We start from the raw sequence: 68771 nt of genomic DNA, 5'->3' as shown, positions 1-68771 counted from the left end.
ACTATTTTAGTCTGCTTGAGGGAACATCTCCCAGGAGGAGGGAGCACAAGGGACAGAACAACTGCTTCCTTCAGCTGTTCCTGTGCTCCTGAGCTGAGGCCAGTTTTGGGGACAGAGGTTGCTCATGGCAACCTGGCAGCACTGCTGAGAGATGGCTGTGTCCCAAGGCAGCTCCTCTGCAAAGAGCAGCAGGACTCTGGGCACTGCCTGCTGCTGCTGAGGAGATGAGATGAGAGAAGACAGAAGTGAAAGGCAGTGTGGAGTGAGAGGCCAGAGGAGAGCTCCTTCTGGAGGAAATCTTCACAGCCTTTTGCATGGTAAGTCTCTGGCTCCAGGGCAATGCTGCTGTGTTTCCTGGAGGAGTCTTCTAAGCCCATCCCATCCCATGAATGTGGAGGATCAGGAGAAACTTCAGAGCAAAGATTCCCTGCCACATGATTAGAGGGACATGTCATCCTGCTCCTTTCTTGGAGGGATGGCTGTAGGGGTGTGAAGCCTGGTTGTGCACTCAGGTGGTCATGGACTACTCCAGAGCAGACTCTATGCGCTCCAGGGTGCTGTGTGCCTGGGGCAGTGATTCTGCTGCCTGAGAGGGTCAGCACTCAGCCTGCCTGGGGAGCTCCACACAATGCTGCAAGGTGAAAGCTCTGGGTGGAAGGAGGGACCCCTGGCAGGGCAGGTACTTTGTCCCATGGAGAGGCTGCTGCATGTGTCAGGGCTGGGGGACATATCCAGAGGTGACCTTTCACCAGGAATGCCAAGGCAGGGGAGAGCTGAAAGAGAAGGTGCTTTCATGAGTTGGTGCTTTCAGTTATTTTCTGTTTGGGTGGGGTGAAATGGGACTGAATGTGTCAGGTTTAAAAGAGTACTGAGGCTCCAGGACAGTGACACTGAGAGGGATGTCATTGCCAAACTTTGAGAGGAAACTATCAACTCCAGTGACTCCTCTCCTCTCCCACCCAATACAGCCCTCTTCTCTCAAGGTTGTGGAGTCCAGGGCATGAGTCATTTCCTCAGCAGCCAGACACTGAGGACAGGAAACACTCCTGAGTGTGTCTCTATCCCTCCCTGTCCCTGCCTCCCTTGGCACAAATATCATGACATTGTTCCATTTCCTACCTGCCCATTCTGCCCTTGTCCTTCCCCTTGGGCTCTCTAAGCATGGCGGGGGGGGGGGGAGGGGGAGGCGGGAGGGGGTTGATGCATGGCTGACACCAGCCATGTGGTCCTACCATGCAGACGTGTCTTTGACAATGAGGTACCCAAATCTCCCTCTAACCTGTGGGGCTCTGGACAATGCAGTTGCCCAGGAATGAGCCAACTCTCTCTTCCGAACACCCTCAGCATCCTTAAGACATTCAGCCATTTCCCTGGGGTGTCTGGCTGGGCTGCATGCTGCCCTCCAGAAGGGCACAGCTCTCTCTTTGCAGCTGGGTGTAACCCAGCTGCCCCAGGAAGAAGTCACCTAGATACTGAGAACATGGAAATGCTGCTGGGAGGCTGGCTGTAGGCAGCTGGAAGGAGCCCAATGTGTTGGTGGCCAGAAGGGGAGGGCTGGGACCCCCCCCCCCCCCCCACATTCCCTCCTAAGGAGTGCTGATGGGCACTTTGGAAGTGGATTTCTCTGCTCTCCGCAGTGCCATTTCTTTTTTGGTGACATGAAATAGAAACTTTTTGCAACTGTGCTTCACCTCGGAGAGGGGAGCACAGCGCATCTGAGAATAAGGCAGGTGGACAGGCCAGTGCTCCTCCCTCTGCACTAACACCAGAGCGAGTGTTTTCCCCCCTCTAGAATCACAGCTGGTCACTCTGAGTGCAGTAGTAATGTTGGGGATTTCTATCTCCATGAAGCTTCCTCTGGTGTCACAGGGTCAACAGAAGGAAATCAGAAAAGCCTTAAAACTATTCATGAACCCATATTGTTTAGACCTGGGAGTGAAGTTGCTGAAATCCCTTCAAAATTATCAGTGAATTAAATCTGACCAGACCTGGGTATATAAATCTTAGTCACATTTGTTCCCATGTATGCAGTGCTGTAGGTCAGGACTGATTCCTTGAGAACCCACGGGCAGAGGCCACTTCTTTTCACAGCAAAATCAACCAGAGCTGAGTGATGGTGCTGCTGAGATGGGAAAAGGTAATGTGTGTTTGTGTTTGGGAGGTTTTATGAGAAAGCTTTGCTCAGAGAAGTCTGTCCTAAATTCTGTTTGTCTGTTTTTCCTTGGAGTCTCCAATGCTCAGAGGAAGCAAATGCACAACAGCAGCTCCCTCAACGAGTTCCTCCTCCTGGCATTTGCGGACACGCAGGAGCTGCAGCTCTTGCACTTCTCCTTCTTCCTGGGCATCTGCCTGGCTGCCCTCCTGGGCAACGGCCTCATCATCACAGCCATAGCCTGTGACCACCACCTCCACACCCCCATGTACTTCTTTCTCCTTAATCTCGCCGTCCTCGACCTTGGCTCCATTTCCACCTCTGTCCCCAAATCCATGGCCAATTCCCTGTGGAACACCAGGTCCATTTCCTACTCAGGATGTGCTGCCCAGGTCTTCCTGGTTGTCTTCTTACTTTCCGCAGAGTATTCTCTCCTCACTGTCATGGCCTATGACCGCTACGTTGCCATCTGCCAACCCCTGCACTACGGGATCCTCATGGACAGCAGAGCTTGTGTCAAAATGGCAGCAGCTGCTTGGGCCAGTGGGTTTCTCAATGCTCTCCTGCACACTGCTAACACATTTTCACTACCACTCTGCCAAGGCAACACAGTGGACCAGTTCTTCTGTGAAATCCCCCAGATCCTCAAGCTTTCCTGCGCAGAATCCTACCTCAGGGAAGTTGGGCTTATTGTGGTTACTGCCTGCTTAATCTTTGGGTGCTTTGTTTTCATTGTGCTATCGTATGTGCAGATCTTCACTGCTGTGCTGAGGATCCCCTCCGAGCAGGGCCGGGGCAAAACCTTTTCCATGTGCCTCCCACACCTGGCTGTGGTCTCCCTGTTTGTCAGCACTGTCATCTTTGCCTACCTAAGGCCCTCCTCCATCTCCTCCCCAGTTCTAGATTTGGCGGTGGCTGTTCTGTACTCAGTGGTTTCTCCAACAGTGAACCCTCTCATCTACAGCATGAGGAACAAGGAGCTTCAGGAGGCAGTGAGGAAACTCATTCACATGGTACTACTTCAGCAGTAATCATAGAATGGTAAGGTTGGAAGGGACCTCTGGAGATCATCCAGTCTAGCCCTCAGCATAGCCCTGTATAGGGATTGAACCCACGACCTTGGCGTTACCAGCACCACACTCTAACCAACTGAACTAAACCTGCCACCATCTCTCCTCACAACTGATTCCCAGTTCATCTCCACAGCTCTTGTGCTTTGGGAGTTCTGTCTGTGATAATCATGTTTGTGCAGAGATGTCTGAATTCCTCCCACATTTCTGGAGGCAGAAACCTTGTCTTTCTCACAGAGGCCTTCTGTAAATCTGCCTATCACTGTGTCAGAGCTGGCCTCCCAAGTAGCATCTCTGTAATAAAAGAGAGTCTTCTAAGTACTGTGCCTGAATGATGGGGTCTTTTTCCAGAGCTGGAGCCAAGAATGTGCTCAGGGAATTACACCCAAAAAGGCCCTGTTGTTGTGCTTATCTTTTCCGTGGGCTAAGGGGCATCATCTCTTTTGGGTGATGTGTGTGGGAATGAGGGCTGGATTTAGCTGTCACTTGCGAGTTCCCAGGGTCCCTGGAGAGGGTGAGTGGTCAAGAAGTGTTTGCTGGGGACTGTCCCACATATTGGAGGGCTAGTGACAGATGGCCATCCTTCTGGAAGGGAATATGGAGCCACCCAGAGAGCACAGGGCATCTCCAGGGGCAGCGTGTGCCTGGGATGGGCAGTGAGTGGAGATTCTCAAAACCAAGGAGAGAAAAGCAAATGTAAAGGGCCAAAGCAAGGAATGCCCCACATGTCCCTGAGGAGAGGGAGTGGGCTGGGTCTAATGACACCTCTGAACACATCCTGAGCAATGTACAATGCCCTGTGATTGCTCCATCCATCCTTCATGGCCACAGCTGGAGATTCTAGGTGGAAGGTTGTCAGATGCAGTGATGCTCACCCAGCAGCCTCTGCCCTGATCAGCATCGCCGAGGTGGAGTCACCCTGGGACCCCACAGTCCTCTTGCCCTGCAGAGCAGCACCACCAGACCAGGGTCCTGCATGGAGCCCAAGGAAGGGGTGCAAGAATGGCTGACTGGGCCAGTATGCACCCACTGATCTGGGGAAAGGCTCTCCACAGAGCAAGGATGCCTGCAGAGAAGAGCAAAGGAGCAATCACGTGCTTGTGTGGAGAAATAAATGAAAACCTGTTGCTATGTGTGTCAATTCAGGGCAGGCTGCTGTGTCACTGGAGCTGCCTGAGGAGCCCTGGGGCCTGCACTCTCATGCTGTCCTGGGGAGAGGGGCTGGCCAGAAGGGCTGAAGGCAGCCAGGTTAAGGATTTCCTGGACATGGGATCAGTGGAATGATTGGCCTCCATTTCCTTGTGCCACTGCTAGACCACAGTAGACCACAGTCCTGGAGCTGATGGGGAGGCTGACACACCTCTCTGCCCCCCAGGAGCTGCTGTGCTCTTCAGAGTGCCTGGGCTGCCGGGCATATCCAGAGCTCTCCAGCTCCCTAGAGTGGGCACTGCAGTGGGTCATCCTCATCTTGAGCTGCTCTGCTGGGTGGGCTGGAGAGAGAGCAGAGGAGGTGGGGACAGATGGGGAGGAGCTGGGCTGGGCAGTACAGGGCCTGAGTGAGTGAAAATGCCAGCAGGCAGCTGCTGCACATGAATGGCAGTGTGGGAGCACAGAGGCGTGTGCTTGCAGGGCAAATGCAGGGCTCCTGGGAAAGACACCAAGACATGGCGAGTGCAGAGGAGAAGAGCTCAGGTTGTTCCCTGTGCTGCGTGCTGTGACCACAAGGCAGAAAAAGGAGGGTCAGATACGAGCATAGAGTGGGTACTCAAGGATCAGGGGAGCTTAATCAGGATAGATTTAATAGAAGACATACACTCCAAACTGCTTGGGGAGTCCCAGAAAGTGCCTGGGAGGGTTCCTGATGGGAGGCTGCTGGAAGTGTGAATCAGAAACCCAGGTGACATTTAACTCATTGTACCCTAGGGACCCCTTAAATCTGCCAGAACTCTTTCCTTATCTCAGCTGTGCTCAGCTTGAGCAGCCACTGGCTGTGAAGCAGCTCGACATTGTTGACAAGATGGAATATGCATGTCTGACCTTGGCAGGAGTTTGGTCAGTGTGCAGAGAACACACTCTGGGGCTGCGATCACGCACTCTGCCAGTCCCCGGACTCACTGCCAGATCTCCCACAGATCTTCTCCCTACATATGCACACAGTGGGGAAGTTTCCCCATGGTCATTCTTCCAGACTAGCCCTTCCAGGGTTGACAGCACACCCCACCTGTGGGGTGGTCCGTGACCAGCTCCATCCTTTTGCATGTCTCCATAACCTGATGGAGGGGAAAAGGCCAGCCTTGCATGGCTTCTGTTCCGCATGAGGCCCCCGACAGGTCCCAGAGCATGGTGTCTGCTGAAGCCTGCATGGGGCACAGCCTGGGCTGGGCAGGGGCTAGGTGAGGCGATTAGGCACTACAGGCCAGGTGGTGAGGTACCAGAAAAGGTACTCTGGGTCTCACTGCCTGTCCCATCACCATGAACATGACAGATGATCTGGATGCGTGCTTGAACCTGACTTTCGTCTCTGGGCTGGCCTCGCTCACCTCAGGTGGGTACTGTGGGTTGGGCCCTGGCTGCTGATCTCTCCCCCATGTCAGTCATGTGACTGTCTTTGGCTCCCACCTCCCAGTCTCGGAGGGAGAAGCAGGCCCTTGCTGCGCTAGGACAATAGCAGAGCTACAATGACAAAATGGGCCCGCACATATCCAGATGAGTCTCCTCCAAAAAGACCAGGCATGCCCAAAGGAGGTCTTGGCCAGCTCTTGGTGACTTGTGCAACTAGCTGCCTAACACGGTGGCATGCACACAAGAAGGCAGTGGTGCACGTGCAAGGCCCCAGGAACCTCCTGCTGAGCCGTGAGGGGGCTGAGTGCTAGCTTTAGTAGAGAGGCTGACTGCAGGAAATGCTACCTCTGCCAACCACTCCCAGCACTGCCCACGATGCTTGGAAAATCAGAACTTTCCTACAGGCTCCAGCTCCAGAAAGGGTTCAATCTTCTGTGCTTCCAGAGCCTTGCTCACTGCCATTTCCTTTCATTGACACTGTTAAGAGAGGTGGAGGAGAGAAGCCAGGACAATGTTGTTCACAAAAGGCTTTATCCATTAACAATAAATAAATCCCCTCGTGTGCTTGGCCAGCTTGGCTGGGGCAGAAGCTTCTCAATCTCTGGTCACCTACATCAATGTCAGAGAGTTGAATATGAAAGCTGACTTGAGTTCCACCTCACCCAGACAGCTAAGCACACCTGTGAGCACACCTGTAAGCACGTCCTAGCTCCATGAGTTGACTGTCTTCAATAGACTTGATGGTAGCTGGTCAGTCAGAAGGTGCTTGCTTCATGAGTCTACTGCAGAGATGTGGCTTAGGTCCCGATATTTTGGAGAATCCTATGCACCAGCAATTCAAACCACATACACCAGCAGCTGGGAGGCCTGGCAGCAGCAATCTCAGTGCACAGTATTGTGCTGACAGCCACAGTAGCCACTGTGCGACCTTCATGAGGTTGAGCCCAACGGGAACATGTGTTTAGGAAAGCACTGCTTTCCTGGACTTGCTGCTCTTCTGTCCTGAAGACAGAGAACCGTACTGGCTCGGGCCCTGGCACTGCTGCTGTGAGGCAGGCAGGTAGGCAGAGGAACCTGCACCCATGGCACCTAAGACCATGCTCGGGTGCCTGGAAGAACTTAGCTTGCACCTCACCTCCACCACACCCACCTCTGTCAAGAGATCCCCCCTGCCCAGCTGCTGGTACACTATCCAGCTCTGCTCCTCTACGTGGCTGCTTGTGGAGCTGTGGGAGAAGCCACTTCACCATGCCAGGATGTGGCTGGACTCCTGCCCTTTCTGTGGCGTCAGGGCCACCCTGGTGCACAGGAACACAGAGGAAGGAGCCCAGCAGGCTTTCCCAGCCACCCACATGAGATGCACAGCCACGCAAGGAGAGACTCAGCTGCCCTGGCATCCTGGTGACAGGGGCTGCATGAGGGCTGTCACCCCAGGGGCCTTGTACCTCCCGCTGGTGCTGGGCCAGCAGACCCCTGGCAGGAGAGGCTGCGGTGTGGCCCCAGGTTCCTGATGCCACCGTGCTGTCACCCAACAATGCAGTCACAACGCCCAAAGGCAGCAGAAGAGGCAGAGGCTCCCGGGCCCCTGCCAGTCTGCCAGGGTTCACAGCTGGCTGCAGCCAAGGGCTCTCTGCAGGCTCCCTGGAGGCCATCCTTGGCCAAAAACACACCCCTGCGTGGGCAGCAGGGCTATCGACGGCTATCGAGCAGGAAGTTATTGCAGGACATCCGGGGGCAGTGGAGCCTGCACCTCAGGAAACCCACTGATGGAAGCAGTCAGCAGCTGTACCTCCATTTGGTACGCAGAGCTCTTGCTGGCCTTCCTCTGGCCTTACTTGCTGACCTTGCTTTGCACCTCCTCTGTCCTGCCTTGGTGCTGAGACCACTTCCTGCAGTGCCTCCCTTGCTCATCGAGGGCCTGTGCCTGCTGCTCTGCTCTCGAACACTGCCTAACGCTGCCTCCCGTGCCCACTGCCACTGCCCCAGCACAAATGCCCCTGTCTAACTCTTTCCTCCCCATCTTGGCAGGGCTCCCTATGCAAAGCCCTTCTCTCTCCAGACACCTGCTCCCTGTCAGAGCAGCACAGCACTGGGGACACCCTCATTTCCACCACAGAGGATGAAGCCACTGTGACATGCTGCACCCCCCCTGCCCCGATGCATCATGGAGGGTGGCCAGCCAACATGTGCCTCTGTAGCCAGTTATCAATCCACCTCGCTGTCCGCTTCTCTAACCCACATGTCCTGAGCTTATCCAGGAGGATGTTATGGGAGACAGTGTCAAAAGCCTTGCTGAAGTCAAGGTTCACAACATCCACTGCTCTCCCCTCATCTCCCCAGCCAGTCATTCCATCATAGAAGGCTATCAGATTGGTTAAGCAGGATTTCCCCTTGGTGAATCCATGCTGGCTACTCCTGATCACCTTCTTTTCCTCCATATGTCTGGAGATGACACCCAGAATGAGCTCTCCCATCACCTTTCCAGGGATGGAGGTGAGACTGATAGGCCTGTAGTTACCTGGTCCTCCTTCTTGCCCTTCCTGAAGACTGGGGTGACATTGGCTTTCTTCCAGTCCTCAGGCACCTCTCCACTTCTCCAGGACCTTTCAAAGATGATGGGGAGCATCCTGGCAACAACTTCCGCCAGCTCCCTCAGTACCCATGGGTGCATCCCATCCGGGCCCATGCATTTGTGGATGTCAAGCCTGCCCAGAAGGTCTCTAATCCTATCCTCCTCAACCAAGGGAAAGTCTTCCCTTCTCCAGACTTTCTCCCTTACATCCAGGCTGAAGGATTCTTGAGGGCTGCCCTTAGCTGTGAAGACTGAAGCACAGAAGGCATTCAGTAATTCTGCCTTCTCTGTATCCCTTATCACCAGGGCCCCCACCCCATTCAGTAGTGGGCCCACATTTTCCCTCGTCCTCCTCTTGCTGCTGATGTATCTGAAGAAGCCCTTCCTGTAGTCCTTGATATCCGTTGCCAGACTTAATTCCAGCTGGGCCTTAGTCTTCCTCGCAGCATCTCTACATACTCTGGCATCATTCCTATAATTCTCCCAAGTAGCCTGTCCCCTCTTCCACATTCTGTGTACTTTCTTCTTCTGTTGGAGTTTTGTTGGGAGCTCCTAACTCACCCATGCAGGTCTCCTGCCCCCTTTGCTGGACTTCTTTCTCCTTGGGATGCACCCTTCCTGAGCTTGGAGGAAGTGATGCTTGAATACTAGCCAGCTCTCCTGGACCACCCCCCCTCTTCTTTCTGGGGCCTTAACCCATGAGACTCCACCAATTAGGTCTCTGAACAGCCCAAAGTCCGCTCTCCTGAAGTCCAGGGCTCCAGTCCTGCTTGTTGCCTTACTTCTTTCCTGCAGGATCCTGAACTCCACCATCTCAGGGTCACTGCAGCCAAGGCTGTACTCCAACCTTCACATCTCTAACCAATTTCCTCTGTTGGTTAGTACAAGATCCAGCAGGACACCCTTCCTCATAGGTTCTTCCACCATTTGTGGCAAGAAGTTATCATCAGTGCATTGCAGGAGCCTCCTGGACTGTTTGTGCCTTGCTGTGTTGTCCTTCCAACAGATGTCAGGGTGGTTGAAGTCTCCCATGAGAACCAGGGCCTGTGATCTTCAGGCTACTTCAAGCTGTTTATAGAAGGCCTCATCAGCTTCCTCTTCCTGATCAGGTGGCCTGTAGTAGAAACCCACAACAGTGTCCCCCATGTTAGCCTGACCTTTGATCTTTACCCATAAGCTCTCAACTGGCTCCTCCTCTAACCCTAGGCAGAGCCCGATGCCTTCCAGTTGCTCTCTCACATAAAGAACAATTCCACCACATCATCTTTCTGGCCTGTCTCTCCTAAAAATCACGTAGCCATCCATGACAGCATTTCAGTCATGTCAGCTTTCCCACTATGTCTCTGTGATTGCAATGAGATCATGGCCCTGCGTTCGCACACAGATCTCCAGCTCCTCCTGTTTGTTCCACATGCTGCGTCTGTTGGTGTACAGGCATTTCAGAGAGGTGGTCATGCCTGCAGGTTTCCCATGAAGGGTGTATGGGGGTCACCCATAGCCATGTCTCAAACGCACATCCCCAGCTGCATTTACCCATTGGAGGCCCCCCAACCCAACTTGTATTTTGCTGTCTACTCTGTCTGTATGACAAGCCCCTCCTCCCTTCTAGCTAGTATAAAGCCCTCTTTACTAGACTGGCCAACCTATTTGCAAAGGCAAATGTGCCCTGCTTGATGAAGTGAATATCATATCTCCCCACCAGCTGTTGGTCTTCAAACCATGTTCCATGGCCATAGAATCCAAAACCCTGTTGCCAACACCAGCAGTGTAGCCAGTTTCTGATTTGGAAAATCTTCCTACGCCTCCTCCCATGCCTCCCCCTAATCGGCAGGTATCTGCATGAGAGCTCCTTGTCTGCGCTCCCTTTGCAATCAGTGAAGATGGAGGGTGGGAACCAGTTGCTCATACACAAACACTTGGTGACAGTTGAAGAGAGAAAGTTGGTGCAAGGCATGTACCAATGACCACTTGTTTTGCTGCAGCAACTGGGAGACCCGCATTCTCCTGCAGCATTGTATGGGGCCAGGTGAGGAATTTCTGTGGCCATCTGAAATGACACTAGATGCCTGCTACAATTAGAGCTCCACTCACTGTGAGGCTGAGACACACGCAGAGTCCAATGTTACAAACAGCTGTCTGCCAGTTCAGGGCAGATACTTCATTTAATGACACAGAAATGGGCTGGCAGGTCCATGTCAGACGCCCGGGGTGTCCAGCACAGCCACCTGTCTCTAGCACATACAGCATGGCACTTAAAGGGAAACATGTCTCAAACACTTCTTGCTCTCCTCCCACTGAACCTCTTCCCACCCCACTAGATGATACAAACAGGGACTGGACTAATGAGGATCTCAGGATGTTAGAGAAATACTGTGAGAAAAACCTTGCAAAGAGTCAACAAGACTCAAGGACAAGGGGGAGAGAAAAACAGTACTGCAAAGGATAACCAGCTCCGGCTAAAGAACCTTGATGAAACCACAGCGCTTTGAAGAATACGAGGGGTAGGTAAGACAAAAACAGCAGAATAACCCAGGAGTGACTGTAGGCTCATTAAGGCTTATTAACATATTAAATTTCACACCCCTAAATGAATAATGAGATGGAAATGAGATAATAATGATGTTACCGCCTCTTCTTTGCTTCCTATGCTAATTAACAAGAATGTAAAAGCGCAAGCGCAGAGCAATTACCTGAGGTAATGAAACTGTAACCAATAGAAATATTTGTATAAAATACTCCCTGGAAAGTGTGTATAAATCAATGATGAGAGGGGGAGAAGGTGTGCTAGCTTTGTGGATTTACCACCTAGCCCCCATCTCTGTGCAGAAATGAAATAAACAAATATCTCGACCCTGTGTGTCTATTGGTTGCTTGCACACCGGGTAGCAGAACCCAGATTTTGGGACAACAGTTACAGTAGCCTCAGTGTGTAGGTGGTTACAGTAGTCTTAGGGCAGTCACAGTTCAGAGTTTGTTCTCTTCTTCCCGGTGCAGAGTTAGTGTCTCTGTATCCGTAGTGAGAGAGGGACTAACCTGGGCCAGACCCTCACCAAGGCTGGGCTTGCAAAAGATCCTGTAGCCCGGAGGCAGCAGCACTGCCACCGAGGACCGTCACACGCACACATGCATGGGGTCCTGAAGCCACTCGCAGCTGGTGGTAGGACTGAGGCCCCAAAACCATACTCTTTGCCTCTAGGGAAAGGCAGCAGGACTCTGGCATCTCTTTCACAGGGACATGAGACCAAGGCAGTTCACCAAAGATGTGCCTAACGCCAGGATTTACGTCCTGGAGCACGTCCCATGCGAAGTGACTATGGCCACAAGTGTGAGCTTCATCCCTGCCTTCCTAAGAAACCTTCTGCGGTTTCTTAGGCACAAGCAGCAGGAACTTGACTTCTTGTCTCTCCTGAAGGCTTGCACCTCCTGAGTTGCTGTGGAGCTCTGCAGCGTGCAGGAATAGGACGACACAATGTGGCTGCAGACAGACAATTTCAGCAGGTGCCACCCCCAGGGCCCCCACCTGCTGCTCCTGCAAATTCACTCCAAGGTCAACAGCACAGACACAAAGGACTTTGGCCCCTTCTCTGCTGGAGCCCCCTGCCCCCTCTCACAGCTGTTTGATTTTGCCTGTCTTCACAGCATTTCCTGATTCTCTCTGCAGTGGACACTGAGGATTTCTTCTACTACTCAAGACCTGTGGCAACAGTTTGGGAGCTGATGAGTCAGCAGGTGTCACAGCTTGCAGGCAAGAGTGGGCCTCCTGGATAGCACAGCCCCGATCCCAGCAGCATGCGCTGGTGCCTCCCACCAGTGGGCAAGCTCTGGGGCGCCTACGGCTTGAGGCACCACACTGCAGGGCTGTGACGGAATGGAGTGATGAGAGATGAGATGGCACTGCAGAAACTCTCACTGCTGGTAGCACAGTGGGGAACTGAGTGATGGAAAAGAAACCAAGGCAGTTGTAGGCAAGACTGAATCCTGACTGGATCAACAGATGATTGGGCTTGCAATTGGTTTAAGCTGTGACTTCTGGGGAGAACAACAGTGCGAACTATGAAAGATTAATGACACCCCCCAAGGTGTGGACCCTGCTCTGGGCAGTGGGACTTCCCCCAAGATTCTACCCAGTGAGAAGTGGATGCCCGCACTGCGATTCCCCCGTGACCGAGGGGGCATCTTAATTCAACCGGCTGGGAACAGGAAATTTGTCCTTTGGCTTCTAATGGGTCTGCAATCATGTATGTGGGATGCTTCACTTCTATTTCTTTATTAATCATGGACTACTGTGGCAGCAAGGTACTCCCCAATTAAGGGAGGGCCCTGTGGCAGCTTACAGGGAGTTTATACAGGATGCCTTTATCCAGAGAATGTTACTTTAAAAAAAAAATAAATAACACCACCTACCATTTCATTATCAGGGACAAGAGTACATAATACTCTTACCAACTTCCCTGCTTTGGTGGCTGTAAACTATGTCTTTATTTTAAAATGTTCTCTCTGCCAAGGACCTAACATCTGTGTCTTCTTAAGAAACAGACATGAGTTCCACCAAGGACATGCATTTTGCTCTACTAACTCATCACAAAGGTATAACCCTAGACATCCCCTTGTGCATAAAACCTGCAGAGAGAACAGAAGTTGCATTGTGCCTACCACCCCCAATCCCGTGGGGCTGCAGCAAGGAGAAACTCCAACAGGAGAACCAAACTGGCAAAGAGCTGGGCAGAGACAGGCCTGAAATGGCCCGATGCCTTACCTCTACCCAGGAGAACGGATACTACTTGGGAACTACTATAGAACTATAGGAATTAACCAACCCCCCAGAGCTTTACCTTCTCTGGAGCGCTTTGTGCCTTATTTATCATATTCCTCACTTGATGGAAGCCTAAATGCTAAGCTCTTCAGAATGCTCGGACTGTTTTGTTTTTTGGTTTTTGTTTTGAGTATTGACCTTAGTAATTGTGTAGGTGTTGGTTCAGTTTGACTCAGGTTGTGCAAACATTGTTGTGGGAAAGGAGAGAACGAGGCAGAATACAAGCAGGGGGCCGAAGAATGATGCTGAGTATATTAAAGGAAGAAGGAAAGGAAGAATTGCCTGGACTAGCAGTGTCAGAATTTAATTCCTGGAGAAGAATCCTCCCTTTGCAGTGCTGGCAGCTTCAGCAGGTACCTGGAGCTACAGACCTCTGGCTTTGCTTGGTTCAGGTGTGGAAAATGTGGGGCTGTCTTCAGCCACAAATCTCCCTGGGGGCCTTTTCCAGTGAACCAGCACTCCTAAAGGAAGGGGGAAAAAAGGCACAGTGAGAGCTGAGAAGAGCACGTGACCTCCAGAGCCATGACTTCTGCCTGGGAAGGCAACTAAGGCCTCTCTCAGCAGCTTGTTCCATCCATCAGCCAATGAGCCATGCTGCCAAAACCCCTCAGCGAGCAGAAGGAGAGGCAAGGCCAATTCAGACTCAGCACACGTTGACCCTGGCCTCCCAGAGCTGCCTTAAGGAGCAGGGAAAGATTCCACTTCACCACCACTCTGCCAAGCAGAGATGCTGCAAAGGAGCAGCTGCAGGGCATACTGCTTCCTCACGTACCAGTCCAGCCCCACTTGGCAGAGAGAGATCACAGCTGTCTCTACCTTCCTCTTGAGCAGGGCTAAGAGCACCTACCAGCTCACACAGGACTTTGAGCACATGCCCCTGAAGCTCTCGGGGGGCTCTGTCCGGGGCTGCCTGCCACAGTACAGTGCGGCCCACCTTCTGCTACAGCAGGCTCAACTTCTGCCCGGGAAGCAACTCAAAGGCACAGGTGAGCAACTTACAGTGCTCATCTCCAGCCAAGTCTTCTCCAGCAGGTTGCCATGGTCTTCACAGGCTTGGAGGCCCTGGTTGAGGCACAGCAGGCTCTGCTCTTCATTCCCCAGCATCAGGAAAATGTAGGCTTTCAGGTGGTAGACTCTGGGGTAGAAGACGGGGCTTGTGGAGCACCGAGAGAAAACCTCTTTGGCGAGCTGCCGAGAAAACAACAGAGAGGTACATCAGGACAAGTCAGAGAGCCCAGCGATGGCTTGGCACAGAGAAGGGCACCAAATCCCTAAAGAGGAAAACCAGCCACAAAGAAAGGAGGAGTGCACAGCTAGCAAGGCTGAGGTACCACACAGATCTCTCCTGAGCCCTAACACCTCCTATGGAGCAGGCATTTCAGCAGGGCTCACTAGCTCATGGCTGAGCAAGGCTCTTCTCCTCTCCTGTTTGGGCCAAGCAGTCCCACAAGGGAATTCTCACACGCCCAGGAAGACTGCCTTCACCTGACTGCCTTCTCGGCCCCCTCCTGCTGACACCTCTGTTACAGGAGTCTTTAGCCATGTTGATCCCTAAGCCACTACCCTCTGGCACTACCCTGACTCCATCCTGTCGTGGCTGCTTCTACCTGCACAGGTCAACCCACTGCTGCTAGCAACACAGCTTTCCCCAGAGGGCCCTTGCAGCATGCCCCTCCCCTTCCTCCACATCCCTTACCCTTAGAGCCCTGCGGCAGCTCTCACGGGCCCTCCACGAGCCGTGCTCCATGTCCTTTTTCAGCACCAGGCTATGGCACTCCAGGAGCCGGCTGCACGCTTGGCTGGCCACAAGGCAGGCGCCAGTGCTCTTCAGCAGCCTCTTGGCCTTTTCAAAGGGCTTCTGGAAGTTGTCCCACTGCCCAAGCCTTGCAAACCTACATTGTCCAGAGGAAAAAAGGAAACAGAGACAAACACACACTCAGGCACATTTTGTAGAGATGAGCAAGTAACCAAGAGGTCTCCTAGGCCATAGGCTCCAGCCCCAACCTGGCTTCCAGAGGCAATGCATCCTCTAGGACAAGGAAGCTACTGGGGGCATACTGGGGGGCTGGGGGGCTGAACCGCAGTGTGTTGTAGCTGCTCTTGATAAGCATCCCTGAGAGCACTGTATTGTAATCAGGCAGCAGTAGCTCAATTCCTTCTCTCCGCGTGAACTTGGTGTTCTCGTCTCCCTGCTACATCACAGCTGAGCAGGAATCTACTGCTGTCCCTCCCGACAGGGTCCTCTCCGCTCCCCTTCCCTCCAGTTTGCTTGACCTGCTTATAAACGTGTGCGCATGCGTGTCTGTTTGTGAGCCAGCGGCACTCAGCACTCCCCCACAGTGATGAGCGAGACCACAGGGAAACTGCAAGGACTGGAACCCAGTCCCTTGCAGGCACCCAGGAGACACAAGCCATGCTAGGCAGGAGACTGGGACAATGGCTGCCTTCTCCCACCAACACAGCGTTGCTCCAGACCCTCGTGCCCTCCTCGAGCCAAGCTCTTGCACTTAGGCACCATTCAGCCTGCATCGCTTTCCTGTGCTGAGAGAGAGCCACACCAGTCCCCCCCCAACATTCAGGGGGAAAAGGAAGGCTGTGGCTGAATGCCGCCAAGGCATCCTTCCCTGGCAGGGCTCCACAGCAGCACAACCTGGGCCTCCTTGCCAGCTTGCTCATCCTGCGTGGCCCCCTGGCCCCTTTCACCACCGTGCTCCAGAAGCAGCTGCCTTGGTGGACATGGGGATGGGGGCATGTGATGAATGCAGAGCTCCCCCTTTCCCGGCCACAGCCACTGCCTGGGCCTCTCCCCACTCAAAGCAAGTCTCCAACTTACCAAAGAGCCAGGGACGAATACAGTCCAAGCAGGATGCTGCTCTGCGCCTGGAGAAGGCAGTTGGCTTCGTTCTGCTCCACGAACCTCCTGCACTCTTCAAAGGACTTATACTGCCACCCTGCAATACAAATGTCTCTCAGAGAAGCAGCAAAGCAGCACCTCCCTCCCTGGCCTCACCATGCCTCAGGCATTCAGAGCAGCAGAAAGCTCCAGCACAGCTGGCAAAGTTCTTGGCAGGCAAAGCACTCACAGAGCAACAAACCTCACAGGAAGCAGGCAAGGGCTGCACTTCTACCCTAGCTGCTCAGGGCTGTTCAAGTGCACAGAACTGCCCTTGAATGCAAGGGCAGAGAACATCAGGAAGGAAACAAGAAAACTCCCAGCTCCCCTGACACCATGCCTTGCCCTTGAGAAATCTGCAGCTTTCTAGCACTGCACAAAGGCACGCTGCCACTGAGCAGCAAGGACAGCGACCCCAGAGCACAGGCTCTTAGGTGCCTCCTGCTCAGGCACATGCCAGCGCTGCTAGCCCTGCTTCCTGGGGAGCCAGAGCACAGTGAGGTAGAGAAGAGCTTTCAGAAGGGGCAATCTCAAAACACAGCTAGGAAAGAGCATAACTAAAAGCACTGTCAAATTACTCTTGGCTCCCATGTTAGAAACGCAAAAGGGGAAAAAAATGACGAGGATGCAGGCGAAGAGAGAAATGCGCACAGCAGAAAGCTCTGTGGAGGAAATATAAGGATTGCTGGGGGCTCTGGGGTCATTGTTCTACCAGGAGAAAAACTGCTTTGGCCAGCGGAACTGTTTCCGTGTTTCCAGAGGACAGGGAAACCTGGCAGAACTCTTGTATTGTCTACTCTAGTCTCTAGAAGTCTTGTACTGACGGTGCACTTCTGCTTGTGCTGGGAGGGCTCTGCCTGTTTACACCTTGCACAAAGTCCCCAGCTCTGGCCCACAGCTCCAGGGGGGCAGCCTTGCCTGCCCAGCAAACAGGCTCTCGGGGGCCCTCCTCACTGAGCACTTACCAGCATCAAGCAAGAGGTCTAAGCAGCAGGAGAAGAAGCATGCCTGCCCAACGATCTCATCTGCTCCAGACACCTGCTTCTCTAGCCTGCGCAGCACTGCCTCACATTCTGGGTACCTGGGGAGGAACACAACGAGCCTCCAGGGAGCCTCTCCACGGGCTGGGAGCCCAGGCAGCACCTCCAGACACTTCCCACTCCCCTTCCCAGCACCTCTCTCTCCCTCGTTTTCCCTTCTTTGCTCTTCCTCCCAACTCCGTCCCACTTTCTCCAGCAGGCCTGTTCTCACCCAAAGGTCCCTGACCCCTGACACTGCGCAACCCCGACTCTCTCCAGCACCGGGATTACCTCATCTGCAGAAAGAGTGCCGTGAAGAGGGTCCTGAGAACCATGTAGCCCAGGTCAGGCTTCTGCAGCTCCATGCAGAGCCTCTCAGCACGATAGCCTGGGAAGAGGACAAGCAGACTTGCACCGGCTCTCTCGGCAGAGATGCCTTCTTGCAGGCAGCGGGGGCAGTACCTACCTACGTCGACGGACAGAGGCAGATTTCCCAGGCTGAGGGTCAGATGGGACAGGGCCTGGGCAAAGCTGGCTGTGTTTAATACCCCTCCTCCAAAGAGCTGCACCTCAGCGCTAAGCTGCACGGCCGCCCGCCCGTATTGCAGCCACTCTTCCCGGCAGCCCAGGTTCTGGCAGCACAGCGCATATTCCAGGTAGGACAAGAGGACCTAGAAGGGTCCAAACACGACAATGCACACGACTCTGTCTCTCCAGGGCAATTCCCTGGCCTGGAGGGGACAGGCCACAACCCAGCTGCCACCTTCTCTCTTCCACTCTCACAGCGCCCACCCATACAACCAACTCTTCTTCCTACTGCCACTGCTAACTGCAGCTGTGCCAAGATAGGGGGCCCCGGCCTTGCACACCAGCATTATCAAGAGCCACGAGGAAACTACAGAATACACACAGTGGTGCTGCCTTAAAGCCAGAACCACCTCCATGCTCACAATTAGGAAACAAATCCAACGCGAGGGACTACCAAAAGCAACAGCAACCCACACCCTCTGGGAGTTCATCCAGAAAAGGGCAGGCACACGTCCATCTTTGGGCTCTTCTTGCCGGGGGCAGGCCCTGCTGGTACTCTTGCCAGGCCAGGGAAAAGGAGCCGTGTCAGGGCGGGTCTGCTGCTGCAGAGAGAAGGCACTCACGTGACTCGCATCCTCGGACTCCTCGGCCGTGTTCACCTTCATGAGTGCTGCCAGGCGGGAGAGCCTCCGACTGCCGGCGGCGCTCTCCAGGCTGAAGAGCTGCCGCAGTAAGGACAGGCAGTGGCTTTGCCGGAACAGCCAGGGGAGCCTCTGCCTCCTGCCACACAAGGGAAACTGCTGGGCCACAGCCACTAGGCACACTGTGCCAAGTCCCACGGGGCGGGGGAAGCAGGGGGATGGAGGAGACGGCTGCACCTCCTTGCAGAAGGGCAGCTGACGCAGGCACGGCCGCAGCGATACAAGCGGCAGAACCAAGGAGCACCACCCAGGAAATGTGACTGCTAAAGACGGTGTCTTGGCACTACAGCGTAGGCAGGCCAAGCAAAGCTGGCCACCGGGAGGAAAAGGGGCCTTGCACGGGAGGCCTGCGCCTGGCTACAGCCTCTGAGCTTCCTCCCTCTCACAGCTCACCTCCGCTTACGCCGACAGGCCCACCTCCTGCTCCTGCCAGCACACTCCCTTCCCCTCCCCACACTCTGCTCCCCACTAACACCTCCCTACTCTCACCAACACCATCTCCCATGCCAACACCCCAGTAGCTGCCCAATACAACCCACAGCTGCTCCACCCATTAGCCTCCAGCTCCCTCAGCAGCTTTCCCTCTGCCTAGAAGAGCCCTTGTTTTCCCTTCTGCTTCCTACCCTGCCTCCTGAGGAACGGAGGAGTCTCTGTTCTTCTTGCGAGAGGCATGCTCTGACTTTTCCAGCACAAGCTGCAAGGTGGCGCCAGTGGAGGTCATGGGGAATTTCCTCTTCAGCAGGCTCAATGCCTTCCTGATCGTTGTCGTCGCCAGCTCCGTTTGTCCCATATGGTAGCAGACCTGCACAGCAAAAGGGCTTTCAAGGCAGTCCCGTTTGGCACAAAAGCTCATCCCCAGTCCATCAAGCAGCCCCAGGCACAGCTGGGAATCCTGAGCCTCCCAGCTACTGGGAACGCTAAGAACAAGGATACTGGGAAGGCTCCCAAAGGGCTCCGATTCAGCACATAAACAATTGGATGTCTCTGGCGGAATCAAGCCAAGGACCTCAGCTGGTTTTGGCCAGGGGGCAAAGGGGCCCCAGGAAAGCAGGCAGAGAGCAGTCGCAGTTAGGTGGGCCAGGGAGAGCCTGCCCCACCCCACCCTACCCCACAGAAAAGCATTCAACTCCACCCACCGGGGGAGCCCACCAAAACCACCCTGTCACCTTACCTCTCCTTTGAGGCTCAGCAAAGTGGCTTCTTCAAAGCAAGCAAGCGCGTTTCTCTTCTTAGCCACCAAGGTCCTCAGCACTTCTGCTTTCTTCAGGTTCTGGAAGGCCTTTGAAGAAGCACATAGAGAGCAGCTGAGCATCGCTGCCAAGCCTGTCCCCAGCCCCAGCACTCCCAGGTGCCTCCAGCATCTTGCTGAGGAGGCCTGCATCTGCCCCTGGTGATGCCCACCCAAGCACAGTCACGCTGCCTCTCACACCACACGCACAAGCACTCCTTTGCACCACCTCCTGGGAGGTGCACCTTGCACCAAGGGGCTGCTTCACGGCCCTGTCTGTCTTGCCGCAGGAGAGGCAAACAGGAGGCAAACGCTGGGTCTCCCCCCCACCAATTCATCCCTGAGTCCCCACAAAGGCAGGCCCCCAGGCAGGCCCTGTTGCAGTGGGGAAATGGGCTTGCTCAGGGCAAGGCACTTGAGAGGACTCCACGGGCAGTGGGCTCTGGCAAGCACGGCAACTCACCAGGTAGTTGTCGGAGACGTGCAAGTAGGCAGCCGCACCCTCCAGCAGATAATAAAAGGCCCTGGCGTCATTGCCCACTGCCATGTAGTGCTGAGCCAAGGGCACAAGCACCAAGTCCACAATGGCCTTGCAGCTGCAGGAATACTCCACACCCTGCATCCAGTGGGTCTTGCTGGGCACCTTGGGCATCCATTCGGTCTTAGCCAGAAACTGCTTTGCTGCTCTGGAGACAAGATCACGGAGAAAGAAGACACCAAAGCACACACCAGCATCACCAACACCGCTCCTTCAGCCTACGTTAAAGACACGTTCTAGCACAGCACGAGGCCACACGCACGAAGGCACCGCGCGGGAGCCGTGGGTTGCACAGCCTTCCCAGGCATGCTGAGGGAGCTCGCTCAGTCCTTCTTTCTACCCCACACAACAGTGACCTACACCCAGAGTTCCCCGGGCCCTCCCAGCTTACAACTGACACCACTGACTCCGGAAAGGGGTGCAGCCCCCCATCATTGCTATGACTTCCCCCATGCTCCTTCCTCCCTTCCGCTCTCGCCTTCTCTCCTCCCTCAAGACCTTTGGCTCTCCCTGCATGGCAAGCAAAGCCAGGACAACTCACTCACACAGCACGCTTTGGCAAGATTTGTTCCCTGACACTGCGGGCCCATTGACCAGTATATGCTGGGCACTCTGAGGAGCCCTGGGGCCCCAGAGCACAGGCACAGTGGACTCAGGCAGGGCAGAACCGGCATGAGAAGCAACAGCTCCCCTTTTCAGCAATGGCAAGCCATTCCGTTGGCCACAGTTGTAACAAAGCAGCAGGAGCAGCGATCCTGTTGGCACCTTTGCTGCCCCTGCTCTGGAGGAACACTGCTCTTTTAGGCAGGCAGAGAGACCAGCTGGCATTTCTGTCCCCTTCCACAAGCCACCCTGCCTCCAGGGGCTGCTTTGCCCCTGCACAGCTTGCAACACTGCTCTCTAACAGCTAGAAAGCCAGGGCTGCTCCACTCCAAACCACCATCAGCACTGGCATCCCACTGGCTTCCCCAAAGATACGCATCCCCATGGCCATCTCAACCCAGCTGCCTCTCACAGGCCTGCTCTTGCCAATGCTAGACTCACAACGGGCAGCCCAAGCGGGGAAATCCGCTTATCTCCTCTGCACACCCTCACCCCACTGCCCCCCAAAATCATCTTCAAAATCTTGGCTCCTCACCGAAAAATCTCCTCCAAGCAGCTCTTCTCTTTTGGTACACCACTTGAAGCATCTGCAAAGAAAGCATGGCATCAAACATCTCCTCAAGGCACGTGCTGTAGAGCTGCTTCTTGCCATTCTGTAGCACCAAGGGAGGAAGAGCGGAGCCAAAGGCACTGGCGGCAGCTCCCTCTCCACCTCCTTCCCTGACATCTGCCTTCACTGTGGGGCTCAACTCCAGACTTAACCTAGCTTCACCAAGTGTACTAGACACACTAGCTAATACACATCAGCCTGCAGAGCCACGCGTGCACCTCTGCCAGGAGACGGGCTGCCCTCCCGTAATTCTGGGAAAATGCAGGTGGACACGCAAGGGGAGAAAGGCGCTACGCTGTGGACACATCATCGCTCTCATTGTGGAGCTGTGCTCAGTGGAGAAATGAACTAGTCCTACAACAGTATCTGCCTTGCACTGGAAGCATCCCCATGCTTGCATGAAACAAGTGTGCGGTAGGAGTGGGCAGGACCCAGGCTCCAGAGCAGGGCACACGGCATACCCGTAGAGGCGGGGAGCTCGTCCGACTTCATCTCCTCGCTGGTCGCCAGGGAGGCCTCCCAGCTGCGCCAGTAGCAGTCGCTTCCGTGCTCTTCACAGCTCTCGGCCTCCTGCGTGCTGCCGAGGGCCAAGCGGTGGAAGGCAACAAAGTCGCCTCCCCCGCAGCACTGGCACTTGTGCGCGTGCCTCTCCAGGAAGGCCGCACACTTGTGGTGCAGGGCCACCCTCTGTCCCTTCGGCCACAGCTCGTAGGCAGCCTCCTGCAGCAGCGGGGCGCAAAAGGCCAGCACGCCAGACTCCAGCCTCGCCCTCTGCTTGCTCTCCTCCACGGATGACTTCTGGGCATCTGAAAGGCAACGGGGCTTCCCATCAGCCAGAGCTGGGGCCAGAGCTGGGGCCAGAGCTCACGCATGCCATAGCTGCACCATGAAAGACAGGCCTTGGCGTAGGCCCTTGGCAGGAAACCAGCGCTCCTGCACTCAGAGCCTCCGGGCCAGACAGCAAAAGGGCCCACCTTGCCTTCCTCACACTAGCACGGCCAGCGCAACGGGCTGCTGGCCTGCTCTCCCTGCCAACAGGCTGTGCAGCTGCGCTCAGGCGGCAGCTGGGGATGCTGCCAGCCACAGAAGCAAGACACAGCCAGCTCTTTCTGCCCACTCTGCAAGACACTCCCAGCGCTAGGGGACAATAAAGATCAACGCACACTAAATCCCTCATCTGCACACAGCGGGAGGCTGGGTCAGCAGGTCAGCGCTTTCGTACTCCCTCTCCTACATGGGCTATGAGCCGCACTTGCAGGCAGGGCAGCAGAGGGACTCGCAGCACCTCACTGCAATATTGCCCTCCAGCACAAAGCACAAAGCACAGGCTCCTCGGAAATGGACTTGTCAGAGCTTTTAACAACCCATCCCTAACTCCCCGGGGTGCCATGAGCATTACACACCTCCTCCGGGCAGGGGGCATTCTCTGGGGAGCCCCACCAGGGACACAGACAGCGGCAGCAGCAGCCTGCAGTGCTCCCAGGCTCCCCTTACCACCTCTTACCGCTCTCCTCCTCCAGAGAGGTGCCCGACCCCTCGGTGGGAACACTGCTCTCTTCTGCCCCCTTGGCAGCATTCAGCCACTTGAGGATGTTGCATCTCACCAGGGCATTCAGCGCCTTGTTCAGCTTGGCCCTGCTCCACCCGGGAAGGATGTGGAACAGCAGCTCCGTGCTAAACAGCGGCCCTAGGATGGCTGCACACTTCAGAACCATCTGCTCCGAGGGCTTCATGCTGTCCAGCTCAGCCAGCGCAATCCCTGCCAAAAGCAAGCCACACGTCTCTCCCTTGCCCCTCCCCACCATCACAGCCTGCATTAGCTGCAACACTCGAGAGGGTAGATTCTTCCCTAGGGACCCAGCCCCTTGGACAACTGCAACCCAGGGCACGTGTCTTCAAGATGCCTCTGCTCCTGCTTGACTCACAGGAAGCAAGGACGCGGGAAAGCAGAGATGCTCAGACAAACGCTCCCCCACCACAAATGAGCAGGGCAGCATCCAGCACATGCATATGTCCGGAGATGCATCTTGCCAGCTCTGCGCTCTATTTATGTCCACAGGGCACACAGACAGAGAGCTTTTCCTGCACTGCCGAGGCCAGCTCAGAGCTCCCCACAACCCCACATTTCCCTTGGTCACACAAGACTTTCCCCTTCTTGGACAAAGCAGCTCCTTCAAGAAGAACACGTGGGCACGGGGGACATTTCTGCCACCCGCATTCGGCCAGGGCTCAGCTCGAGGGCAGCCATGCTCATTCACAGCTTCCCATCCAGCACCCCCTAGAAATGGGGCGATTTCTGGGCCAGCCCAGAAAACAACAGGCAAAGAGAGATTCGTAAGACGGATTTGGTTGGGCTTCAGTGCCTTGAGGCCCCCACAAGCAGGAGAAATTACAAACAGAACAATGAGGTGCGAAGCCTAGTTCAAAGCTCAGTCAGAAGCATGACAAATATCCCCCGGAAATGCATTTTCTCTTGCTGAGAACAGTCTGCTCCCAATACCTTCCTTTCTCCGCCCCCTGCCCACCCCACCCCACTCAGAGCAGACAACATGCAGGTTTCTCTGCGGACAATCCCACGGCACCAAAGCAACCTGCCCAGCAGAGTCCCAGAGGGGAGAGGCTCAACTCTGCAGCACACCGAGGCCCACACTCCCCAGCTCATGCCCTGGCAATGGCACCCAGCACTGCTGCCAGATGCCGCAGCGCGGCTCAGCCCCTCACCTTTCAATGTAGGGGGGAGTACAGTGTTCTGCAGGGTCACATCTGGCCTCATGGTGCACACCCTGCGGTCCTTCCCCGCGCTGGAGCTCCGTGCTGCTGCGGTGGTTGAAGCCTCCATCACAGAAGCTGAGCGGCACAAGGGAGCAGGGGAAAGCGATTAGCAAAGGGAGACAATTCATGTCATGACTTCCTGCTTGCAAACACTCCAAAATCCACCTCAGCTGGAACAAGGCCTGCCTCAGTGGCCTGATGCACTTGGCCTGCACCAAACATGCTCGCTAAGACGAGCAAAGCACTTCCCTTGCATACCTTTGTTTCATAGCCCTTCCCTAACATTAGCTGTTGCCAGGCAGTTTCCCCAAACACTCCCAAGTCAAAGGCTCCAGACCTCCTGACTGGGGAGGCAACGCCTCAAGGCAGAAGGCAGCAGTGTTGCCATCATCCCAGAGGCAGGCACCTTGCCAGTGCAAATGCAAAATCGGGGGTCACTCAGGGCTGCTGCCAGAGCCGTGGCAAGCTGGTTGGCATTCATCCATAGGTCGTGTTACCACTGCCGCCTTCACTTAGTAGCACCTTTGGGGGCTTTCACACTTTGGCATTCAAGTTCCCAAGGCCTGTGCCTCGCCTCTGCTGGGTTTGATGTCAGACTTCTTTGCAAGTGACCTTCTTTGCCTTTTGCCCAGGGAAATACATGCACATTCCAATGCCTCTTAAATAACACGCCTACATCGGCTAGAGAGTAGAGTTGTCCAGGGCATCCCAAGAATTTGGGCAGCGACTCAAAGGGCCAGAGAAGGGATTTTCCACAGGTCACACAGCAGCACCTCCAACGTCCCCATGAAAATCCACCCACGTGGGGCATGCTAGAGGCAGAAGCAGCATGCCCCGCTTTGTGCCTAGCCGGGGTCTTGTGTTTAATCTCTCTCTCTCTTTAGCCAGAGCGTGCCCAAAGCCAGCCTGCGGTCAGGCTGCTCTGCGCCTGCCTGCCCTCGCCCCGCACACGGAGCTTCGTAAGCAGCTGTGCTCAGGGACAGAAATTGCTCTTTCCCACCCCTTCAGGCAGGCTTCAAACTACGCTTTGGCCTATCAGGCAGAGGAGAAGGACGGCAGGGGCTCACAAAAGCCAGAGTCCTCAGACCACCTGCTGATGAAGAAGTTTCTTCTAACCAACAAACACGGTGTGCGGCAGGAACATAAAGTGCACCAATGCCGTATACCCATATAGAGAAGAGCCTGACCCCAGCAGGAGCTCTCCTTGAAGCAGCAGACCAGGCATTGTGGACTCCAGGCATCCATTTGCCTTCCCTTGCCCTCAAGTGTTTTCGCTAACACACTCAACTCTTCAGGCCCTCTGTCTGGTCCTCTAAATGCCTCCCACCCAACATCCCTCAGCTCCCTTCAACCTCAACCCTTCAGCATTCACCCCTAGCAGGCCTTACAGCACCTGGCACCATGTGTCACTGACGGACTCAATCCAGCCCTGTGGCTGTGCACAAGGAACATTCCAGCCACAGGACTCACCACACTGGCCCAGAAGAAGCACCTGTGTTCCTATGAGTTCACGACAATACCAGCACTCATCTGAGTGCAGGCAGCAGCTCTGCTCCTCCTTTGAAATTGGCTGCCATGGCACCCTTACTTGTCCTCTCAAAGACACCAGAACTCCCCTGCCTCGGCTTTGGCTGTCCCAGCAGCAAGGCCTGTACAAACCCACACCTGATCCACACCACGATCTCTATGGCTGCAAGAGCTGACAGTGCCAAGTTCACAGGGGAAGCCTCGGGCAAGAATGCGCTGGGGAAAATGCACCACAGCAACTAGGCAATCGACCGCAAAGGTGCTTACTGAAGAGGCTCTCCCACTTGTCCTCTCGTTTCTCATCCTTCCCCAGTGGGTGGAACAAGAGCATGTCATGGCCAAGAAGGTAGCGCAACAGTTCCTCACAGTAATAGGGGATGCCGTAGCTTCTTTGCGTCAGCAACCTGCAAAGGAGCACATCCAGCACTCACTGACACAGGCAAAGGCAGGTCAGGTGGGTGCTGAGCCACTTGGGCAGAGCACAGAAACCAACGTCTTCACCACAGATCCACCTCACTTCTGAAAGGGCCACGACTCCCACGGGCTTTGGGGCCTGAGTCACCCGGAAGATACAGCCTTTGCTGGAATCCTCGGGAAAAGCAGTGCAGATAGAGCCCCAAGCAAGCCTTGTCCTTCGTGTCCCCAACAGCCTAGATGCTTTCCAGCACCAGTGAGAACCTTTGCCCCAGTGAATCACCCCTCAAAGCCTCACCACGCAGACTAATGCCTTTGCCACCCCTGAGCCATGCCAGCGTGCAGGACCACTTCCTTCCTGCCTTCCGGTGCAACACAGGAGGCTGGACACCTCCTGTGCTCTGTGCCTAGGCAGCTGCCCACTCGCAGCTCACGACTGCCAGTATGTCCCACTGGCTAGAGGCACTGGCCCTTCTAGAAGCTCTGCACTGCCTTTTCTAGGGCTTCATTCCCTTTGCCTCTCTGCACAGCTTCAAGCCCTCAGCAAGAGCTCACAGGCCCTGCCTGTGACTTACGTCTCTAGATCCTGGGGCAGGCTGACAACTCCAAGCGCCTGGCAGGCTTTCTGCACTACAGCGGAAGGCTTCAGCTCTCCCAGACGAACACAACTGGTTTTTGGCAGCTTCAGGATGTCTACGGCAGCTTGGCAAAGCCTCTGTCTTCTGCAGTGACTGGCAGTGAAGCTCATCACCATGAAGATTGAGACATCCCTGAGCACGCTCCACATAAGACTCCAGGAGGGAGAGTCGATGCAGTGGGCGTTGTCGATGACAAATACAACGCCATCTTCTTCAACAGTCTGAAACAAACAGCTTGCTCTGGGGGGATTCTGATGGGTTCTCAAGTAGCCTCCATAGCAGCAACTTTGGCCTCTTTCTCTCCCTCTCCAGACAGAGAGGGAGAGAGAGAGACGGAGAGAATGCTCTGAAGCCTCTTTCCTCTCCCCAGCTACTTAGGCATTCAGAATCTTACTGGCTTGCACTTTCTCTGAGACTTTAAGGCCTCTGGTGCAAAGTAGGACAGAAGAAAGAACCTTGTTGCTCCTCCCAAGCACGTTCCCACCAACTTTATGGGAGGAAAGGTATCGGGGCTATGGGCAGGGGTGCTTGGGCTATGAAGGGTAAGGACTCAGGTACATCGTCCTCCCGCCAGCTCCCACCACTCTCCTCCTGAAGCCTCCGCCTGTGGCATTGGTGTCTTTCTCTGACCCCCAAGGGAGAGAAGAGCTCACCTTCTGGAGCACTTTCTTCAAAACCAACTCCAGCTCCATTTGCCTTTGAGTGCCACTCATCTGGGAAACTGCCGTCGAGAGGGGAAACTGCCCAGAAAAGCACAGTCATAGAGAAACAGCCTTCCAGGGCTTGCAGCACACCTACCCACCACACAACACCAACCCAGCAAAATGCCTCTCCTGGCCTCACCATCAGCCCTCTCCCCAACACAGCTGCAAGGAGACAACACAGGTCATCAGCCCCATCTCCAAGCTGCTCTTCAGTGCCTTTTGCCCACCGCGCTCAGGAACAGAAGCCTGCGCTGTATGCCCCTGCTCTTCCCTCCAGGCAGCCAAGCGACTCCCCACCAGAGCCTCCAAACTACTAAAGCTCACAAGCAGCCCTTTGCCAGGGCCAGAGAGGGCCTCGCTCTCACCTTAACGAGGAAGATGTCGTTGAGGAGGCAGTAGCTGCTCTCTGCCATCAGCCCTTGGAGCTTTGCCTGCAGCACAAGCTGTCTGGCACTGCACGATTGACATGCCTGCAGGCCCAGGGCCATGGCCAGCACCATACGGAGGGCAGAGTAGACCTGCTTCAGGTTTAGCTCTGTCAGTTCCACGGCCACCACCCTGCCACGCAAAAGCAAAAGGGACCGAGATTCAGAGAGCAACGCAAAGAGCTGCAGACTTCCAAGGCAAATCTGTCAGAGAAGAGGCACGTCATCCAGGGCTGTCTGCAAGGGAGCTCTGGACACACAGCCCCAGACGGATTCTTCTTCCGCACACCTCCAAGTGCTTCACAGAGGGCCAAGCTTTTCCCGCGTCTTACAAGGAAAAGCCACAGAGGGGCAATTGCTGCCAAGCCCCTGGGAGAGCCACCACCACACCCGGTGTCTCCACAGCTCTCAGCACCTCCCCCTGCACAGCAACTTGCCAGCTGAAGAAGCAAGGACTGAGCAAGTTGGGCCTTTGTGTTTGAATGCCACAGCTTTGCCATCTGCCTCCTACACTACGGGAAGGCTTGGCCACCCCAGGGGCCTTTGGGGATAAAGCCCAAGGGCAAGCAGCCTTTCTCTGGCAGCTCCACCACACCACTCCCGCCTCCCCCAGCATCTTTCTTCTCCTTACTCTCCAGGTGCATGAAAAGCACGCAGCTTGGGCTCTTGCCAGACCTTGCTGCCTGGCCTAAGTTTGCAAGAGCAACAGCCCTGGCTCCACAAGCCACTTCCAGCTCCCGCGAGACCTAGTAGGAGAGCGTGCAGCTGCTCCATACCAGCGGCTCCAGGAGGCTTTTCAGGGATGCTGCAGGCCAACGGCCAGCAGCACTAGCAGAGGGGCTCGAGGATGCCACGAACATCAGTGGATGGGCAAGGGAAGTGTCCCACAGGTAGTGCTCCAAAACACTCACCTGTGGCCAGCAGCCTGTCCCAAAGATGCCAGCTCAGTGAGTAAATGGCTCTTTCCAGAGCCAAGCACACCCTCAAACGCTAGGATGCTGCTTTCGCGACAAGTCCCATAGGCTTTCAAGGCACTTTCAAAGAGGGCAATCTCTTTTTCACGACCTGTGAAGGCAGACAAAAAGCAAGCTGCTGTAGCGAGCTCAAAAGCCAACAACCTTGGGCAGCCTTCCCTCTTGCTGCCACTGCACCTTCCCTCCACTGCACCTGCGAGCCTGCCCGCACCCAGGGCTCCTTCCCACCCTAAGAGCTACAATTCTGCAGCTAGGCCTGCCTTAGGGCACTCACAGCCCCACCTTCCTGCTGGAGCCTGGGAGCAACTGCTTTCTTGAAAGCTCCTGACACGCTAACGGTGCAGGAAGGCAGGAAGCACTAGGCGTCTCACTCTGATTCCCACCTCCACTTCTGGCGCAACTCCAACCTTACGAACGAGCTATGAGCCCAAACCTGATGGCCACTGCAGGCAACACCATCCCTTGCAAAAGCATCTCCATTCCCAGGCTGGTACTAGCAGGTACCCAAGGGCAAGAAATGGGCATACACAAGAGCAAGGCATTCACCTACCGAGCAAGGGGCCGTACTCTGACCTCTCCTCCATAAGATCCAGGCCAAATATGCTAGCAGGGGGAGAGAAAAACAAAAGTCAGTGAAGGAGGCAGAAGCTGGAGGACAGAGAGTCATGCGTGCAGCTGAGGACACACTCTTGCCTACCCGCTCCTCTTTTGAGCATAATGGCAGCCTGGCCACGCTCCCACCACCAAAGTTCACGCTCATTCAGCAGAGAGTGCAAACACCAAACAAGCACAGGGAAAACTTCCAGCACATGGAAGTCCAAGGGCTTCTGCCCACACTGGCACAGCACACGCTATCAACGTGCAAGCAACAGAGGCCAAAACATCATCCAAAGAGAACCTACAAGCCTGGCCCAGAGGAACAGCTCCAGTTTCACCAGCAAGCGAGCAAGAAGACAGGCCCGGCCACCCACATTTTCCCAGGGGACCAGCACGGACCAAAGTGCTTTCCAAGAGCTTCCTGCTCAGAAGCAGCCGAGATAATACCCCCTGGGTGGGTCACAATTGCCACTGCATTGCACTTGCATGCCAGCAAGCAAGCACAGGGCAGAAAGCAGAGTTGCAGGCCCTCTGGGCAGGGGCTGACAGGCCCCTCTGGGCCTACGGACTCCCGAGAGCCCTCTCCACCCCTACGCCATCACTCCCACTCTCTCAACAGCAACAGGCACCAAGGTGAACAGGCAAAAAGCACGGCCGTGCTATGGCTTTCCCTCTTCTCAGCCACAGTGGTGGGAGGCCTGGGGAGGGCAGCAGCTTGGCCTCTTTCTGCACAGCTCCTCTTTTTCCCCAAGGCTGCACCCTGTGTGCCTCCACGCCCCCAGGCAGCCTGCTCAAAGAGCACACTCACAGCTTCTGCGACATCCCCAGGTACTGATAGACAGTGCCAGGATCGCCAACCCCCTTCATCTGGGCCTTCGGCAGCTCCTTGAAGTAGGACCGGGGCAGCCGGGATGCTGCGTAGGTCGCCGCATCGCAGGACACCAGCCCCGGGTAGTGCTCCATCAGCCGGGCAGCCAGGTTCACCTTCTGGCCCATGACTGCCACAGAGAGAGAGCACGCGTTGACGTCCTCAGGAGAGCAACCCGCACCACCCTTCCAGGCTGCCGGCTGCATCCCCTGCAGCACAGGCCAGCACAAAACCCTGCTGAGCACGAGCGAGAGCAACAAGGAGGCTCACAGCCCGTCCCCCGTCGTACGGCAGGACCCGCCCCGCCTCCGCCAGTCCCGACGTGCTGCCGCAGGCCAAGCCCTCGTCCTGGCCCGGCGCCCAGGGCCCACAGCTTCTTCCCCGACACTCTGCCTCTTCCCGTCAGAGACGCGGCCCGGGCACCCGCTCCGCAGACGGACACCTCGTACCTGTGTACTCGTGCCTGACGCGGTGGCCGACGACTCCGCAGAACGCTGTCCCGCTGGTGACCCCCACGGACACTGCCCTGAGGCGCAGGCAGAGCAGCAGGGATCAGCAGCGCCCGTGCGCAGTCCTGCCTGCCCACCGCCGCCCCTTCCCCACGTCCCCGCGCTCTGCCGTCTGCCCCGGCAGCACAGGCCTCGGGGACCGGCAGAGCCCGGCAGCGGACACGCCAGCTTGAGCGGGCTGCGTGTGCAGAGCAGCCAGGCGCTCTGGCACCCCTCCGCACCCCCCAACCCAGGCCGTCCCAGGCAGCACGCCTCCCCACTCACTCGATTTTCCCCAGCCTCCCGGAGCAGGCGGTGGAGATTTTAATCGCGCTTTCCAGGGCGCAAACGCTCTCGCAGGGCAGCTTTCCTCCAGGGAGGCCAAACACACACAGCAGCGTGCAGCCCTGCCGAGGACAGAGGCAGCACACCTTGCCGCAACGCCTGCACCAAACCCTTCCCGCCCTGAGACTCCAGCCTCCGCCGACGGCAGCAGAGCTTCAGGGCAGCCCCAGGACACAGGGTACCGCTCCCAACGCCGAGGCAGAGCTGCTTCCCCTCTCCCCACCGTGCGAGAGACAGAGCCGCTTCCCTCCTCTCCACCACCACCCTCGCCCTCATGCACGGGCACTGCTCCTCCACGCTCACCTTATCAAACATGGAGATTTTGTTGATTTCGCCCTTGTGAGGACGGAGGATCTCCGAAATCAGCACGCTGCTGTCCTGGATAGCCTTGCAGATTTGCGTTAGGTTGACCTTGGCAGCAAACTGCAGCTTCACAAAGAGGCAGGTGACCGGCCGCAGCTCGGATAGGCACGCCAGGGGCTGTCTGTCGTCAATCTGGAAGACAGCAGCGGGCCACCTCCACCAGCCAGCTCGCCCTGGGCGCTTCCTGCCTGCAGCAGATACCAAGGCAGAGTGCACAGAGCGGCAGCAGCGGGCGCTCCCAGAGGAATGGAGAAAGCCTCCTCGCAGTGCAAAGCAGGTGTCAGCCTGCGCAAGGCAGACACGCAATGGTGCAATGCGGCACTGGGCATGGATGGACACAAGGGGCCACCCTCAGCAACGCTGTCACGCTGTAACCTGAAGGCACACGCAGCAGAAGCACTGCCATCGGCCTCCCCAGGAGTCCCAGGGCACGCGTCCTACCCTCCCTCCATCCCGCCCTCGCTTCCCAGAGAAGAGGAGGAGATCTCCGTGTAGCAAAGCCACCTTGCTGGATTTGCACCGGGACAAACGCTGGCATCAGCAGCACACGAGCTGTGCAGCCATCAGCCACGCACCCCGACGTCTACAGAACACCGCCACGACCCCAGCAGGGCCAAACCCTGACACTCCCTCCTGACCCCACCGCAAACCCAGCAAGCACAATCCACAGCTAACCCTTGGCTGGAAGGGCAACAGCTACAGCTCTCCACCTCCGCTTTACACATACAACCCCCACAACGCCCATCTCCTCAGCCTTAGCACACCTTCCTCCCTCACCCCCAGCTCCAGGTGCTCCAAACAGCTCTAGAGGCCATCTCACCCACCTTCACCGCTCCTTGGCCTTTCACTCTCTTGCTCTTCACCTGGCTCTGGTTACAGAGCTCCCAGCTGCTGGCTGACAGGATAATATCACTTGCACTTGCAAGGTTTTGCGCCTGCCAGACTTCACCCACGGCCTTGCCAAGGATGAGGAAGTGCTGCTCCTTGCGGTCTCCCACAGTCAGCAGCGACATGTGCCCTGCAGAGATCCCTGGGGAGAGACAAGCACAACTGAGGCGCAGAGCACTTGCACCTCTGCAGCCTCCCGCGGCGGCAACTCTCCACAGGCTCCGTTTCAAGCTCAACCCTGGAGACAGGCTCCTCCTCTCAGCTGCTTCAGCTGGAGGCACCCATCCTTCATTACGGAGTCCAGCTGGAGTGTCGATGGGGAGGGGGTACAAAGCAGGGCCTGCCAACAGAGGGGCCTGAAATGGGTGCCTAGGAAGAGGCACGTGAAGCTGACACTGACAAAGTCTTCACAGCCACAGCACCCCAGAGGCCCAGCACACCAGCACCTTTGCTGGCCATCTGCTCAGGGTGCGTGCAGGCAGCTTGTAAGCGGCTGCCTGAGAGCACACAACAGCCTTCCAGGCAGAAGGTTTCCCTGGCCCCACGAGGGATCACCACCTCTCCCCCAGGCGGAAAAGCACCCTGTGGCGCTGCACAGGGCCATGGAGCCACACACGGCACAGCTAGTCCAGCACACCCCATACCTATCTTCAGTCGGAGCTTCAGACCCACGTCTGTGTCACGGACGCTGTACTTCTCCTGGATTTGCCGGCAGCACTGCAGCACCAGGCTGATGGTGTCTCTCAGCTGTGTTTCCCTCACTCTCCACAGCACCAGTACAGCATCCCCTGCAGAAAGCAGGGGAACGGGGGAAGGCTCTCGTGAGACCTGACGCTCCCTGAGCTGCACCCCCCTGCACGGACAGCAGGAACCGGCAGGCGTGCTGAGGAAGATGCACTCGTCGGAAGGCCTCCTCCTCAACTACAGCTCTCTGGGCACAGGGATGCCTTCCCCTCCCCCAGGCCAGCTACAACAGCAGCCATGCCCACAGAGGATGAAGGTGCACAGTGTGGCTACAGGAACACGGGCACCCCCGCAGCTGGTCCCACTCAGGGCAGAGATGAGAGGCCTCTCTCATCCCCTCCTTCCTACCATGCTGCCTCAACCCCCAAGCTCCCAGGCTGCCTCCCCAACACCTCCACACCAGCCCTGTCCCACTGCAGCTTCCCGCTTGGGGCCCGCGATGGCAGCTCCCCAGGAGCACCTGCGTGCCAACAGAGCCTCCCCTCTGGGCTTTGCCAGCTCACAGCTCACTCTGTCCTCTCCCCTAGCACGCCTCTGCAGTGGCAGCAGACAGAGAGAAGTTTCAATTAGAAATACATACCTGCAAACTTCAAGATGTCTCCTCCAAAGCCCAGCAGCTCTGCAGGCGAAAGAAAGCAAGAGAAGGGTTGCCTCTACACCTTCTTCAAGCAAGCCACAGAAGCAGCCACTCTGCTGCCCGAGCAGCACAAGGGCAGTGGTGCCTGGTGGGGCACCATTCAGGAAAGCACAGCTCCAGCCCCGCCTCTACACTGCTCACAGGCACCACAGCACTGGTGCCTACGGTACTGGGCACTGCCCAAAGGAGCTAGTGAAGATAACACACCCATTTCTCAGCACCAGTGTCCCCCAGCACAAGAGCCCAGCTGCTCTCGGTGGCCCTCAGCGCCCACAGAAACCCCCAGCACGTGCAAGGAGGCTGCCTAGCGCACCTCTCTGCTCTCCCAAAGAGCAGCCTCATGGCACCGTCCCAGACAGTCCTGCAGAACGGCACTTACCCTCCACAATGTCGCCCATGTAGTCATTGAGCGTTTGCGTTAGCTCGTCCGCACCCCGCTCGAGGCTGACGCTCTGGCTAAACTTCTCTGTCAGAGCAGTGAAACCTCAAAGAGGCACAAACAGGCACAGAGGAATCAGCAGGTGCCTACATGGCCGCCAGCTTCACGCTCCCACCTCAGAGAGCGTGCGCATTACATCGTGCCCTGACCTGGCTTGTGACAACAAGCATTGGCCACTGCTCCTGGCAGCGTGCCTTCTCCCACACCACACAGCCTGGAGCAGGGGCCCCTGGCCCACGCGCTCTTGCAGCCCGTGGAGGAGTGCCTAGCACTGGGTACCTCTGCTGAGCCCAACTAGCCAAATCCCGGCCTCTTCCAGGCCTTCCCTCTTTTGGAGCCCCTTGTTCCTCCTGATGTCAGCCACCTCTGAGCTCTACTTCCCCCAAAGTGGAAGATGGCAGCAGCAAAGAGGCCTCCTCTGATGCATTCTCCACCAGAGGTGGCACCGGGGCTCCCAAAGGCCCATAAAGCCCCAATGCCTCGTGTCTCTGACTTCTTCTCAACCCCCGCCCTTCACAAGCCTTGGACCCACCTGAGACGTCCGCAAAGAGCAGTACTCCATGAAAATTCTGAACGCAACGGGCTTCGTGCCTCAAGTCCTCAGATAAAATGAGGTCGGAGACGTAAGCAGCTACTTCCCCGAGTTCTGAGCAGTGCTTGGACCTTCTCACCCAGGCACAAGACATCGTCAGCGCCCTTGGGGTACACAGGGTACCTCAGGAGAAGACGACCGTGCCCAACCGGGAGCAGGCTAGCACAGCACCGCGCAGGGTTGCGCAATAACCCGGGGCCTTGGGAGGGGCTGCTGGCCCCCTGCCACCAAGGGGCAGGTCACAGTCAGCCGGCAGTGACATCGGCCACACGTCACCGATTGCCTCTGTGCTGTCATCAGACAAGTGAGCCAGCTAACAGGGACAGCTTCTGCACGTCGTCGCTGCCCTAGCAACTGCAGCACGCAGTGGGGCACGTCCTAGGTTGTTCTGTTGTAAAGAGCAAGTGGGTCTTTTCCAGGGGGTGGGGGACAGAGCAAACCTCCAGCCACAGGGCTCCTGGCGGAGGCCAGGAGGAGATGGACAGGGCTGCACCAGCAGCACAGCGGACGGGCATATCGGAGAGGGGAGGAAAAAGCTGAAGGACGTGGCAGGAGGCAGCTCCAGCCCCCTGCTCTGCGGGAGAGAGCTGTGTAAAGCTTCCACGCCGCAGGAACACCCCCTCACGCTGGGCACCCCAGCTCACAGGCAGCCCAAGGCTCACTGCTCCCTACGGGAAGGTGAGCCGGGGCTGAGGCTGACACCCATGCAGGCGGTGCCCTTGCCCACAGGGCGCAGCCCCGCAGAGGCTGAACACGGCATGCACAGCTGGGTGCTGGCCTCTAGCCAGGCAAATTACAGCTGGCGGCTCCGACTGGCTTGTTTTCTGATCTGTTTTTCCTGGTTTCTCTTTTGTAAATGAACTCAAGAATCCCAGCTCCCTGTGCGTGCAGAGGGCACGATCTGGGAGCCCCTGGGCTCTAGGGGCCAGCTCCTGCAGAGATTGCATGCCTAAGGCCAGAATGTGAAAGCGCAAGCGCAGAGCGGTTACCTGAGGTAATGAAATTGTAACCAATAAAAAGATTTGTATAAAGTACTCCCTGGAAAGTGTGTATAAATGAAGAATGAGAGGGGGAGAAGGTGTGCTAGCTTTGTGGATCTACCACCTAGCCCCCATCTCTGCGCAGAAATGAAATAAAGAAATATCTCGACCCTGTGTGTCTATTGGTTGCTTGCACACCGGGTAACAGAACCCAGATTTTGGGACAACAAAACCCTCCCAGGAGCCCCCCTCCAAACCCCTGGAGCTCCCCCAGGATCTCGCAACTCCCCCCTACCCTAGGGTCCCAACCACCCCCAGGAGGGCCCATAAAACTCCCTTTGTACCCCCCAACCCTCCAGAAGGCCCCCCCAAACCTGCAGCACTCGGGGTGGGGGGCAGCAGCCTATTTCTCCCCCTTCCCCTAGGACAGGCAGATCTGGGTGTTTATTTGCCCCAGGGATGGTTGTTTGCCATGGGGGGGGCAGTATTTACCCCCCGCTCTTTGCCAATGCCGCTCTCCCCAACAGCCTCACCCCAACATCAACCCATGATGTACGCCAAAACCCTGCTGCAGCTGGGCATGATGTGACCCCCCGCCCCGAGATGACAACACCCCCTCGAGGTCTCAACACCCCCTGGGGGTGACACCCTCCCCCACCCCTGGGTGTCTCCCCTCCCCCGATGGCTTTTAATACACTGGATTATATTTATTCCCTCCCCACCTGCTGGGGGGGCACTGGGGGAGGTGGGGGTGCCCCACCAATAGGGGTGAGGGGCAGGGGGGACCGTCTAGGGGGTGCTGGCTCAGGAGCTGCCCCCCTGGCCTGGCCCCCACTTTACTGTCTGTAATTAAAGATGTTAAAATAAAGTAATTATTGGAAGCCTCGCGGGGGGCCCAGCGTCCGAGGAGGTGTGGGGAGGGGGGAAGGGTGTGGCGCTGCTGGCCACAGACACCTGGGTCCTCTGTACGAGTGCAGGGGAGGGGCGGGGCGGCATGCCCGGATGCCTGGGACCCTCCCGGACGCCTGAGTCCCTTGGAGAATTGGGTTGTCCTGGACTTCTTGTGTTGCCTGGACTCCTGGGCACCTCGGACGCCTGGGCCCCTTGCTCACCCGGGGGAGTGGGGTTCGGGGGGGTGTTTTTAGTGTGGGAACCCCGGACACCTGGGTCCCCTCTGTGTGGGGGAGAGCGGGGGGTGAGAAGGGGCACCCGGACGCCTGGGTCCCCCAAGGGGCAGTGGTAGAACTGAGACTCGTGGCTGGATCTGGTTGATCATGTCAAACAAAATATTGAATCGGCAACAAGTTTCTATTGCTTAAACCGTGGAACAAGAAGCTGCTCTGGGTCCTTCTTGTGCTCCCAGCCAAGAGGCACCTTATCGATAGCAACAAAACTTAAAAAAAAACCCAAAACATAGAAATCTTGACTTTTGCTGCTCCTCACCGGCGCCTTCCAACGATCAAAAAGAGAACGGATCATTTTTATCCTTCCAACGCATCCAGGAAACGTCCTCTCGGTCACTGACGGCAGGGCTCGGCAGCCGCTTCCCCTTTGGAGAGCACGGTTTAATTTAATCTAGAGGGGATTTAGCGAAATGCTAAAATGCGACATTGATCTCTAGGCGAGAGGCTGATTTTTAAGCATGGGGGAAAGCTCGTTCTGCGACGCGTGTTTGGTCTTTGGTGGAAAGCTCTAAGCAGGTGGGAACAAAAAAAAGGGAATAAATCATTTTTACTCACGTAAGACCAGTGCTTTTCCTAAATCCTAAGGACTGTGAGTCATGGAAACTTCCTCAAATCTTTGCTGCATTGAAGTGTTTTCATATCGGATTTAAAATTGCAGTTAAACGAGGGGATTTTTTTGCATGTAAGCAGTGGGATGAAGACGAGCAGATCAGCGGAGACCTCCTCTCAGCGACCGTGAGCATGTTGAGTGCGGTTTCATCTTGGCAGCCCTTGGTGGGCATGGTTGCTGCTAGAAGAAGCTTGGAGGTAATGTGAGTCGGTTCCAAAAAAAAAGAAAAAAAAAAGAAAAGAAAAGAAAGAAAGAAAGAAAGAAAGAGAAGAAACGCATTTCCAAGACATTTGATGGGACATTGAAATCCTTGGGCTGAAGGAGATGCTGCTCCGTGGAGCTGATCCCAAAGGATGAGCCTGGGACCGCAGAGCTCCTGCCCTACCCCAGGGCTCTCTGTGCCACCAGCTGCCGGCAATGACCATCCTCTCCAAATGCAAAGGACCAGGGAGATGTTCACCCAAGGAGACCACCGGTGGTACCACCACACCTCACCAGCTGCAGCAGAAAACAGCCCAAGGCAGCTGCAGGAAACGGAGGCAAGTAGGAGTCCATCGCCCAGGTCTCCACAAACAGGACTTGCACCAGATGAGAGCAGAAGAGGGGAAATGAGTGATTGCAACGGCTCTCAATCATGAACGAACGACTCCAACCAGAGAAGACCATATTCTCTCCATGAATCGTGCAAGATTCCCAGTCCCAAGTTTAGGTAGGATTTCCATCTTTACGTACTTCAGCCATAACCTCTGTGAGTTCAGCAATTTGTGGAAAATGGCAGGAAGCGGTGAGCAACATTGGAAGGGGTGGAAAATATTGGAAGATGAGGCAGAAGCAATGGAAAAATGCATAAAGAGGCAGAAAACAGGGAAAATGATGGAAATTGGGATGAAACCCCCAAAGCGGTGGAAAACGCAAAAATACTACAAAATCACCTGCAAAATTAATGCCAGAAATCCCATTAAAAAAATAAAAAAACTTCAGCACAATGTCTCCCACAAAATAAAAGCTACTGAAAAGCCCCGCAGAGAATACACAAATAGCAGAAAACGGTAGAAGAATGCCAAAAAGTTGAAAATGTAAAAAGTGAAAGTAGAGAGAGCTTGAGAGAAAACAATAGCAAATGAAGTAAAAGAGAAAGAGAGATTAAAAAAGCCCAATATATTCAACTGAAGGCTGAGTATGCATACAGAAGATCAGAAAATGTTTTAAAAAAAACAGAAAAAAGGTGGATGCAATGACACAGAATGGAAAGAAAAGCAACACAAGTGTGAAAAGCACATGAAAAAGAGAAGGAATGATCATAAACCAGAGGAAAAGAGCAGAAAATGCTAAAGAATGTGAAGACAGTGGAAAATGCAAGAAAGATGGTTAATGCGGGGGAAAAGAAGGGTTGAAAACAGCAGAAAATGATGGAAAAAAACATACCTGGAAAACTGCAGAAAGCATAATGACTGAAAACGCAAAAAAAAAAAGGCAAAAATGCAAAAAAAAAAAAGAAGGTAAAATGCAAAAGATGCTGGCACATGACAGAAAAATTCAGAAAACATTGTAATACACAAGAAATGGCAGAAAATGCAAAATGTACCAAAACCTGGCCTCCAAAATAATGGAAAACACCTAAAGCAACACACACACACACACACACACACACACACACACACACACACAAACTCCAAGTGGAATTGAGTGGAAGAGAGAATAAATGGTGGAAAGCAGGGGAGAATGTACCAAAAAAACAAGGAAGAAAATGCACAGAATTGCTGAAAAAAAGCAAAAATAAGAAGGTGGTAGAAAAAGGAGTTGATGAAAATAGGCTGAAAAAAGCAGAGCATGGTGGAAAGGACTTAGAGGAGTAAAAATGGCAGAAAACAGAAACACCAGAAAAGGCAAAAAAAAAAAAAAAAAAAAAGTCAAAGAACAACTGAAAGCATCAGGGATTGACTAAAGAGCAGAAAATTCCGAAAAGGAAAGGAAAATGGTGGAAATCACAGAAGAAGATGGAGAAAACAGAAAGGATGGATAACATGAAGAAAACGGAACACCAAATACACTTAAAATGGTTAAAAATGGTTAAAATGGTTAAGCCAGAGATGTCAGAAAGTGCAAAAAAAAAAAAATGGAAAAACTGAGAAATGGCAGAAAATCAAAAAAAGGGAAAACCTGAAAACACTTCAAATGGGACAAAACGCAAGAAAATTCAACCCCCCCCCCAAAAAAAAAATTGCCCAAAGTGTCCAACAGCAGCAGAAATCTTTGGAAAAAATATAAATAAAAAAGAAAGAAATGTGGAAAATGCAAAAAGCTCTATATGAAAACTGTGGGAAATGCAAAAATAAAAAAAGGAAAAAAAAAGTGTACACCAGAGAAAGAATGGAAGAAAGAGGACACAAAAAAGGTTGAAAGGGGGAAAAAAGATGGAAAAGGGGAAAGCAGAAATGGTAGAAATGGCAGAAAAGGAGGGAGAGCAGCGACAGACGATGCAGGCACGGCAGAAAAGAGATGGTGCAAAGCAAGAAGTGCAGAAAGCTGTGGAAAATGGTGAAGAGCACCAAAAGAAAGTAGAAGATGGAGAAACATCAAAATGGAAAATGAGGAAAGCGGGTAAATTGGAGGGGAAAAAGCAAAAAGAATATGGGCAGATGGAGGTCAGAAAACAGTGGGGATGGCTGTGATGTGCCAGCAGAGGAGCTGCACCAAGATGATTGAGGTTCTCCCTGGCTGTTGGCCTCGGGGGCCTCCCTGCTGCTGGATGGGTTGCTGGGTCCACCGGCCAGCTCGTGGTGAGTCTGAGTGCACACCAGAGCTGTGCGTCTTGCTGGCTTTCATCCTTCCCGGGCTTCATTCACTCTCCGGTCGAGCCATGCCAGACCACAGGTACACAACAGACCAGATGGCCTCAGCCAGGAACAGGATGGTCGACAGCTAACAGTGCGGCTGGACGGCCAAGAGAGAACCCGGTGCACAGTTCCACAGCACCCAGGTGCTTCCGGTGTGAGCCTGCAGTGTGCAGGGGCCGTGGTGGGATTGCTGCTGGGGAAGCTGGACTGAACTGCTCCGTGTCCCTGAGCAGCTCCTATGGCTGGTTGATAGTGAACGGACTGTTCTGCAGCACTGAATTCGCTGAAAGGGACTTGGTCATGCATGGCCCCAGCGCCAGCAGCTCTGGATTACGGGGCGCCCCAGTGAAGCTGATGGCTTCTGGCTTTTGAGGTCTTTCAAGGGAAAATAGAAGCACATAGTCATGGGGAAGAGGGAGAGCAGAGGAAAGAAGCAATTCCCAGGGACGGCGCAGGGTGGGCAGTGGTGATAGAAAGAGAGCTGCATGGCAAACACCAGCCCGGCCCTTGCACAGCAGATGCAAGGCCTGAGGACAGCGGGAGTCTGTAGAGGCTACAGAGCTTCTCCCTCTTGCCCTTGTGTTTCCTGGTCCAGCAGAGCAACTGCCCTCTTCCCCCTTGCCTTTCTCTCGCTCCAAAAAAAATTACACACACATGGGCTAAAGAAACAGGACTTTAAATTTGAGGAAAGCAGAGCAAGGGGAAGAAGTGGTAGAACACTAATGGGACAGGATGCGCTTAGAGCTGTCGAGCTGTCCTGTGCTGCGGGAGACACCAGCCATGGCCCAGACCTTCCAGCACACTTGCGTGTCTGCGGCGTGCAGCCCCACGGCATTGGCACAGCTGTGGCAGTGCTGCTCAAACAGAATCACCTCCTGGCAGAAGGGTGACACCTCTGCCATGCTCTCTGGAGCCAGTGACCCAGTGCTCCAAAGCTGAACCTTGGTGGCGACCGCTCCCGGGGAGTTCTCAGGTCCAGCACGGTCTGTGTCACCAGGCAACGGACGGAGGGTTCAGCATCAGCTTCCAGGGGCTGGAGGGCTGAGACACAAAAGATCACAGCACATAACAGACTCCCACAGTTGCAGACCTCCCTGATATCCTGCCCAAACAGGGCCCGTCCCACCCAGCCCTTCCCAGGCTGGGCAGGCAGCACCTGGGACAAAGGGACCTGCTGCAAGTTGCTGGTCAGGAATACCCCAGGTGACCCACAAATACTCACCTCCTCTCCCCCAAAGAGGCAGACCACACCTGCCTGGCTTATGGCAGGGCCAGCAACTGGAGCTCCCTTCCTGGGCTCCCTCCTCCTCCCTGCCAGGGCCTCCTGCCACAGCTGATCTCACTCGCCAATGCAGATCTGCTCCACCTTCTCCTTCCTCTGCTTCATTTGCTGCCCCATGAGCCTAGGCAAACACCTCCTGTCAGCCCTCATACTCCCCACCAATACCCCAGCAGCACAGCTCCCACCGGGCCTTGCTAGCCTAGCCACTCATCCTCTTTCCCTTGTGCAAGGTTGGCCTCAGTGTGGTCCCCGGGGTGCAGGATGCAGGCATGCTGTGAGGCACTGCAGAACCTCCTCTCAGCCCACCTGCACGGTCAGGGATGCGACTGGGGTAGTGGCTCACCAAGGAACCTCACGGCTGCCTCCCGCAAGGATGCCTCAGGCTTCTCCAAGTATGGCAGGCTCTGGTGCAGGTATTGCTCCGCTCTGCTCCTGTCCCTCAGCACCTGGAGACACCACAAGGCCGTGGGTTGGCACCGAGACTCCCTGGGGAGTCAGGCTTGACCCTCCTCCCACGACCGGCCTCCTCTGAGATCCCCCCCAAGCCTTCTGACAAGGACAGCCAAGCCAGGGGCTCCTTCAGCATCCCAGGGGGGACAGCAAGGGCAGAGGGACCTGGAGCAGAGCCCGAGGCGGCCGGGGCTCTGGGCTGCAGCAGTGGGTGAGGGGCACAGCTGTGTGCCCTGCACACTGGGCAGCGGGGCAGGCTTCGTCCGGTCAGGGCCCCAGGACTTTGGCCTTGTCCTTACCAGGTACTCCCCAATCTTCCATGTCTCCCCTGTCCTGGCCAGTTGCTTGAGCTCCTCCCACTTGAGGAGCTGTGCAGCGCTGACAAGGGCTTTCTGAGCGGCCTGCAGAGCAGCAGAGACCGGCAGATGCCACCACAGCCAGGACAAGACACCCTGCCTCACCCTCATCTTGGCCAGCCTTGGAGCATGTCCCAGCCCACAGTGGGGCTTAGGACCAGGGCTGCCCCTCCCTGCTGAAGCAGCACCTCTGCCTTGTCCTTGGCCACTTAGCAAATTGGACCTCCCGCTCACATGCACTCAGAGGCACACTTGTCAGCAGCCCCTGCCATGGTGCTCAGGCCTCCCCCAGGTCATGTCAGCATCCCTTCCCCAAAGCACTGCTCCATACCTGGGCCGCTCTCTGGTTCTGCTCGCTCATGTGCAGGAAGAGTGGGACCAGGCTCCTCTGCACGCGCTGCTTCATCCTCTGCTTGTTCTTCCCCACCACAATCTCCATCAGGTCCTTGAAGAGCAGCATGGAGAGCTCTCGCACTGTGCTGCAGCTCTGTGAGGAAGGAAGGAGAGCAGTGGAGGCCTCAGCAACGACTGCAGGAGCCAGGCATGAGAAGAAGGTTTTCCTTTGCAAGGCCACGTCTTCTGCAGGCACAACTGTCCCCCTCCCTGGCCAGGGCTCCGAGCTGGGGACAAGCCTCTGCAGAGGCAGCACAACTGTGGCAGGAGGTGCCAATACACTGCCCAGTGGGCACACGTGCAGAAGGACACACAGCATCCAGAGCCACGTCTACAGACTCACCCACACGCCAGAGAGCCCCTGCCTCTCCCACCAGCCTTACGTCTTCAAAGCGTGGCAGAAGCCTCTCCGCCAGCTGCAGAGCCACTCTTTGGAAGCAACTCATACACACACAGTAGGAAAGAACCTGCTGCTCAAGCAGGACTCAGCAACTGGCTCTTCCATTCTCAGCTGCACACTTCCCAAACAAAGCAGAAGGCAAGAGTCAAACTCTTAGATCAGATATGACAAAGAGGAAGGCTTGTGAAAACTTCTGCTTCAGGAGCAGACACTGAAAGCAGGGGTTTTCTTGCTTTTCCATTTCCTTTCCCAAAGAACAGGAGACACAGTAAGGATACTTTGGTGTTTCTTCAACAAAATCGTTCCCTTTCCACTGCTATGCTCCCAAGCCCAGCCGTAACCGACCCTACTGGACAACCTCCCTTTTCAGTCAGGAGCAGAAAACCTTCTTACAACATAACTGATATCCTTGACTCCCCCTTTTACAGAACACACGGAAGAGCTGCTGTGCATATGCTACTCAGGTCACACACAAAGCAGTGGGGGGTGCATGTTAAATGCAGACCCCTTCCTCTAAAAATGCATTTGCATTCAGCACACACTGGTATTGCAGAAGGTAAAGCTCACGATGACAGAAAACGCCCGCATCCTCCAGCTCAGCTTTCAGCCAGAGACACATTTCAAGCTGACACTTCAGTCACACCTCGCCAGCATCGGTGTCCCAGCAGACACAAGGCACAACCCAGCCTTCTCCAGGCGATGTCCAGGGATACCTACAAGCAAGGTGAACAGGGGCTGGGGAAGCACTGGGCGAAGGAGCGGCCCCGGCAGGGCAGGGCTGTTCCCCATGCACAGGGGGCTGCGTGGGGCAGGGCTGCTCAGAGCTCCCGCTCGCCCCCAGGACACTGCCTGGGGCGTCTCAGGAGGAAGCTCCGGCAGGGACGACACCAAAGGCAAGGCGCTTCCCTGAGTCTCTGCTTTCAGGTCCCTGCCCGTGGGGTGTGGGGAAGGGAGAAGGAGCTGCCCAGGCTGGACAGGAGTCCCAGACTCCGAAGCCCACGGAGAGACCAGCAGGTCTGCGAGGCAGCTCCGAAAGCGCCTTCGCCCACGCTCTGCCCATGCACAGCAGTGCTGGGCCCGTGCCCTGCTCTAGCAGCGGGGACGGTGCTGAGAAATGGTCACCGCAGGTGGCTCCAAGCCACAGGGCCACCAGGAGAAGGGGCGCAAGAGCCAGGTGGTCCTGGGGGCCGGAGATGGCCCAGGCCGGGCCGGGCCTTTCCCAGTCGCTGCTGGCACACGGCCGGGCCGCAGCGGCTACTGCCGCCCCCGTGCACATGGCCGCTCGCTCTGCCCAGCCCTCGGCCACATGGCCGGGGCAGCAGCTCCCAGCACCGCGGCTAAAGGCTCCGGGCGGCCCCGGGCCAGGAGACGCTGCCCCGCGGCAGCAGCCGCCTCTCGCCCCCTCCCTGCCTGCAGGGCCCGGGCAGCCCCGGCCCCCCCCGCCCCTCAGCCGCCTCCCCAGCCCCGGTGCGCATGCTCCGCCCTGCCCCGTCCCTCCTGACCCTCGGGGCCCCACCCCTTGGCTGCCCTGCCCGCTCCGCCCCCTCACAGCGCATGCTCACTGCTACCCCCTCCTGCCCCTCTCTCCCAGGTCCCGCCCCAGGAGGCCCCGCCCCACCCCACAGGAGCCAATGGAGGAGCTTGGGGTGGGAGGGGTCACAGCATGGGAGGTGTCACTGCTGCAGATGGGGGCGGGGCCTGTGTGTCCATGGCCCCGCCCCTGGGCCCGCTGGCCCCGCCCCCGCCGGGCCCCACCACGGCTCCGAGCTGCCGGCCCCTTCTGCACGCCCTTCTCTGCAAACCACTGCATCAGGTCTCTGACACTATCGCTTTCACTGTCCACCAGGGAATTGCTTTGAGACACCATCCCAGCTCTGGGAGGACGGGCTGCAAGCAGAGTGCTCCAGCTGAGGAGCACTGCGGCCCAGCAGTCGGGTGTCAGCTCCTGGGGAGCTCTGTGGCATGGCACCAGTTTCTGTGACGGCACCGCGTTTTCCTGTCCCTTCCTTTCTGTCCCTTGCCTGTCCAAAGACCCCTTCCAGTCACAGCTCCTGCTGTCCCACACCGATCACCAATGTCCACTGCAGCTGCAGTGCTGGCAGCACTGACCAGCAACCACAGAAAAAACGGCCTCTGACCCAGGCCCCTGTGTGTGGATTTGGTCCAAAGCAGAGGTCACGCTGCAACGACAGCCTTGCTTTACGTGGCTGTAGTACCCCTCTCACTCTGCCATTACTACATAGAGTTACATTTAGATTAAGTTTCCATCTTAGGGTTAGTGTGACTTGATTACCCACTGCCAGTCCCTGACCTCGTGCTGCTGCAGGCGGCACTCGTCCACTAAGTGTAGTTTTAAAGAGAGGCTGTGACCGAGCTTCAATACCCGTGTTGTGCCGGGGGCAACAGCAGAAGGCAGAAGCTGTTCAGGACAGGTTTGGGGTATCTGTTGCAGTTGTCAGTGTGCCTCCGGTGAGAAGGTAACACCCCATGTCCCTGCAAGAGGAGACACCCAGGTCTTGCCCATCGTGAGCACGTCACGTCTGGTGAACTTGGTGCCTTCAGCGTCTCCCGCAGAGTTCCAGAGGGCAAAAATCTATCCAGCAGACACAGGGGAACAGATTACCGGTGGGATAATACTGCCTGCATTTGGGGAGCACTGTGCAGAGCGAGTGGCTGTTTGTAGCCTGCATTTCTTAAAAGAAGAGAGCTGTGGTTTCTGTTTGGACTGAGCAGCTCCTGCAGATGTTCCTAGGAAGGACCTGGCAGAGCTGTGATTCTGTGCAGCACGTTTTCGTGTTTTGTTGCGTTGTTTCATCGGAGCTTGGTAACGGAGACGCTCCTGCCACGGAGCACGCAGTCAAGGTGTTTCGGGGGTATGAAAGCACACTGCCAGCCTGAAGTCCCAGGCTCCGGAAATAACCACTTCCACCTGCTCCGAGTTTAACGCTGCATTTCACAGTTTGGCTGAGGCAGAGAAGAAAGCAAAACTGTCTCTGAAGCTGGTCAGGAGCGTGTGGGGAAAACGACTTCTTGAATCCAGATGGCGTGGCCGGTGCGGCCCGGGCTCCGGGTCGGAGCTCCCCGTGGAGGGCTGGGGCCGGGGGAGGCTCCGGGGAGGGCTGCGGCTCTGCTCGGGGTTCCCGGGGAGCGGCGCTGGTGGGGGTGGCTGTGGGGGAGGCGTGGGGCTGCGGGCGAGGGCTGCGGGGCTGGGGCAGGGGGCGAGGGCTGGGCACGAGCGGGGAAGGGCCGAGAGCTGCGGGGGCTCCGCGGGCGGAGCAGGGCGGCGGCGGCGGCGGCGGGGCCGGGCGCGGGGTGGCTGCGCTGGCCTCAGGGCGGCACCGAGCCTGCCCGCCCTCAGGGCTGCCGCCCGCGCCTGGCCAATCAGCTCGCGAGGGGAGGCCGCGAGCCAATGGGGTCTGGGGGGCGGGCTGTGCCCTGAGCGACGTGCCGGCCGCCCAATGGCGCGCCCCGACGGGGCTGCCCCTGCTGCCAGGCGTGGGGCCGGCGGGGCGCAGCGCCCCCTGCCCGCCGCCTCCTGCGCCTGGGCCAGGGCTCGCCCGGGCCAGGCCCGTGGGCGGGTGGGGGGCGGCGGGGGCCTCTGCCCCGCGGCCGCGCGGGAGCGGCCTGCTGTGCGCAGAGGGAGCAGGAGAGGCAGCGGCACAGGATGGCGGAGCAGGAAATTCCGCCGGAGTGCAGGAGATCGCTTGTTCACTGTGAAGGGGCCGAAGGCGGGCAGAGGTTCCCCGAGAGGCTGCGGAGTCTCCGCTCCGGGAGAGACTCCAGACTGGCCCCTCCTGCTCCAGGGCAGCCTGCTCCAGGGGACCCTGCTTGATCCGCGGGGCTGGACCAGACCAGCTCCCCAGGTCCCTGCCAAGCTCAGCTGCTCCAGCCCCTCCCAGTCCCTGCGCTTCCGCTGCCTCCCGGGGTCGGCGGGAGCCCAGCGCGCGCGTGGGCCGAGGGGTGGCAGGTTGGGTGGTGAGTGCGCGGGTGGGGCTAGCGGGGAAGGGGGTTGTGTTAGCAGTTAGGATCGAGGCCGCTCCTTGGGGTTTCTGCTTGGGGGTTGGTGTTGCGGGTAGAGCCGGGGACGGGGGGGTGGCTGTACTGGGTGGGGCCGGGGGGAGGGTTGGGGGGAGGTTCTGCTGCGGTGCTTTGGGGTGCTGGTGCTTGTGGTGAGCGCTGGCGAGCTTTTTGGGGGACTGGGTGATGGCTGGAGGTGAGGGCTGGGGGAAGGTTGGCGTGGTGATGCTGGGGCTGAGGGTGGGGGTGAGGTGAGCGCCAGGGAAGGGGGTGAGAGGTGTGTATCTTGGCTCAGCGGTGGGGTTTGGGCTGAGCGGTTGGAGTCGGGGCCGGGGCTGGTTCAGGAGCAGGGCTTGGGGTTAGCGGTTGGTGCCCGGTAGGTGAGTGGCTGCAGCGCCTGGTCCGTCGGGGCTGAAGCGGGAGGGAGGTGGCCGTGCGCAGCCCCGCTCTGCCCCTGGAGCTGCCTCCCGTTGCCTCCGGCAGCTCTGTCATCCACGGGGCAGCCGCGCTCGAGCCCTGGGGCTGCGGCGGCGGTGGCTGCTGCTCGTGGAGCCGCTGCGGGCAGCAGAGGTGACCTCAGCGCCGCCACGAGCGGGGCTGCTGGGACCCGCGTGGTGACCCGCCGCGGCCCCGCAGTGTCCGGGAGGACGGTGCTGGGAGAGGGCAGGAGCGCGCGGGGCTCAGGCAGGAGCCGCAGAGCGCAGCCGCGACTTTCCCTGCCGCCCCGGCAGCCCCGCGGGGCCGAGGCGTTTCCCGAGGCCTTCCCACCTCCTGTGCCGGGTGGGAGCCACGGGGCTGGGCTGGGGCTGGGCAGCGTGGCGGGGCCACGGGGGCCCTCGGCCGTGGTGGGGCAGAGCCTTGCGGAAGGGGCTGTGGGGCAGGAGAGCTGGTGCCAGGGCCAAGGCGGGCGAGGGGATGCCGCAGCGCCGCCACCAGCCCTGCGGGGACCTGCCCGGCTCTGCCTTAAAAACTCTCCCCCTCTGGCCTCTGCTCTGCCCCGCAGGATGGAGGAGAGACCCCCCAGCCACCCCCGGGCGGCCTGGGAGAAGGAGGGCGGTCGCCCGCGCAGTCCCCAGGCACCCCAGGAGCGGGACGGGACTCCCCAGGGCAGCAGCTCTCCCCAGGCGTCCTCTGAGGGCTGCAGGGCCCAGGCGTCACGGAGCCCGTGGAGCAGTGAGTGAGGGGCCATGCAGGGCTGGGCCGGGCCGGGGCCGGGCAGCGCGTCCTGCTCTGCGCAGGACTCCCGTCTGCCTGCACGCTGGCACTGGGGTGCCTGGGGCGGTGGCACGGAGGCCGAGCTCGGTGTGCTCAGTGTCTCCAGGCCTCCTGGCTCTCTGGCTTTTGCAGGGGCCAAGTTTTCCATCTGCAGCTGGTCGGACCTGTCAAGAGAGGATGAGGAAGCCCTGGAGTTCATCCAGGCCTTTGTGAGCGGCACACAGAAGGTAGCTGCAGCCACGTGCGGCCGGGCTGGGCCTGAGTCTCCATGTGGGTCGCGCCAGCTCTGCTGCCAGGCTGCAGGGGGGCTGCTGGCTGTGCAGAGCTGCTCCCGGCCAGGGGACACGCGCACCGCTGCAGCCCCCTCGCTGCTCTGCTCCTGCTGCTCTTTCCCCTGCCCTTCACGCTCACTCCGTCTCTCTTCCCCGTGCGTCAGGAAGAGGTGCAGAAGCTCAAGTTCCTGGAGTGCATCTGCACCCTCTGCCGAGGCAGCAGCTCCAAGGCCTTGTCGTGGGGCCTGGATGTTTTCTGCTGCACGTACGACCTGGCCGAGCATATCAAGGTGAGGGCCCATGCAGCAGCTGTGAGTACGGGCTCAAGGGCAGCTGGGCGCAAGCACAGCTCTTTGGAGAGGACTTGGGCACTGGGAGGACTGGGGCAGATAGGCATTGGCAAAGAGCTGGGCATCCGGGTGGCCTTGAGAAGCCCTGCGAGCTGAGACCTCAGAGGGGGGGTCATTGTGGGCTGCAGTGCAGGGATGGGGGCCTCAGGCCTCTGCTAGCCTCACAGAGTGCTGCTGGGAGTGCTGGCCCTGGGTGGTGGCACTTTCGGTGTGGCATCCCGGTTGTGCTCTCCAGGTGCTGCTGGAGGAGGAGCCGATGGAGCAGCTGGGCACAGCAGTGCGTCAGCAAGCCATGCTTGCTCTCACGGTGATGAGGTACGTACATCAGCCCCTGGTTTGGCCCAGACCTCTCCAGAGCATGGTCCTGATGGCACCGTGCCTGCCTGGGAGGTGTCCCCCCATCGTGGAGGGAGGCTGGTGGTTCTGCCCGCTGGGCCTCTGCTCTCCCCGGCCCCGGATTTGTCCTCAGGGCAGATGGGAGGGCACAGGGCTACCTGCAGCTGCCCAGGGCACCTTGGCCTTCACCAGAGAAGGGGAGGCAGATGGTTGAGGAAGCGTGAGGCCTACCAAGAAGGACTGTCCTCTGTCCCAGGAGCAGTGTCATGGAAGGAAGGAGTACACCCCCCCAACACACGCAGGGCTGCGTGTGGCAGCGTCGGACCAGCCCGACGACTCCTGCCCCAGAGGTCCACATCCACCTTGCCAGGGCATCAAGGCAGTGCTGCCAGCGGCAGTGTTGAGCAAGCGCCTCTCTCTCTTTGCAGTGTCGTGGAGCTGGTTCTGGAGGGCAAAAAGAGCATCCTCCTGCACACCTGCTTCAGGAGTGTCTTCTTGCTTCCCACCGAAGAAGACATGAAGAACCTGGACACCTGCCTCTATTCCAAGGTATGCACTGGGCGAGCGACGGGGAGCCTGTCAGCCCCTCTGCTCTTGCCCCTGCCCGGCCTGTGCTGAGAGACGCCTGCAAGATCACAGGCAGGGCCTGATCTCAGCTTTGCTTTCCCACCCTCCTCCCTTCTACTCCTTCCTCTGGGTGTGGCCACGGGCAAAGCCCAGAGGCTGGTGTGTGCCAGGGAGGGGTGAAAGAGTGTCACAACCCTCTGTGCTCCTTGCAGACCCTGGACAGCATGGATAACATGCTGGAGGTGCTGGTGCTCAATTCTGCCACTTCCAGCCTCCTGGAGCTGCAGAATATCTTGCAGGTGTGGCATTTGCAAAGAGTGGGCTTCACAGGGACTGTTCCTCAGCTCAGGGGGAAGCGATACCCTCAGGTGGCCATTTCCTATCTCAGTGCCATGTGGAGGCTGCAGAGTGCAGGGAGGGAGCCCACCTCCCTTAGGTGACCGGGAGTCTCATGTGCACTGATCCTGGGGTGCGCTGGCTGCAGCCCAAGTCCCTTCTGCTTCCAGAGACGACTCCTAGGTCATGAGAAAGCCTTGCCTGCTGCACTCCAGGGCCAACTCTGCCCTTAAAGCCTTTCCTGCACCAAAGATGTGGGAGGAATTGCATCCTTTTTCTCTCAGCACCACATAGACGGCAGCTACTGCTGCGATCCCCCTGCCCGCCCCCCGTCCCTTGTCCTTTGCTTTCCAGCTCTGAATGGTGCAGGGCCCTGCTAGGACCTGCCCATCGTGCAAGGGCAGCCCAGCTGAGAAGGCTGGTTCTTTTGCCAGGCCAGGAGGCCATAGCCCAACCTCCCCAAGCAGACCGCCAGGGAATGTTCTGCACGCAGGGCGATGTTCTGGAGGGGGTGTGTGGGAAGGGTGCCTGTGCAGGGGGTGTGCGGTTACCTGCCTTCATGAACTATCAGTGCAGCCAGGGGCTGAGGAGAGCTGCTTCTGCTGGAGCAGGTGTCAGCTCCCCAGGCAGACCAGTAGCCTTTGTCCTCCCAGCTCCTGTTGCCCTTCACCAACTCGGAGAGAGCAGCTGTGCGTGAGAGGGCCGTGGGGAGGATTGGGAGGCTGAGCAATGTGCTGTCCAAATATTCCTCACTGGAGGTAAGGAGGCAGGCGCCTCCCAGCCACCCCTTTGCCCCTTGCCTGCAGACCAGAGCAGCCTTCAGCTCCGGGGTGCCTCTGAGGGAAGCCTGGCCAGAGGTCAAAGCGCTCAGCAAGGCCCTGCCCTGAGGCAAAAGCTCTTTGTTCCTCTTGCCATGAGCTTCTCTCTGCAGGCGTTTTTTTCTGAGGCCCCAGCTGTGCCCCAGCTCTGTGCGGGGCAGGAGTGTGCAGGGAGCACGATGTGAGGCGAGGTGTGGCAGTGCTGCCTTGCTGCTTTGGGAGGCCAGGCCTGCAGGGCCCTCCGGAGCTTTGACTCACCTGGCATGCATGCCTGGGCAGACTCTTGGCTTCAGGGCTTTGGTGGCGACTGCCTGCCATCAGTCCTTCTAGCTGTACCGCCCGTTCCGCAGGTCTGGCACCTCTTTGGAGGAGTTGAGGAGAGCCCCAGCGGCTACGGAAGGGTCTCTGTGCCCATACTGGGACAGCTGGTGGGGCATCTCATCCTTTGCTGCGCCTATGAGGATGCAGAGACCAGCCGTGGGGCTTTGGACGCTCTTCATTGCCTCTTCAGATTTGTGGTGCAACGAAAATGTAAGAGAAGCTGTGGTGGGCTGCATCCTTGTGGAGCTGGAGAGCCTGGCAAGGCCAGGGAGGGCATGAGCCTGCCTCGGCCACTCTGCTCCGTGCGACACAGGAGCAGTAAAGAGGGCTGATGGAGCAGTAGGGCAGCAGGATGTTAGTGCCTGTGCTGGACTGCCCTGCTGTGGAAAATGCTCAGCAACCCCTGCTCGCACTAGGGATCCTGAGGTGCTTCACACCACAAAGTCCCATTGAACCCCCCCCCCCAGGCCTTTGGTAGCCTTCAAAGCAGTTGCCCCTTCTGTCCCCTGCAAGGGGCCCCCAGCCTCCCAGGGAATCCTGCTCCCCAGACGTTACTGGCATGCTCTTCTCCTCTGCCAGGCTGCTTTCTCCCTGAGGCCATCAGTCTGCCCCCTCCAAGGCTCCTTCACTCCTCCTGACTGCTCTCTTTTTCTGCTCCTGCTCAGGCAGCGAGCCGTTGCAGGATAATCAAGGGCATGCGGAGAACCCAAAGGAGTGGGAAGCTGACGACGAGCTCTGCGTGTCATGGACCAGCAAGCTCAGTGTCATCATGAATGTGAGGAGCACCTCCCGTGCTGGGACTCTTGGCCATGGGGTCATCATGGGACTTGGATGAGCAGAGGGCTGCCTAATGAGCTGGGCTGAGGGGGTATCGCAGTGCATGCAGAGTGGGCAGGGCGCGTGGTGGAGAGGGAAGCAGCTCTCAGTGGCCCCTTGTGTAAAGCTGCACTCTGGTAGCAGCCCAGCTCTCCCCCGGTGCCACTTCCACTGTGCCTGAGTGGGGAGTGGGCAGGGGCTTCACTGCAAGAGTCCCAGCAGCAGGTGTAGCCTTGAGGGCCACCGTCAAGCTGTGCTTGCCTGTAGAGCCAGTGCACTGTGACCCTGACCGCAACCATCCTCCCTTGCCCTGATGGCCCTGTGGCCACGTGCCCCACGGTGCCGCTGCACAACCCAACAGCTGCCCCTGGCTCTGCTGGGACCACAGTGCCAGCATTACCCCGCCCCCCTCTCCCGAGCCACGTCCACTGCTCAGCTAAGCACCATTAATGTGGCACAGAGCGTGACATTTCTTCCCTCACCTCCATTCTCCCATAAGCTGTTTGTGAAAAACCTTCAGCCCTCCGAGGGCATAGACGTCATTGTCACAGCCATCGAGGGCATGAGGAACTGCAGCAACTACAGCACGGTGGTGGCTACCCACATGCTGAACATGTTTGTGGTGGGCGCTGTTTCTTCACTGGAAGATGTAAGCAGGCTGCAGGTGGTGTGTGGGGGGCAGGAGCCCTCTGGGACGTGGTCTTACCTCGCCAGAGCCAGGGGTCTGGGACACCCAAGAGCCTTGGAAGGCAGCAAGGAGCACTGGGAGCCATGGAGAAGGAAGGGGATGTCAGTGGGAAGTGGGGTAATGGCTGCTCTCTGGTAGCAGCCCCACTCTCACCCATGGGTCTTCCAGGTGCCACGGATCATGAGGTGCCTCTACAGGAGCCTTAGGTACATCAGGGAGCTGTCGGCCCGGGTCACCCTGAACAACATCCTTTGACAGCTGTGCTGCTCGAACCCTGACGAGGTGACCGTGAGCCTGCTCTACTGCTCCCCGCTCTGCAACAGGTATGGGGCCCGTCAGGCTCGAGGGCTCATTGCAGATGGGGAGAAGGGCGCAAAGGGGGCCAGACCCAAGGAGACTCCCAGGACACGCCTGCGGGGCAGGGTCCTCTGTCTGTGCCACCACTGCCCAGTCCCCATGCATCAGGTAGCTCTGCAGAAGGCAGAGCTGAGCAATAGAGCCTGCTTTCAGCAGGCAGCGGCCATGCTCCCTGCCTTCCCCACAAGGCACTTCAGCCTGGTCCTGTCCAGCCTGCATGGGCAGGCCCCCTTTAGGGCTCCCAGTGAGGAGGGGGTGGGCAGGGTCAGGGTTGCTGGACGTCCAGGGAGCTCCAGGGCATGCCCAGGCTCTGGCACTGTGGCCGAGGAAGTGCCACTGACAGAGCGCTCTGGGCCTGCAGCATCGCCACAACCATGTGGAAGGTGCTGCTGGATAAGCCCGCAGTTGCAAAAGACGTGCTGCAGGAGCTGCTGAGCTTGCTGGAGCAACGGCCACTGCGCAAGCAGTCCACCTCCGAGAGGGACAACAGCTGCATCCTTCCCCTGGCTGTGTGTTACGGGACGAGGCCTCGTTGGTCCCCTGGCTGTCGCCTGGCTCTGTGGGCCCCCTCTGCCTTGCCTGTGTGCCCCCAGGCAGGCACCTCCCCTGCATGGGGATACAACATGCCCAGCACCAGGCCTCCCATTGCCAGCGCACAGGGCTGCCGAGCGCTGCTCTGCACACAAACACTCAGGCTGGCCATGGCCTGGAAATCTCCATCTCCCCTTGTCCCTGCACCCCCTAGGGTCTCTCATGCAGGAAGGCTCCTTGTGTACGGACAGGAGTTGAGGCCAAAGAGCCTGCAGGCATTGGCCTTGGTCAGGCAGCAAGTCCAAGCCCTCCATCTGCATTGTCCATGGCATGAGGCTGTGCGTGAGGCTCCCATCTCGAGGGTTCAGGGAGAATGGCAGGGAGCGCTCAGGAGTGAGAGGTGTCCCTGGGTGTTTTCCGCAGGCAACAAGAGCACTGCACGTGATCATCCAGGAGCCCACAGGTGTTGAAGGCCTTCTTCCCCCAGCTCTTCCTGGCGCTGCTCTTTCAGATAGTCTTCACAGCAGAGTTCACCCGCCAGGAAGCAAACATCTTCCTGAGGGAATGCCAGCGGGATGGGTCCCATGCCCCCAGCCACGTCAGGTGCTCAATCCCACTCCTCCTGTCTCGGCCTTGGAGTCGGAGGCAGGCCCAGGCTGCCAGTGTTACCTGGGCTTTGCTCTGTATGCAGATGTGCCATGGAGGCCATGAAGGGTCTCTTCCACTGCGCTGGCTATCGGCACGTAGCCCTGGCTGTGGAGAAGAATGGCGGCTGGGAGCTGTTTCTGCGTGCAGAGACATCTCAGAAGGGAGTGTCCGTGCTGGCCAGGTAGAGCCCTTTACGCCCTGCTGTCCCCCAGCACCTCTTCCGTGGATTTGGGGTGCCCCACACAATGTCCTTCCTTGTGGGTGGGGGGGTGGGGGCGAGCTCTCCAAGAAAGGGGCTGCAGCCTCCCCACTTGTGGCAAGGGCTCACACAGCAAAATGGCCATGGGAGCTCCCTGACCCACTACTGCCCAGCTTTGAGAGCTGTTGGGGGAGTAGTTGGTGTTAGGAGTAGTGCGAGAAGGTCCCTCGCAGGAGTGGTGCCTTCCCAAAGCTCCGGAGTACCCTCCGGTGGGGCCTGGGCTCCCATCACAGAGAGGATTGGGGAGGGTCTGGCTGCAGTGGCAGCCAAAGCCGAGCCCCAGGAAAGGTGAAAGCTGGGCAGAAGGACCTGGAAGGCCCCCGGGGCAGAGGAATGCCAAGGGGTGAGGACACGGCATGTGTGGGAAGGCCATGACCTGCAGGTAGGAAGGGTGTTTCTCCAGTCTCCCACCCAGAGGAACATAATGGTGACTGAGCCTGGCTTTCTGATGGCAAGGTGTGGTGGGGAAAGAGCGGCCCTGCAGGAGCACATGCTTCTGGCTGCCGTGGCTGCGTGCCAAGCACTGCCTTGAGCTGCCTTCAGTGTGCTGGGGGGAAGTGGTTGAGGGGCCAAGCAGGCCCAGAGCAGGTTTGCCTGCTCAGCTGAGGACCAACAGTGCCTTCTTCCTTCTGCCAGAGCCATGAGGAGAGCTCCGAGACACCTGTGTCGCTGGATCTTCCACCAGCTGTCAAGGCTGCTGAGCGAGGAGGACCAGTTTCGCCAGAGGCCCGCCATGGCTTTTTTTGTGGAGGTGAGCCTCATGGCAAGCGGTGCCTCTCTGGAGGTGCCGCTGAGTGCTCTCTGCTTGCATTGTGCGCGTGCCTGGTGGGTGACGTTGGTGAATGGAGCTGGGGCAATGCACGCGCTCTTGTTAGCAGCCCTGGCCTTGGCTCATTTCTGCTGGGCGACCGCTCACAAGCACTTGCCTTTTGGGCCTCCTTTGCGACAGCTCTCTGGGTTCAAGTGCTCCTCCAAGGGCTGAGGACAAGAGGCTGCAGAGGGCTCCGAGGCCGTGGGGCGGAGGCGAGCAGTGCGTGCAGTGTGCTGAGAGGCCCAGGGCTGGGAGCAGGGCCTGCGGGTGTCTCCATAGTGGCCCCTGCCCATGGCGTGAGCCGTGTCAGGGGCTGGTGCCCTTGGCCTGAATGGTGGGTGGGACGCAGGGCTGCACGCTGCAGGCAGTGCTGGTGGCTCTGCCACTCCGTCAGTGCTGTGTGCATTTCAGCTGCTGGACGGCCTTGACCTTGCCGAGACGGACGATGCCGCGTTGCCGCTGCTCTGGCGCTACATGCTGACTGAGGGCCTGGAGCTGCGCAGACTGGCATTCAGAGGCCTCCTGAGCCTGAGGAAGAGGCCCGAGATGGTGAGCAGGGGGGCAGCTGGGTGAAGCCATGGTGGCAGGCTGGGGCTTGGCAGGTGGTGCTGGGTCACAGAGTGGCCTGGCCTTTGCTGGCCCTCAGGAGGTGTGCTAGCTGCTCCCACGTCCCTGCTGCCCTCTTGATGTGCCCCAAGTCTTTCATGGCAGCCCCTGGGCTGTGCTGCACAGGCAGAAAGGCACCAATGGCCCTCGGGAAGAGCTCCGCTTTGCCAGGCAGAGATCCCAGCCAAGCAGCAACAAGCCACTTCCAGATGGCCTCCATTGTGGGAACGCTGCGGCCAGAGCCCTGCTGGGAGAGGGACAATGAGGCAGATCACAGGGTTGGGCTAATGCAGTCGGCTGCTGCTGGTCCTGGAGGCAGGAGCCTTGCTCCCTAGAGAAGCCCTAGTGTGCTCAGAGGCCCCTTGGAGATCTCTGCCCTGCACTGCAGCCTCTGTGCCCAAGCCGTGGCTGTGTGCAGAGCCCTGGCCATGGCCCCTGAGCCCTGATGGGAAATCAGCCCCCAGAGCACTCGTGGCCAGGGGGCTCTGGCCTTGCTTCACAAAAGGAAGTTGTGTCTTTGCCACAGGCAAGGAAAATGCAGAGCCTGCTCCCAGACATGGTGGAGTGGCTGCAGGATGCCCGCAGGGAAGTGCGTGCAGGAAGCTTGTTGTTGCTGAGAAACATCCTCATCTACCTGGACCAGAAGGGCTCCAACCCCATCGCTCTGCAGCTGGCGGAGAGGCTTCTGCCACGCTTTGATGACGTAAGGCTGGTGGGAGAGCCAGGGGCTCTCTGGCGTGTGGGTGGGTCTGTAGACGTGGCTCTGGATGCTGTGTGTCCTTCTGCACGTGTGCCCACTGGCCAGTGTATTGGCACCTCCTGCCACAGTTGTGCTGCCTCTGCAGAGGCTTGTCCCCAGCTCGGAGCCCTGGCCAGGGAGGAGAACAGTTGTGCCTGCAGAAGACGTGGCCTTGCAAAGGAAAACCTTCTTCTCATGCCTGGCTCCTGGAGTCGTTGCTGAGGCCTCCGCTGCTGTCCTTCCTTCCTCACAGAGCTGCAGCACAGTGCGAGAGCTCTCCATGCTGCTCTTCAAGGACCTGATGGAGATTGTGGTGGGGAAGAACAAGCAGAGGATGAAGCAGCGCGTGCAGAGGAGCCTGGTCCCACTCTTCCTGCACATGAGCGAGCAGAACCAGAGAGCGGCCCAGGTATGGAGCAGTGCTTTGGGGAAGGGATGCTGACATGACCTGGGGGAGGCCTGAGCACCATGGCAGGGGCTGCTGACAAGTGTGCCTCTGAGTGCATGCCAGCGGGAGGTCCAATTTGCTGAGTGGCCAAGGACAAGGCAGAGGTGCCGCTGCCTTCAGCAGGGAGGGGCAGCCCTGGTCCTAAGCCCCACTGTGGGCTGGGGCATGCTCCAAGGCTGGCCGAGATGAGGGGGAGGCAGGGTGTCTTGTCCTGGCTGTGGTGGCATCTGCCGGTCTCTGCTGCTCTGCAGGCCGCTCAGAAAGCCCTTGTCAGCGCTGCACAGCTCCTCAAGTGGGAGGAGCTCAAGCAACTGGCCAGGACAGGGGAGATATGGAAGATTGGGGAGTACCTGGTAAGGACAAGGCCAAAGTCCCGGGGCCCTGACCGGACGAAGCCTGCCCCGCTGCCCAGTGTGCAGGGCACACAGCTGTGCCCCTCACCCACTGCTGCAGCCCAGAGCCCCAGCTGCCTCGGGCTCTGCTCCAGGCCCCTCTGCCCTTGCTGTCCCCTCTGGGATGCTGAAGGAGCCCGTGGCTTGGCTGTCCTTGTCAAAAGGCTTGAGGGGGATCTCAGCATCCCTAGGTCACCAGGGGTCATGAGGAGGAAGGAAGAGGAGGCCGGTCATGGGAGGAGGGTCAAGCCTGGGCTGCGGCACCTGGCTCCCGAGGGAGTCTCGGTGCCAACCCACGGCCTAGCGGTGTCTCCAGGTGCTGATGGACAGGAGCAGAGCGGAGCAATACCAAGTCTGCCATACTTGGAGAAGCCTGAGGCATCCTTGCGGGAGGCAGCCGTGAGGTTCCTTGGTGAGCCACTACCCCAGTCGCATCCCTGACCATGCAGGTGGGCTGAGAGGAGGTTCTGCAGTGCCTCACAGCATGCCTGCATCCTGCACCCCGGGGACCACGCTGAGGCCAGCCTTGCACAAGGGGAAGAGGATGAGTGGGCAGGCTGGCAAGGCCAGGTGGGAGCTGTGCTGCTGGGGTCTTGGTGGTGAGGGCTGACAGGAGGTGTTTGCCTAGGGCTCGTGGGGCAGCAAATGAAGCAGAGGAAGGAGAAGGTGGAGCAGATCTGCAATGGTGAGTGAGAGCAGCTGTGGCAGGAGGCCCTGGCAGGGAGGAGGAGGGAGCCCAGGAAGGGAGCTTCAGTTGCTGGCCCTGCCATAAGCCAGGCAGGTGTGGTCTGCCTCTTTGTGGGGAGAGGAGGTGAGTATTTGTGGGTCACCTGGGGTATTGCTGAGCAGCAACTTGCAGCTGATCCCTTTGTCCCACGTGCTGCCTGCCCAGCCTGGGAAGGGCTGGGTGGGACGGGCCCTGTTTGGGCAGGATATCAGGGATGTCTGCAACTGTGGGAGTCTGTTATGTGCTGTGATCTTTTCTGTCTCAGCCCTCCAGTCCCTGGAAGCTGATGCTGAACCCTCCGTCCGTTGCCTGGTGACACAGAGCGTGCTGAACCTGAGAACTGCCCGGGAGCGGTCGCCACCAAGGTTCAGCTTTGGAGCACTGGGTCACTGGCTCCAGAGAGCATGGCAGAGGTGTCACCCTTCTGTCAGGAGGTGACTCTGTTTGAGCAGCACGGCCACAGCTGTGCCAATGCTGTGGGGCTGGACGCCGCAGGCACGCAAGTGTGCTGGAAGGTCTGGGCCATGGCTGGTGTCTCCCGCTGCACAGGACAGCTCGACAACTCTAAGCGCATCCTGTCCCATTAGTGTTCTACCACTTCCTCCCCTTGCTCTGCTTTCCTCAAAGATAAAGTCCTGTTTCTTCAGCCCATGTGTGTGTAATTTTTTTTGGAGAGAGAGAAAGGCAAGGGGGAAGAGGGCAGTTGCTCTGCTGGACCAGGAAACACAAGGGCAAGAGGGAGAAGCTCTGTAGCCTCTACAGACACCCGCTGTCCTCAGGCCTTGCATCTGCTGTGCAAGGGCCGGGCTGGGGTTTGCCGTGCAGCTCTCTTTCTATCACCACTGCCCACCCTGCGCCGTCCCTGGGAATTGCTTCTTTCCTCTGCTCTCCCTCTTCCCCATGACTATGTGCTTCTGTTTTCCCTTGAAAGACCTCAAAAGCCAGGAGCCATCAGCTTTGATTCCCTGGGGCGCCCCGTAATCCAGAGCTGCTGGCGCTGGGGCCATGTGTGACCCAGTCCCTTTCAGCGAATTCAGTGCTGCAGAACAGTCCCTTCACTGTCAACCAGCCATAGGAGCTGCTCAGGGACACGGAGCCGTTCAGTCCAGCTTCCCCAGGAGCAATCCCACCACGGCCCCTGCACACTGCAGGCTCACACCGGAAGCACCTGGGTGCTGTGGAACTGTGCACCGGGTTCTCTCTTGGCCGTCCAGCCGCACTGTTAGCTGTCGACCATCCTGTTCCTGGCTGAGGCCATCTGGTCTGTTGTGTACCTGTGGTCTGGCATGGCTCGACCGGAGAGGGAATGAAGCTTGAGAAGGATGAAAGCCAGTAAGACGCATAGCTCTGGTGTGCACTCAGACTCACCACGAGCTGGCCGGTGGACCCAGCAACCCATCCAGCAGCAGGGAGGCCCCCCGAGGCCAACAGCCAGGGAGAACCTTGATCATCTTGGTGCAGCTCCTCTGCTGGCACATCACAGCCATCCCCACTGTTTTCCGCTGCTTTGGGGGTTTCATCCCAAGTTCCATCATTTTCCCTTTTTTCTGCCTCTTTATGCATTTTTCCATTGCTTTTGCCTCGTCTTCCAATATTTTCGACCCTTTCCACTGTTCCTCGCCGCTTCCTGCCGTTTTCCACAAATTGCTGAACTCACGGAGGTTACGGCTGAAGTACGTAAAGATGGAAATCCTACCTCAACTTGGGACTGGGAATCTTGCACGATTCATGGAGAGAATACGGTCTTCTCTGGTTGGACTCGTTCGTTCATGATTGAGAGCCGTTGCAAACACCTGTTTCCCCTCTTCTGCTCTCCTCTGGTGCAAGTCCTGTTTGTGGAGACCTGGGCGATGGACTCCTACTTGCCTCCGTTTCCTGCAGCTGCCTTGGGCTGTTTTCTGTTGCAGCTGGTGAGGTGTGGTGGTACCACCGGTGGTCTCCTTGGGTGAACATCTCCCCGGTCCTTTGCATTTGGAGAGGACGGTCATTGCCGGCAGCTGGTGGCAGGGAGAGCCCTGGGGTAGCGCAGGAGCTCTGCTGTCCCCAGCTCATCCTTTGGGATCAGCTCCATGGAGCAGCATCTCCTTCAGCCCAAGGATCTCAACGTCCCATCAAATGTCTTGGAAATGCATGTCTTTTCTTTCCTTTCTTCTCCCCCTTTTTTTTGGGGGGGGGGGGGAAGGGGGGAGGGAACTGGCTCATGTTGCCTCCAAGCTTCTTCTAGCAGCAGCCATGCCCACCAAGGGCTGTCAAGATGAAACCACACTCAACACGCTCACGGTCGCTGAGAGGAGGTCTCCGCTGATCTGCTCGTCTTCATCCCACTGCTTACATGCAAAAAAATCCCCTCGTTTAACTGCAATTTTAAATCCGATATGAAAACACTATAATGCAGCAAAGATTTGAGGAAGTTTCCATGACTCACAGTCCTTAGGATTTAGGAAAAGCACTGGTTTTAAGTGAGTAGAAATGATTTATTCCCCCCGTTTTTTTTTTTTTTTGTTCCCACCTGCTTTGAGCTTTCCACCAAAGACCAAACACGTGTTGCAGAACGAGCTTTCCCCCACGCTTAAAAAGCAGCCTCTCGCCTAGAGATCAATGTCGCATTTTAGCATTTCGCTAAATCCCCTCTAGATTAAATTAAACCGCGCTCTCCAAAGGGGAAGCAGCCGCCGAGCCCTGCCATCAGTGACCGAGAGGACGTTTCCCGGATGTGTTGGAAGGATAAAAATGATCCGTTCTCTTTTTGATCGTTGGAAGGCGCCAGTGAGGAGCAGCAAAAGTCAAGATTTCTATGTTTTTTTTTATTGAAGTTTTGTTGCTAGCGATAAGGTGCCTCTTGGCTGGGAGCACAAGAAGGACCCAGAGCAGCTTCTTGTTCCACAGCTTAAGCAATAGAAACTTGTTGCCGATTCAATATTTTATTTGACATGATCAACCAGATCCAGCCACGATTCTCAGTTCTACCACTGCCCCTTGGGGGACCCAGGCGTCCGGGTGCCCCTTCTCACCCCCCGCTCTCCCCCACAGAGAGGGGACCCAGGCGTCCGGGGTTCCCACGCTGAACCCCCCCCAACCCCACTCCCCTGGGTGAGCGAGGGGCCCAGGCGTCCGAGGGGCCCAGGAGTCCAGGCAACGCAAGAAGTCCAGGACAACCCAGTTCTCCAAGGGACTCAGGCGTCCGGGAGGGTCCCAGGCATCCGGGCATGCCGCCACGCCCCTCCCCTGCACTCGTACAGAGGACCCAGGTGTCTGTGGCCAGCAGCGCCACACCCTCCCCCCTCCCCACACCTCCTCGGACGCTGGGCCCCCCGCGAAGCTTCCAATAATTACTTTATTTTAACATCTTTAATTACAGACAGTAAAGTGGGGGCCAGGCCAGGGGGGCAGCTCCTGAGCCAGTGCCCCCTAGACAGTCCCCCCCTGCCCCTCCCCCCCATTCGTGGGGCACCCCCACCCCCACCAGTGCCCCCCAAGCAGGTGGGGAGGGAATAAATATAATCCAGTGTATTAAAAGCCATTGAGGGAGGGGAGACACCCGAGGGAGGGAGGGTGTCACCCCCGGGAGGTGTTGTGACCTCGAGGGGGTGTTGTCATCTCAGGGGGGGTCACATCATGCCCCGCTGCAGCAGGGTTTTGGCGTACATCATGGGTTGATGTTGGGGTGAGGCTGTGGGGGAGAGCGGCATTGGCGCAGAGCGGGGGTAAATACCGCCCCCCCCCCACAGCAAACAACCATCCCTGGGGCAAATAAACACCCAGATCTCCCTGTCCTAGGGGAAGGGGGAGAAATAGGCTGCTGCCCCACACCCCGAGTGCTGCAGGTTTGGGGGGGCCTTCTGGAGGGTTGGGGGACTACAAAGGGATTTTTATGGGCCCTCCTGAGGGTGGTTGGGACCCTGGGGTAGGGGGGAGTTGGGAAATCCTGGGGGAGCTCCAGCGGTTTGGAGGGGGGCTCCTGGGAGGGTTTTGTTGTTCCAAAATGAGGGTTCTGTTACCCGGTGTGCAAGCAACCAACAGACACACAGGGTCGAGATATTTGTTTATTTCATTTCTGCGCAGAGATTGGGGCTAGGTGGTAAATCCACAAAGCTAGCACACCTTCTCCCCCTCTCATTCTTCATTTATACACACTTTCCAGGGAGTATTTTATACAAATCTTTCTATTGGTTACAATTTCATTACCTCAGGTAACCGCTCTGCGCTTGCGCTTTCACATTCTGGCCTTAGGCATGCAATCTCTGCAGGAGCTGGCCCCTAGAGCCCAGGGGCTCCCAGCTCGTGCCCTCTGCACGCACAGGGAGCTGGGATTCTTGAGTTTATTTGCAAAAGAGAAACCAGGAAAAACAGATCAGAAAACAAGCAAGTCGGAGCCGCCAGCTGTAATTTGCCTGGCTAGAGGCCAGCACCCAGCTCTGCATGCCCTGTTCAGCCTCTGCAGGACTGCGCCCTGTGGGCAAGGGCACCGCCTGCGAGGGTGTCAGCCTCAGCCCGGCTCACCTTCCCGTAGGGAGCAGTGAGCCTTGGGCTGCCTGTGAGCTGGGGTGCCCAGCGTGAGGGGGTGTTCCTGCGGCGTGGAAGCTTTACACAGCTCTCTCCCGCAGAGCAGGGGGCTGGAGCTGCCTCCTGCCGCGTCCTTCAGCTTTTTCCTCCCCTCTCTGATATGCCCGTCCGCTGTGCTGCTGGTGCAGCCCTGTCCATCTCCTCCTGGCCTCTGCCAGGAGCCCTGTGGCTGGAGGTTTGCTCTGTCCCCCACCTTCTGGAAAAGACCCACTTGCTCTTCACAACAGAACAACCTAGGACGTGCCCCGCTGCGTGCTGCAGTTGCTAGGGCAGCGATGACGTGCAGAAGCTGTCCCTGTTAGCTGGCTCGCTTGTCTGATGACAGCACAGAGGCAATCGACGACGTGTGGCCGATGTCACTGCCGGCTGACTGTGACCTGCCCCTTGGTGGCAGGGGGCCAGCAGCCCCTCCCAAGGCCCCGGGTTATTGCGCAACCCTGCGCGGTGCTGTGCTAGCCTGCTCCCGGTTGGGCACGGTCGTCTTCTCCTGAGGTACCCTGTGTACCCCAAGGGCGCTGACCATGTCTTGTGCCTGGGAGAGAAGGTCCAAGCACTGCTCAGAACTCGGGGAAGTAGCTGCTTACGTCCCCGACCTCATTTTATCTGAGGACTTGAGGCACGAAGCCCGTTGCGTTCAGAATTTTCATGGAGTACTGCTCTTTGCGGACGTCTCAGGTGGGTCCAAGGCTTGTGAAGGGCGGGGGTTGAGAAGAAGTCAGAGACATGAGGCATTGGGACTTTCTGGGCCTTTGGGAGCCCGGTGCCACCTCTGGTGGAGACTGCATCAGAGGAGGCCTCTTTGCTGCTGCCATCTTCCACTTTGGGGGAAGTAGAGCTCAGAGGTGGCTGACATCAGGAGGAACAAGTGGCTCCAAAAGAGGAGAGGCCTGGAAGAGGCCCGGAGTCGGCTAGTTGGGCTCAGCAGAGGTACCCAGTGCTAGGCACTCCTCCACGGGCTGCAAGAGCGCGTGGGCCAGGGGCCCCTGCTGCAGGCCGTGTGGTGTGGGAGAAGGCACGCTGCCGGGAGCAGTGGCCAATGCGAGAGTGGTGGTTTCTCTTGGGTGGTCCAGGCTTGTTGTCACAAGCCAGGTCAGGGCACGATGTATGCGCACGCTCTCTGAGGTGGGAGCGTGAAGCTGGCGGCCATGTAGGCACCTGCTGATTCCTCTGTGCCTGTTTGTGCCTCTTTGAGGTTTCACTGCTCTGACAGAGAAGTTTAGCCAGAGCGTCAGCCTCGAGCGGGGTGCGGATGAGCTAACGCAAATGCTCAATGACTACATGGGCGACATTGTGGAGGGTAAGTGCCGTTCTGCAGGACTGTCTGGGACGGTGCCATGAGGCTGCTCTTTGGGAGAGCAGAGAGGTGCGCTAGGCAGCCTCCTTGCGCGTGCTGGGGGTTTCTGTGGGCGCTGAGGGCCACCGAGAGCAGCTGGGCTCTTGTGCTGGGGGACACTGGTGCTGAGAAATGGGTGTGTTATCTTCACTAGCTCCTTTGGGCAGTGCCCAGTACCATAGGCACCAGTACTGTGGTGCCTGTGAGCAGTGTAGAGGCGGGGCTGGAGCTGTGCCTTCCTGAATGGTGCCCCACCAGGCAGCACTGCCCTTGTGCTGCTCGGGCAGCAGAGTGGCTGCTTCTGTGGCTTGCTTGAAGAAGGTGCAGAGGCGACTCTTCTCTTGCTTTCTTTTGCCTGCAGAGCTGCTGGGCTTTGGAGGAGACATCTTGAAGTTTGCAGGTACGTATTTCTAAGTGAAACTTCTCTCTGTCTGCTGCCACTGCAGAGGCGTGCTAGGGGAGAGGACAGAGTGAGCTGTGAGCTGGCAAAGCCCAGAGGGGAGGCTCTGTTGGCACGCAGGTGCTCCTGGGGAGCTGCCATCGCGGGCCCCAAGCAGGAAGCTGCAGTGGGACAGGGCTGGTGTGGAGGTGCTGGGGACGCAGCCTGGGAGCTTGGGGGTTGAGGCAGCATGGTAGGAAGGAGGAGATGAGAGAGGCCTCTCATCTCTGCCCTGAGTGGGACCGGCTGCGGGAGTGCCCGTGTTCCTGTAGCCACACTGTGCACCTTCATCCTCTGTGGCTGCTGTTGTAGCTGGCCTGGGGGAGGGGAAGGCATCCCTGTGCCCAGAGAGCTGTAGTTGAGGAGGAGGCCTTCCGACGAGTGCCTCTTCCTCAGCACGCCTGCCGGTTCCTGCTGTCCGTGCAGGGGGGTGCAGCTCAGGGCGCGTCAGGTCTCACAAGAGCCTTCCCCCGTTCCCCTGCTTTCTGCAGGGGATGCTGTACTGGTGCTGTGGAGAGTGAGGGAAACACAGCTGAGAGACACCATCAGCCTGGTGCTGCAGTGCTGCCGGCAAATCCAGGAGAAGTACAGCGTCCGTGACACAGACGTGGGTCTGAAGCTCCGACTGAAGATAGGTATGGAGTGTGCTGGATTAGCTGTGCCGTGTGTGGCTCCATGGCCCTGTGCAGGGCCACAGGGTGCTTTTCCGCCTGGGGGAGAGGTGGTGATCCCTCGTGGGGCCAGTCGAAACCTTCTGCCTGGAAGGCTGTTGTGTGCTCTCAGGCAGCCGCTTACAAGCTGCCTGCACGCACCCTGAGCAGATGGCCAGCAAAGGTGCTGGTGTGCTGGGCCTCTGGGGTGCTGTGGCTGTGAAGACTTTGTCAGTGTCAGCTTCACATGCCTCTTTCTAGGCACCCGTTTCAGGCCCCTCTGTTGGCAGGCCCCACTTTGTACCCCCTCCCCATCGACACTCCAGCTGGACTCCGTAATGAAGGACGGGTGCCTCCAGCTGAAGCAGCTGAGAGCAGAAGCCTGTCTCCAGGGTTGAGCTTGAAACGGAGCCTGTGGAGAGTTGCCGCTGCGGGAGGCTGTGGAGGTGCAAGTGCTCTGCGCCTCAGTCGTGCTTGTCTCTCCCCAGGGATCTCTGCAGGGCACATGTCGCTGCTGACTGTGGGAGACCGCAAGGAGCAGCACTTCCTGATCCTTGGCAAGGCCGTGGGTGAGGTCTGGCAGGCGCAAAACCTTGCAAGTGCAAGTGATATTATCCTGTCAGCCAGCTGCTGGGAGCTCTGTAACCAGAGCCAGGTGAAGAGCAAGAGAGTGAAAGGCCAAGGAGCTGTGAAGGTGGGTGAGATGGCCTCTAGAGCTGTTTGGGGCACCTGGAGCTGGGGGTGAGGGAGGAAGGTGTGCGAAGGCTGAGGAGATGGGCGTTGTGGGGGCTGTAGCTGTAAAGAGGAGGTGGAGAGCTGTAGCTGTTGCCCTTCCAGCCGAGGGTTAGCTGTGGATTGTGCTTGCTGGGTTTGCGGTGGGGTCAGGAGGGAGTGTCAGGGTTTGGCCCTGCTGGGGTCGTGGCGGTGTTCTGTAGACGTCGGGGTGCGTGGCTGATGGCTGCACAGCTCGTGTGCTGCTGATGCCAGCGTTTGTCCCGGTGCAAATCCAGCAAGGTGGCTTTGCTACACGGAGATCTCCTCCTCTTCTCTGGGAAGCGAGGGCGGGATGGAGGGAGGGTAGGACGCGTGCCCTGGGACTCCTGGGGAGGCCGATGGCAGTGCTTCTGCTGCGTGTGCCTCCAGGTTACAGGTGTGCAGCGGACGTCTGTGTCGGAGCGCAAAGACCTTTTCTCCAAGTTCACACGAGCCCAGCTGAACTGCCGTTCTCCTGAAATGCCAGGTGAGTGCCCTGGCTTTGCCTTGTTCTGTGCCAGCCCAGAAAGATGGGGACTGGCTTGCGGAGGGGCCGCTGGGGCTTGGCCTCTGCCCTCTCCCCCTTGCAGTTAGTTAGTGGTTGTGCTTGGGGCGCAGCTGCGCTGCAGCAGAGGCACTAGCTGCTTCCTGCTGCTTCCAGGGGACTGCTGCGGCTGAGCACCTGCCAGAGGAACACATGGGCAAAGGGCGGAGGATCTTGCTCCCCGAGTTGCAGTGCCAGCCCCTGCTTTGCAAGGCCCCCGTAGCCAGGCTCGTAGCGCCCTGCTGCCAGTGACCGCGTGTGTTTTCCTTGCGTAGGCGTCCTGAGGCCTGCGGTTACCTTGGCCCCTCATCGTGCTCAGGGGAAGGTGCTGAGGAAGTACATCCCAGCCAGTGTCCTGCGCAAGGTATGGCCACGAGTGCTGGGAGGTGCCTTTTGGGGGAGAGGGAGGGGAGAAGGAGATGTGTGTTGCAGAGCGGCAGTTCTCCAGGCAGCAGGTAAGGCAAAGAAAATGCCCCCGTATGCAAAAACCTGGGAAAGGAGTGCTGCAGGGGCCAGAAACCTGCCGACTGTGTGCTCCTGCAGAGAGCGCCGGGGGTGAGGGCGGGGTGGATTGCCCTCTGCATCTTCCACTGATGTTGTTCTGGCCATGGCCCCGGGGTAAGAAAGGGATGCCTCCGGAGCGGTGACAGCGTTGCTGAGGGTGGTCCCTTGTGTCCATCCATGCCCAGTGCCTTCTTGCACCGTGGTGTGTCTGCCTCGTGCAGGCTGACGCCTGCTTTGCACTGCGAGGAGGCTTTCTCCATTCCTCTGAGAGCGCCCGCTGCTGCCGCTCTGTGCGCTCTGCCTTGGTATCTGCTGCAGGCAGGAAGCGCCCAGAGCGAGCTGGCTGGTGGAGGTGGCCCGCTGCTGTCTTCCAGATTGACGACAGACAGCCCCTGGCGTGCCTATCCGAGCTGCGGCCGGTCACCTGCCTCTTTGTGAAGCTGCAGTTTGCTGCCAAGGTCAACCTAACGCAAATCTGCAAGGCTATCCAGGACAGCAGCGTGCTGATTTCGGAGATCCTCCGTCCTCACAAGGGCGAAATCAACAAAATCTCCATGTTTGATAAGGTGAGCGTGGAGGAGCAGTGCCCCCGCGCACGAGGGCGAGGGTGGTGGTGGAGAGGAGGGAAGCGGCTCTGTCTCTCGCACGGTGGAGAGAGGAGAAGCAGCTCTGCCTCGGCGTTGGGAGCGGTACCCTGTGTCCTGGGGTTGCCCTGACGCTCTGCTGCTGTCGGGGGAGGCTGGAGTCTCAGGGCGGGAAGGGTTTGGTGCAGGCGTTGCGGCAAGGTGTGCTGCCTCTGTCCTCGGCAGGGCTGCACGCTGCTGTGTGTGTTTGGCCTCCCTGGAGGAAAGCTGCCCTGCGAGAGCGTTTGCGCCTTGGAAAGCGCGATTAAAATCTCCACCGCCTGCTCCGGGAGGCTGGGGAAAATCGAGTGAGTGGGGAGGCGTGCTGCCTGGGACGGCCTGGGGTGGGGGGCGCGGAGGGGTGCCAGAGCGCCTGGCTGCTCTGCACACGCAGCCCGCTCAAGCTGGCGTGTCCGCTGCCGGGCTCTGCCGGTCCCTGAGGCCTGCGCTGCCGGGGCAGATGGCAGAGCGCGGGGACGTGGGGAAGGGGCGGCGGTGGGCAGGCAGGACTGCGCACGGGCGCTGCTGATCCCTGCTGCTCTGCCTGCGCCTCAGGGCAGTGTCCGTGGGGGTCACCAGCGGGACGGCGTTCTGCGGAGTCGTCGGCCACCGCGTCAGGCACGAGTACACAGGTACGAGGTGTCCGTCTGCGGAGCGGGTGCCCGGGCCGCGTCTCTGACGGAAGAGGCAGAGTGTCAGGGAAGAAGCTGTGGGCCCTGGGCGCTGGGCCAAGACGAGGGCTTGGCCTGCGGCGGCGCGTCGGGACCGGCGGAGGCGGAGCGGGTCCCGCCGTACGACGGGGGACGAGCTGTGAGCCTCCTTGTTGCTCTCGCTCGTGCTCAGCAGGGTTTTGTGCTGGCCTGTGCTGCGGGGGATGCAGCCGGCAGCCTGGAAGGGTGGTGCGGGTTGCTC

General features: G+C 57.9%; 2 protein-coding genes across 2 annotated transcripts; one reads left to right on the top strand and one right to left on the bottom strand.

The window, feature by feature from the left end:
* Positions 1 to 2226: 2226 nt before the first annotated feature.
* On the top strand, positions 2227 to 3183 carry LOC134154537 (olfactory receptor 14A16-like). The gene has a single exon (XM_062601211.1). It carries the CDS (start codon positions 2251 to 2253, stop codon positions 3181 to 3183), a length of 933 nt encoding a protein of 310 aa, XP_062457195.1. The 5' UTR covers positions 2227 to 2250.
* Positions 3184 to 13465: 10282 nt separating this feature from the next.
* On the bottom strand, positions 13466 to 34798 carry LOC134154536 (adenylate cyclase type 10-like). The gene is made up of 30 exons (XM_062601210.1): positions 34645 to 34798; positions 34053 to 34157; positions 33617 to 33655; positions 32937 to 33080; positions 32229 to 32434; positions 31345 to 31536; positions 30982 to 31103; positions 30658 to 30734; positions 30149 to 30338; positions 29294 to 29346; positions 28681 to 28834; positions 27710 to 27902; positions 27294 to 27380; positions 26578 to 26861; positions 25856 to 25992; positions 24011 to 24136; positions 22794 to 23048; positions 21751 to 22095; positions 21215 to 21266; positions 20002 to 20224; positions 19482 to 19589; positions 18934 to 19112; positions 18233 to 18389; positions 17548 to 17752; positions 17373 to 17469; positions 17028 to 17143; positions 16003 to 16120; positions 14866 to 15061; positions 14169 to 14357; positions 13466 to 13630 (listed from the first exon to the last, which is right to left on the bottom strand). Exons 1-30 carry the CDS (start codon positions 34796 to 34798, stop codon positions 13466 to 13468), a joined length of 4668 nt encoding a protein of 1555 aa, XP_062457194.1.
* Positions 34799 to 68771: the final 33973 nt, after the last annotated feature.

This window comes from Rhea pennata, unplaced genomic scaffold (genome assembly GCF_028389875.1).
Source record: "Rhea pennata isolate bPtePen1 unplaced genomic scaffold, bPtePen1.pri scaffold_32, whole genome shotgun sequence".
Classification (NCBI taxonomy): Eukaryota; Metazoa; Chordata; class Aves; order Rheiformes; family Rheidae; genus Rhea; species Rhea pennata.
The sequence above is the reverse complement of the archived record's forward strand: the minus strand, read 5'-3'. Positions and strand labels throughout refer to the sequence as shown.

What these genes read in the sequence shown, in the direction of transcription:
- LOC134154537 (XM_062601211.1), top strand. Translation starts at nt 2,251, where the DNA reads ATGCACAACAGCAGCTCCCTCAACGAGTTCCTCCTCCTGGCATTTGCG.
- LOC134154536 (XM_062601210.1), bottom strand. Translation starts at nt 34,798, where the DNA reads ATGTCTTGTGCCTGGGTGAGAAGGTCCAAGCACTGCTCAGAACTCGGG. An exon ending in GAAGCTCCGACTGAAGATAG is followed by an intron (nt 32,435 to 32,936) that starts GTATGGGGTGTG and finishes GTCTCTCCCCAG; the next exon opens with GGATCTCTGCAGGGCACATG. An exon ending in CTGGGGATGTCGCAGAAGCT is followed by an intron (nt 29,347 to 30,148) that starts GTGAGTGTGCTC and finishes TCCCCCTGCTAG; the next exon opens with CATATTTGGCCTGGATCTTA.